The sequence below is a fragment of the Calonectris borealis genome, chromosome 6, assembly GCF_964195595.1.
Source record: "Calonectris borealis chromosome 6, bCalBor7.hap1.2, whole genome shotgun sequence".
NCBI lineage: Eukaryota > Metazoa > Chordata > Aves > Procellariiformes > Procellariidae > Calonectris > Calonectris borealis.
Window position 1 is genome coordinate 10388759 of NC_134317.1, and position 71860 is coordinate 10460618.

Genomic DNA, 71860 nt, shown 5'->3' on the forward strand with positions numbered 1-71860 from the left:
AGTCCATGAAGAGATGAAGTGAAATCTAGATGAAATTCATTGTGACAGATTCTCAGTTAGTGCCCTGATGTGTCTGTATTACAGAAGATAGACATTCTATTAGCATGGAAGCTCCCATAATGGACTGTGAATCATTTCAGGGTAATAGAGATGCCAACTGGAATGACTGAAAAGCACTATTGAATTCCATTAGAGCTCTTTGTTTTTAAATCAGTCATTTCTTTGTGAATATCCAACTATATACTTCTTGACCCTAGCTGAGAGAATAATTGTGAACTAATATTACAAAACATTAATCTGAGTTACTGTGCAATTAATGTTTCTGTTTGAGGGTTATTTTTATGCTGCAAATGTGAAGGAGACTGTGGCTTGTATTGCAAATATGTATTTGGACTTCAGCTAGTGCAGAATGCAATTTTCAGTTATATTCTGTCTCCACTGTATTCAGTCTCATCTCATTAGCTGTAAAAAGACTCGGGTATTGGCTTTTCTTTTTCCGAAGTCATCCTACAGGATAAAATAACTATAATCAACAAATCTATAAAGATAAACATTTTTATAAGGGATGCCACAAAATAGTCTTCTTTCATTTAGGCGCTTGGTTAATTATCAGCAAAATAACTAACACCATATCCTGTTACCCAAACAGCCCCACCTTATCTATCAATCATGTATGATTTATCAGACTTGATAATTGCCTGGATAATTAACACAGAATTTAGGTTTACTCAGTGTGCTGAAACCTCAGAAATGCCTGCATAATTGCCATTTGTGTAGTAGATGAAGTTATGAATAATTCTTTTTCACATAAATATGAAGGCTGGATTGCAGGCAGCGCATATTTCCTCACCCATTGCCATTAATGCAGATATCATGTCATACAAGTGGTATGGCATTGTCACATGTTAACTATAGGTATATAGTTAAAGTAATTAAAATACATATCTATAAAATAAGGAAAAAAATCTTTCCCTTTGTAAGTACTGCATGCTGCTTTCATGAGAAAGTACAGAAGGAAGATCGAAGGAAAATTAGTCTACTCAATACAGTGGCAACTGGATTTGAATCTCTGTAATATTCTCACATAAATCCTTTGGGAAGTCCTTTAAAAAAGAGTAGGCTCTATATCTTCTGTCTACGATCATCTATTTTCACATCAGAATGAGCAACATTATCCTTATATGCTAGAGTATCTGTGTCTACAGCTTGAAAATGAGACTCTCCTTAATGTTGTAATGACAGGTGTAAGATTAACTTTGTTAGGTGTCTAGCCATTCATGCAAACTAAATTAAATTAATGGAACAAATTTCTCTCATAATTAAGATAAAAATTCATGTCAGCTGTAACCTTGCTGTACACTAATTATATACAAATGATTTATCATCTGCTTCGCCCAGAATATTAATCCTCAACTCATTGATAACTGCAGCCAGTGTTAAGAGATGAGACTTGATTAACTATGACAGATCGGGCGACCACAGTACCAAGTGCCTGAACAACCAGTGAAACCAGTAATATTCAAATAGCACTTCTTATTTAAAAATGCATTCCCATGGAAACAGATGCATGTTTAATGAGGGATACGGAGATGATTTCAATAACGACTGATATTGGAACAGTGGGCAGAACTAATCAATAATAATTAAGCCCTTAGCCTGGTTAAGATATGGTTCTACAAAGCAGGTTATATACACATTAGTGAGATACTAGTTCGGGCAATGTTACGTATAATGTCTTCATGCATTGCTGTTACTTAGTTATTTTTCCTACTGCAGAAGGTATTGTATAGTTACACATATTACAAAACCAATAATCTACTTTTGGCTCCCAGCAGCTCTGACAAAAGGAAAAAGAAACTGATGCCGCCAACAGTCCTTTGAAAGTCCACATGGAAAGTCCTGTGATAATTACGCTTTGGGAAATGGTACCTTTAAGAAAATGTTGTTCTACAAAAAAAGCCACAACCCAAACAACAAACAAAAACCAACAACTCTTGAAGCATCATCTGTTAAGCAGGACACTATTTGATCTCTTGGAATATGACATTATACTTTTACTTTAAATGACAATTAGTAAAATTAACTTGTGAAACCTTTAGGAAAAAGCTATTAGTCTTTTTTTTTTTTGTGAGATAGCTGATATGTATTTTGGGGAAGATTGTTAGTTAATAATGTATCCTGTAAAGAATGAAAAAATACGCAAAATCCCAGACATGTTGAAGATTTACAGGTTTGGGCTTGGGTTTTTGTGGTATTAATTCTGTCTCCCCAGGACAGCTTTCTTATACTAATTGCTCATTGAGACTCCAAGAATCCCTGTCAGAACGGAGGAGAAAACCCAGTGTTGTACCTAGGCATTAATAAGGCACAACCAGCAAGCTGGATGAACTAAGTAATACTGCTGTAAATGAATTATTTTTCTGAAAAGTTGGTGTGTCTGAAGCTGAGTTATGTGTGGAAAGGAAACCTAATTGCTAATATAAAACTGAAGGCAATTATGAAGTTAACACAGAGTGTGAACCTGTTATTCACACGGGGAAGCTGGGACGGGCCATGTGAAATACTGCTCGGTTTTGGGGGTAGGGGCGTACAGCCTGGTCTTCGGTGAACACACCGACGGCCAAGAGAGCTGGAGAGGGGTTCCCAGAGCGACCCTCCTGAGCAGGCACTGCAGTCGCAGCTCAAAGCTTTCCCGTTGACCAAAGTGCTGTGATTCTGACATACAGGAACAACATCCAAGAAATTGGCTCCTATCCTATGGCTGCGCGGTGACTGGATTTTAAGAGAGCCGACCCTCTCGGTCTGCTAATTCTGAGTATGAGGACACCTGTTTCTTTGGAGCTGGAATGGCTTATTTCACACAGGCCACACCAGGATTATGTTTTCAATGGGAGTTTGAGCCTTTTCTTGAGCTCACGTGTTCCTTGACATCCACTCAGCACCTGGCTGAACACGAGTGCTCCTGTACAGGTAGCTCCAAAGCTTGGCTCGGATGAAAATTTGAGCTCCTACTACTGACCATAGAGCCAGCTGCGTGCCAGCCCACCGCAGAGACGGGCTGGACACAGCAGATGGTGTGCTGCGGGTTTGTCGGTGCTTTGTAGTGATGCTGCAGGCTGGCATCGAGCAGACAAACCAGACTACCCTCTAGAAACGCTCAGCGCCGCACACAGCCTGAGCTTCAGCTGCCCAGAGAGAAAGAAGAACCAAACTAGCAGAGCCCAGCCACCCCAGCGCTGGCAGTCCCGACACATGGACGACAGATCAGCGGCTGCTTTCTACCTGCCGGTATAGACTCAGCCTCTGAAAAAATACTTGAATCACCAGCCTAGGAAGTAAATATTCTGTTTCATGATAATGGTCCTTTTCTGCCTCCAGTCCCATGAGGGACTTTCTTTTTTTTAACATTTGTCTTCTGTTCTTCAAAAGAAATTAAAGTCCCACTTAAATGAAAAAGAAAATATGAACTTTATGGGAAATAAAAATTCAAACATTTCTTTCTCTACATTTCCAGCTATTTCAGGGCTAATTGCCTTTGAATTTGTAAATGCAGATAATGAGAAGAATCATATGTGTATGGAATTGAGGAGAATATATGCAAAGCAAGTCAAGTACTTGATATCCAATTTAACTTGGAGTTGGATATCAACTTTAAATAAGCAAAAAGGCCAGAAGTTTTTTCATCATCTTATCCTTAGGGGATACATATCTGCTATGAACCTAATCAACTATAGTACATCACTGATCCTCTATGCCAGTGCTAATGAATGAACATTTACGTAGCAGAACAGAGATGGATCATCAGCATTGCAGGTCTGATGTGGCAACCAGACATTGCCCTCACACTTCTATCAAGATTCAATGGGTGCAAAAGTTTTTGTGTGTACTGCCTTTCAGGTCTTTGGGATCACGATACAGAAGCAATCAGCAGTAAAAAACCATTATAATGAAAGCATAAAAGAAGTTCCTCATGTAAAATGACTTTCCTGAACAATTTTATATGTGGTATGGCATGCAAACCTTCACCTACCGATGCCAACAACATCTAGTAAGTAGGTGAGCTAGACTATGTCTGCACCAAACTGGTGCACCAGTGGGCTGCACCAGAGCAAGCATGTAACAGCCACGGCAGACTAGGCTGTACTGCAGATTTCGGAAGCACCCTTTCCAGCAAAGCAAGTAGCAGTTCCCACCGATACAATGGTCCCATTCAACACTTTAGCCCTACACCGAGTAGGATTACGTAGCTGCGCTGGTGGCTGGAGTATGTTGCAGCTCAACAGTAGCTACTATTGCTACCATTGCTCTTTTTTTCTTTCTTTCTTCAAATAAAGAAATCCAGGCATGAAAATAGCTACCTGTCTTTCTAGAGCTTATAGGAGTTAATGGATCAATTTCAGGGGAGATGCCAATGTGGAAGGCAGTGGCACTCTTTGCTTAGGAAAAGAAGTGAACTAAAAAGAAAGCACTAATTAGAGAGAAGGCATGCAGTCATTTAGCACATCTTTTCTAGCAGAAACTCAGCACGGACATTTGGCAGTGATAGTGTCTAAATTCAGCCTTCTGGGAAAGGTTAAAACGGGTCTATATTGATTAGTGCTACTTTGGTTAACTGCTCGAGGTAGGAATTAGGAACATACTGGTAGCCCTCATTGCTACCAGTTAAAGCTATAGCTGATAGACCTAAATTTGCTCATACTGACACACAAAAGAAAATACACCACCTTCGATAGGGTTCCTCCAGTTTAACAGGCACAAGGAGAAGCAGATGCCAAAAATGGAGCGTGTTCTTGTCCTAAATCTCTTTTGCACAATGAATTAGTCTTACCTCGAGCATCTTCTGCCTCCTCCACTCAGAGTAAGAAGTGGGATTATGCACTGCCATCTGACTTCCCCAGCAGTAACACTTCATTCCATTGATCAGGCTCTGCAAACAATGCAATTATTTCAGAGGAGAGTGCAGTGGGCCCTAGTTTTGCTACTTCCACTTATTACCAAGGAGCATCAAACTACCCAGCCATTTTCCTGCAGCCATCTTTAAAAAAGGCAACGATCTCAATGTGCTGCTAACCTAATGAGGGCTGTGTGTGACAGAGTCGCAGATACATTTTCTCACTAGCCTAATGAGGACAGTGACAGACAGTGAAACAGTTCACACTTGAGTAATTTTCTAGTCATCAGCAACTGCAGTGCTCGTGGTAGCAGAAGCCAGAGAAGGGACACAGAGATATACAATATATACGCACTGGCTCCATTGGCCAGAATAAGTTATCAGTAGGATAGAGGTCTTGGGACAAACTCCCTTAGGAAATTCAAACAAAAGGAGTCAATTTAAGGCATCTCAAGCAGTGCATTCAATTAAAATTAAATTTAAAAAGTAGGATCAGCTGTTGGGCTGTTAGGCCACCTGCCCAAAGGAAGAAAAAAAATTAGAGATGTAACGAACCTTTACTCCTGATGTCTGCAAGCTGCTCGCAAATGACTGAATAGAACCAGCATCTCACAACCATCCGTTCAGCACGAAGTCCAGTTCTCCTTCTTTGACTCCCACCCCAGGAAGAAGGAAACTAGCAGCAGAGAGCTCATTATCCATATTGTCAGCAAGTGTTTGCATGGAAAACGCTGTCCTTCTTACATTTTTAACATTCTGGCAACTTCTTCCAGTGAAATCGTTATTTCTCAGGGGAATGTTACTATGAGCCAAGCCTTGGAACATCCACTGGCACAGGCTCCAGGATTGATACCACGAGGAAACAGCAAAAGCTGTGCAGAGTGGTCAGGCCTTGGAACAGGCTGCCCAGGGAAGTGGTTGAGTCACCATCCCTGGAAGTATTTAAAAGACGTGTAGATCTGGTGCATAGGGACATGGTTTAGTGGGCATGGTGGTGTTGGGTTGACGGTTGGACTCGATGATCTTAGAGGTCTTTTCCAACCTTAATGATTCTATGATTCCATGATTCTATGAAAGGATTCCCTTTGGCTTGTGACAGGTGGCCTGCGGTTCAGGAGGTGACTGGGCTCTGAGTCAGGTGCCTCTGTTCTTCTGCTGTGTCTGCTACTGCTTCCCTGCGTGACCTAAGGCAAGGCATTTAAACTCATTGCACCACACGCGTCATGTTGGAAGAACCCAAAATTGCTTCTAAAATGTTATTGTGTCAGCGCAGCGTAGTGCAGGGCAGTGCAGTTCAGGGCTGCGCTCATCTGATCCTGGCTGGCTCCGGACCTGGATTCCCTGGCCTGGGCTTTGTGCTCCACTGAGCTTCGCTCTGCTTCTGGCCAGAGTTGGGCATCCCTTGACCACATCCCACGCACGAAGCAGCCACGCACAACCTGTGCATGCTTTATTTTCTTCTTTTTAAAAACAGAAAAGCATGCAGCCAGTGTAAATCCAAACAACCTGGGGTGCACCTTCCTTCGAGTCGCCTAAGAGGGAGGACTGCAGCCTGCGCCGCGGCGGCACAACGGGTGCAGCGTTTGGGCTTGACTTACAGCTGGGGGTAAGCCAATAAACACTGGGATTTTCTAAAAGGCGTAAGGGAATTAGGTGCTTATCTCTCCCTGACTTTCACTGGGCTCAGCATTCAATTCCTTCAGGCTATTTTAAAGACCCCTGTCTAGAAAAAGAAACTGGCTTTTATGGGCGCAGCCCAAACATTAAACTACTTTGAATAACTCTCCATGTGGAACTGCTCGTGTGCAATAAAAAGGACAGCGTTTTCCAGTATAAACAATCATTCATTTCTTGAAATCATAAATCATTCACTTCTTGAATTATTTGGATGTCAGGGGATAAACTGTTAAATCTATATTTAGTATCTAACTGGAAGTCGCGCCTGATTTTCGGAAGTACTGCACGCTCTTCAGCTGGGAGAACTTGTACATCAGATCCCTCGGATGAAAGTGCTTAAATTTGAACTTACATGCTTACATTTAAAAACTCCACCCAAGATTACTTGAGGGTAATCTGCAAAGGAAACGGAAAATTAGTTAAAAACTGTTCTGAGCATTTTCAAAAATTACACAGCGGAAGGCATTCCAGCTGGAAATGCTTTTTAACTAATTTTTTCATAAACGTCTTCCTTCTTGTAAAATTCTGTCTTGCTCATCACAGATATCCTGGGATAGCTCTGGCCACGACAGCCGTGTCCTGGATCACCCGAGGGAGGCAGGGAGCGAAGAACCGCTCGTGTGGGGGAAACCAGCCAGTTTTGTCAGGCAAATGGGGCATCAGGACGGGAGAGAGCCCGTGGTGCGGTGCTGCAAAGGAGAGGGGGGAGGTGACAGCACACTGTGTGATCCTCACCATCAACGTACTGGATTTGACAAGTCTGTATACCAGTAATCTAACCGCAGCATTTCAATGCCCTGAATGCCGTTCTGAGTGTCTGCATAAAAGTTTGCCCCGGTCTAGATACGGTGCCGCATTTTTGGATGGGCCTTAGTGAAACTCTTCCTCTCGCTGCATATAGATGGACACACAGAATCTACCAAAAAAATGTTCGGCCAACCAGGAATTTTCAAGAGGATTTTATAGAGGAAAAAAGGTTTGGAGAAACTCAGTGGTTAAGTCAATGTTCATTTTACTTTGTAGTTCATCTTAACTGATCCTGTATGTGAGCCAACACCCCCGAGACAAGAAATGTGTGCAAAAGTTATAAACCTGTGAAACGGTGGGACAAATAGCTTCTCTTCCTCTAGTAAAATGAAACAGCAGCTACTTGTGGAAAGAATCCACGTGCCAAATCTGTAAATACGCTCTACCTCTTTTTATGCTGCTGCTATAATTAATGTAAGAACCTTTAAAATTCCTATCTGATACTTACACTTGTTATAGCAACATATTTAATTCCAGAGCTACGTCTTGTAGCAGATTCTTTTACTTCATTCAAATTACTAATCGTTTAGATTCTCTCTGAAATTCTTTCCTCCCTCGCTCCCCATGCATGCTTAACCTAATTAACTATAAATGAGAAAAAATGCTATTCACATAAAAAGAAAATGTTAACCTATAAATTATCCGGTGCTCCCTCCTGAGGCTGGCAATGCCTCTCGCAGAAAAGCTCAAATGTTGGTGCAGTATTCTTGGCTTCCTATCCAGTTTCTGCCACCCAAAATCATTTTATACAACACATTACTCTGCCATTTTGTACATCTGGCAACATTTGCTGATACTAAGTCCTCTCCCGTGTTTTCAAGATTACACGAAGGAGGATTTCCAGGATGATTAATTGGAGCGAGAAAATCATTCCTTTACATTTCAAGGAACATTTGCAGAAGACTAATGGTCATTTATGGAAATACGGCCTCTTTATACCCATTAACGTCTTCCAGTGCTCCCTGTGGGTCACACAATTAACCACCCATTTGTGTTTCTTTGCTGCCGTCATCCCAAATCCTCTCCGTTGTCATCATCAGTTGAAAATCTTCTGCTCTGTCCCAGCCAGATCAAAAGCCCACTCAGGTCTGTGGGACTGAGCCGTCTAAGGACAGGGTCCTTGCTCTATGTTTCTCCTCAAAATCCACTTTTTTCCAAAGGTTCTCAACTGCACTCTGCCAAGTTCCACCCTGAAAAGCTTTTCCAAATGTGTTTGTAAATCCAAATAAAAGGTAGAGCTACAATCCTTTATTTTCCCATTCTATGCCCATGCTTTTGTGACTTCATTCATCTCGCTCTCCAGTGGTGACGGAAAGGGCATTGCTGTGCCTAGCACAATACTGTTCTGATCCAGAGCTAGAGCGCCGGAGTACTCCAGTATCTTATTGTTATTACCATTATTGTTACCATTATTCATAATAATAACATTCATCTCCGATGAAAGCTGACATGACGGACCCCTGTCCAGTAACAGGACAAACGTGCGCCCAGGTACCGGGTCACATCACAGGCACCACCAGGGATGCTGGGGCACAAGCGAAGACTGGCACTAGGCACTTCTGGGGGAAATGACCTTTCCATCCCATTTTCCGCGGCTCCCTGCTGCCTGCCCCTATCTCCCTGCCACTGCAGGACTTTGTGTCAGCGCCCTGAGGGCACTAATAGGCCTTAATGGCCGAGGGATTGGTATCACACAGTATGTTGCCCTGTTTTTTTCCCTTTTGCCAATGAAAGTAGACAGTGCCCGGGCAACAGCCTCTTACCAGGACATTTTTGTACACTCTTCCCTGGAATTGGCATCTAACCAGCTCTTGGTTTAACTTACCACCAACCCCACCGCACTGCTCAACATTTACCCCATGCTGCTGTCTGTGAGCTCCAAAACAGCCGCATGTTAAACTGGGAAGGACAGGGTGCTTACAAATGAGCTAGGAAGTATGGGTTATCACACGTGAATGGAAATCTTTTCTTTCCTTACCCTATCACTATCCTTTCTCATTTTGATTTAACAGATTAAAAAAAAAGTACATGTATGTTGAATAAAAGGCATAGTGTTATCAAATATCCACACAGAAGTTGTATTATGTTTGATAATTCCATCCATGTAACCAGCCTGGCGTCAGGAAATGGGTTCTCAGTTGTTCCACATCCGTATGACGTGAAGATTTCTCTGTGGTGACCTGAAAATGAGGACGATCACCCCAAGGACTGCAGCGCACGCCAATGCTGTCATCTCTCCTCCGCGCCAAAGGGCTGCAGCCACATTCCTCAGCATCTCCCGCACCCAGAGTTCAGACACCACGAGGAAGCTGACGTCGTTTCAGACGATGCCCGAGTCGTTCACAGGACGCTGGTCCCAAGCACGTGTGGTGCTGTCATCTTCCAGTGGAGGTGGCTGGTGCCCAGAACAACCTCTTTCCGGAGAGGCAGAGGAGTTACGGCAGTCAGCCCACGCCAGGATGGGTACGTGCTGACCTCTGTGGTTTGTTACAGTTTCCTTTGCTATCCATGTAACTTGTTCCAGGTATTTTATGAAGTGCAAAATATCAACACGAGGTTTTTTTGCCCCTGATATCAAAAGAGACATACCCAAGCACGGAAAAAAATGAAGAGAGAAAAAGGAGAAATGAGGTCAACGCTGATAAAAACAGGGAGGAATGCTATATCAAAACACTGTAAGTTAAAGAAGAGACAACCCGCTCATCTGTCCATTCCCAATTCCCGGAAATTTTCCCCATTTTGATGGTGCTTGGTCACAACCTGAGAAGAGATGGGCCCTCCAACTGTGCGGAGACACACGGTTTCATACCGAAACAGGAACGAGAAGTAAAACTTGCTTGCCATTCCTGCACACGGTGAAAAGAAATGGAGAGAGGAAAACGTCAGGAACAAACTATTGGCATTTTGCTTTAGCTTTCTAGATAGTAAAATCATCAAGACATGGCTTTAATGAGTGTGTGTGCATTATGTGGTTCAGGAAACACTGTTGCCATTACACAAGTTAGTTGAAAGTATTATAAGTACTCAAGTCTGCTAAAATACCTTATTAAAGGTATATATAAAGTTGAGGAGAAGATAATGTCATCCAATCTTTTCTTATTTTAACATTGCTTCAGGATGATTTACGCTCTTTAGCAGACAATGCAAAAGCCATTCCACGTAGGTTCACTCAGATTTTTACCTTAATTTTCCCGCGGGAAGCCCCGTGCTCTTTGCTGTGGTGACTCAAAAGACCGAATCGGGACCGCAGCGCCTTGCAGACAGACCCCCCTCAAACCTGCCCACCCCGTTCTCTCCCCACAACCTCCCTCACAGTTCATACCTGCATTTCGCCGTCCCCGGTTCCCTGCGGTGCCGTACCCATTTCCTCCCTCATTTCCCCACATTCCCGCAGTCCCTCGCCAAGGCAGCACCAGCCGGTCCTGCAGTTTTCCAGGAACCCCCGCTTCCAAGGCCCGCACAAATCCCAACCGCTTCCTTTCCTGTTCGCTGCCGAGAGCCCCTTTCATCAATGGGTTTGCAGGAATACAATCGCTAAGAATTTTAGTTAATTGGTACTAATTATAGTTAACTGTAATTAGGGGCACGTTCACAGGGGGGAGGTAGGGCTGAAGGAGGAGAAATAGAATTCAGCACGCTCTCAACTCTGTACACACACTTAGCTGAGCAGGGTTAATACGAGTATCAGGCTGGTTCCCAAGCACACAAGAGGTAAATAGGAGCCATTTTTCATGTTTTATTCTGCAGAGTACAGTTTTACCATGGCCCGTTTTACAAGCGAGGTAAATGAGTCATAGAAAAAGCAAGCAGCCTGACCAAGGCTTTGCAGTAAGACATCGGCAACGTAGAGCACTGGAGCAACTACTTTCCAGCCCACTTCATCCTCATGAGAACAGAATCTTGCATTATTTTTATTATTATTATTATTATTATTATTATTATTATTGCTGTGTAACAGCTACCCTCATCTCCAGCAGCAGAAATTTTAGGCTAAGCTGTGGCACAGCTGCATGATTGAATTTTAATTAATCAACTCCTAATCGCTGATTAGGGGAACACAGCAAGAAGAAAATATCTGAGGGAAAATAAACTTCTGTCAGAAAGAAAAATATTATTTGCAAGGCTAACGTCCTGCATCAATTTACAATTGATAAGATTCAGTAAGCAGCAGTGGAAAAATATTAGAAAGTCTATTAGGAGACACTTTGGTGAATATTGTGTTCCAACCTTTGAAATCCAAGCTGTGCTTTAAGATTGTAACTATCTTTTTGCTCCAGAACAAAAAAAAAATTGAAAGGCACGACTATTAAGCAAGGATAAAGGTTGAGTCGTAAGCAAATGTCATGTTATAGATTTACCTACCAACAAGAAGCCAGCGGGGTTCAGGTCAGAGGTTAATGAAAGACATCCAAAGGTCATTCAGTGATTATGTGAGAGCATGAGTTTAATAGGGCACGGGGACGACAGACACTGACAGAAGATTTATACCAGAGGTGATGACACCGCTACGAATACTGCTGATAAAAAGAGCCCCAATATCGGACTGAACAGAATGATGAATGGCGCACATGTCTACTCACACTTCTCATTATAAGCTCCTTCACTCATGGTGGCACTCAGCGGCATTTATTTACCGTGGTTTGATGGTACTGAGCAGAAGCACAGTATATCTAATACTTTAAATGTAGACTTGCCATATAAAAATGAAACAAGAGATAAGATTACAGCATTGAATAATTGCCCAGCTTTCCTGCAGAGATTATATTCACTAGTGCTAACATTATTTTTTCCCTAATGTTCTAGCATACGAACAGCTCAAGTGAATTAATTTTCTAAGGCAGAAGGTCAAAGGAAAATAACTGATAAGCGTTGTGCCTGCTATAGAATATCACTTTACAATATTCTTGCCTCCTCATTTGTCAGATAGAGAATAAGAGATAATATAATAAAGGTATATAAACATATTTTTGTCATGCCGTATTTAGTTTTAGTTGTCCCAAGTGCTATTTTTCCTTGTGGCTATTGGTAGGTAGAAGATCAGAGGAGTCAACCAAAAATGTCAAATAAAAAAAAAAATAAAAAAAGAATAAAACTTAGGACCAAAACCAAGGAAAACTGAGACCAGATGAATAACATGCACTGCACCAAGAAACTCCTTTTCAGACCGTTATATATTTATCAAACCACTGGAGTGTGAATTCTATGAATAAGTCTTATCATCTTTCAGGCAGCAGGCACAATAAAAATTAGAACTACGGAAAATTGTGGGTATTACAAAAGGTTATTTCTATCAATTCATACATATCTGTAGATGGGAATGTCACAGAAGAAAGTTCTGTATGCCCTTCCACTCATACCTTCAACCAGAGATGGAGCAGTACTGCATGACGTAATATTTACCATTTAGTTGGCCATGGAACAACATAAATAAATCCCTACTCAACAAGAGATGTTGTAAATAGTGTACGTAATTTTAAGAGGTGGAGAGATGTAACATTCTGAGCATAGACTATCATCACTCTCCAAGATAGTTCATTTAGTTACCCCATGTGTGCTGCCATTATTACTACTTCCAAATACAATAAATCTGTATTTTATACTGTATCCGTCTTGTGGTACCTCAATGTCTCCCATGTAATAGAAAAGGGAGGCAGCCACAGAAATGCATTATTATTATTATTTCTGTTGTTATTGTTTATCATGGTCCATACTGCAAGTACTGGTTTCACGGAGGTCATTTGGGTACGCACGGCTTATTACAACAGAGATTCACAGTCTGGTCCTGGCATGCTGCAGTGGCTTCTAGATGTCACAGTTGTGCTGCGTCTTGCGCTCAGAGGTACTGAGAAGATGCTGCCTCTCCCAGAGAGCCCGCTGTCCCGCAGACCTGGCCTGCGCCGGGCGCAGGCTGGGGGCTGCACGGCTGCACGGAAGGCTGGGCATCACTCAGAGAGCGAGGGGTGTGTTCGCTGGAGCACTGTGTGTTTCTGCTGTAATGTTGTGTTAGGTCTTCCATCTGGAAAAAAGCACACATGAAAACCCTCTTAGGTAATTGCTTGTGGCCAAGTTTTCAAGAACCAATTTCTTGAAAGAAGGCCAGCGCATCCAAGTTACAGCCTCTAGCCACTTGCTGACTCCCTAAGGAATGAAATGTAAGTATTCAGAGAGGGAGGCAGTATTTCCTATACACTTTGGAATACTCCCTCCCTGTAGAAGAAATAGGTGATAAACAGGAAAAAACCCTGCTTGCCTTTCAAAAAAAAATAAATATTTCGTGGGTTACCTTGAAAATCACATATTGATATCTAATATCTGGAGGGCATCCGAAGGTTCAGTTGATCCCTCAGGATAAGGGACCTCTGACGGGCTCCAGAAAACCAGATGTATGACAGGCAGAAGTTGCTGAAGTGTCATGTCTAATTAATAGAGAGAAGGATTACATCGCTTATACTTCTGCTTGACTAGGAGGACTAAAAAAACCAAAAGTAAATGTAAATAAAACTTCATTCCTGTGCAGCACATGAGACCTATGCACCGTATAAGCCAAACGGGAACGTAAGTGGTGCTGGCTTTGTACCAGGCTTCTGCAATATGGTAAACCCCAACCTGAGTGGAAGGAATGTCTTTTGCTACCATACCAGATATTCCACCAATTTATACCTCTAATATGAGTCACAGCCATTTTTAGCACTGATTCTCAGTCATCTCTTCCATCTATGCCCAGAGCAGATGGACATATATACACTTCTGTTTAAAAGATCTCACCCAGTTTTCCAATGTTTTTCAAGTACTGTAGAATAATTTACCAGAAATGCATTTAACCAACGTTTTCCAACAGCAGGCCACTTACTGATCTTTGAGATCTTGGTACCCACATTCCCCTTTGGAAAAAATAATGTAATCAGTTTTATCTAACAAAGCTTTAGACTGGGCTAATCACTAAAAATTAATAGAACTATATCAACAGGACTGTGCCTCCATTAAAATACAATGGAAAACAGATAAAAAGGCAGGAGGGAGAATGGTTTTTCTTTAAAGCTCTGTAGTCATCAGCGACACACTGTCGTTCAGCATGTTTTATTGTCTACTTGAGTCAAATGAATAGAACAGTCTAAGGGAAGCCACAGTGTTTCCGGATAGACAGCGTATTTGTTACTGAGGCAGACAATAAAATGTTAGTAAAGCATCTGAAGCGTCTCTACACCAAATGAGAACGAGATTTCTTATTTATGAATAGGGAAAAAAACTTGAACGACACTCCTTATTTATTATGCAGCAAAAGAGAAAGCCAGGGCAACTGAAATTCTGCTTATAGAGCAAATAGAAAATGTATCACTTCTCTAGCACGGCCACAAGAGACCAAGTTTCATCTGAAGATATAAGATCATTGCTGGTCATGAACGTAAGATCACTTTTTCTGAAGCAGCAGAAATTCACTGGTGACAAAACATTACTCATTTTGGCCCATGTTCTGGTTACAAGCACATCAAACTACTTCTGAAGTCTCTAATAATATATAGCTAAAGTTTCATAATTAGAATAAAACATGATCTTTATTCTGCTGCACCACAAATGCTGTGAAAAGCTGAGCTAAGAGTCAAGAAATTGTATGAGCAGATTACTCTCAAAAAGACTGGTGCATGGAATTCCCCTATTTTTTATAATATATTTGGCAACTGACACACGGCTTTGAGTTTATTTGGAATGGAAGATCTTCATACAACTCGCAGGAAGGACGTTTGAGAAAATGACAGTGAACTGCCAAGGAGCTGGTGCCCTTTCGCAAACTAATTATGTTATTTGGAGTCCAGCATCTACCCTGGAGATCCAAACTCAAAACAAACTAATTATCAGATAATCTAATCTGCTGGATTCAGATCAAAGCTCTATAAGAACTGATTGCTAATTGTACGTATATGCATGTATATATGTGCATATCTCTAAGGACAATATTTTTACTTTAACACTCTCTATCAATTTAATTAATTTAGTTCTTGAAAAAGCTTTCTTCCGCGAAAAGCCAGAGAAGAAAGTACTGTGACAACAGCCATAAATCCACAGCAGAAGGTCTGCTGGGTAAGTAGCACCGGGCACAATTTGTAATATTTTTCTGTATTTAAAGTATTTGTGTTCACTTTGGGTACGTGTGTTTATCTTTATGCAAGTCCTGGTCTGCTCAGAGTACTTCAATTCCTGGGTAATGGAAATACCATCAGAAGCCTGAATCTCATCATCTTTTTTCATAAATGAATCAATGGAGCAAAAAAGAAGGAAAAAAACCTACAAAAAACCACCAGGAACAATCCAAACACAAACACAATACTGAGATGTTATTTGTCTCTCTGCAATGTGAAGGCCAAATTCTTCACTGGGGTAAATTTACAATGCCACCAGAAATTCGGGTCCAAAATGTGTAGTCTAGGAGTGAAGGGATAAGACAAAATCCAGGAGCCAGTTTAGGCTGGTCGTAGTTCCATGATCCACATCAGCAATGCAGCTGGGTACATATTTTTCCGTACATGTAAAGTCCTATGTACGTTGGTTCAACTTGTGTGTAATAATTCTACTAAAACAGATAAGAATTTAAAAAATCTTCCTTGTTAAACCTTCTTAAGCCTTCCTCATTAAACCTTAAAACACATGTAGAAGACAAGATAACTAATTCTGTTAACAGATCCATTTGCCGTCACATCAAAATGTAAGTTCAGAAGGTTCATACCCCATGTTCTGGTTGTAACATCAAATCTTACACAACGCGGCTAAATCCCTGCTTTCATCAGAAAAGGACAAGTTGAAGCAGCAGCCCAGAAACCCAGGACAGCCTAACAACTCTTTGCTGACACCAACCGGTAGGTCACTATAGAAGAAAGAGACAATTCTTTACATTTTCACAAAGATTAGAGCCAAAGCAGTAAAATAATAAGGCAGGGGGAAAAGGGTTTCAATCTTCTAGGCTCTTCTTCTACAATACAAATTCCATTTATATTATGTTATATGACGTTCTTCTGTCTTCTTTCCTTCTCCAGCATATGGCTCTCCAGTGTTGCCTCTGTGATTCTGCGACACCAAAAAAAAAAAATAGCGCTGACTCAGACGATTATTAATCCTTCTTGTCTTTTTATAGCTTGAGGGAGAGTTGCGTGGAGCTGGTTGCTAGCTATCGCTCCGTTTATCCCTGTGTTCCTTGCACAATCAGGTTGCCAAACACCAGCCTTCGCTTTTTTTCTTGCCAAGCTGGCTGAGGCTGCGTGTCAGGGGCTAGGAGGGCTCCCAGGGGAGCAGCGGGTCTTGCTGCGGGTGCCTGGATGGCAGCCTGCCTCTTGCTCTCGGACTCGGCGTGGCGGGTGGTGGCTCAGCCACCTACCTGCTGCTCAGCGCTTGCTGGAGGTCACGGCACGGAGCTGCCAGCGCAGGAATTTCTGGCTGCTCTGGTGTAAAATAACCAGGAGGGCCCAAAAGAGTGTCATGAATGTAGGGTGAGACTCAAGAGCACTGTGTCGCTGACCTCCCTCCATCAGGCTCTGATAGCCCATTAATAACAGTATCAGGTGGGATGGTTTATTATATGAAATTGTGTAGCTCTGTAGAGATTTGGAGACTAATTGCCTAACCGAGGGTGGGCGATGCTATTCTAGATGCCCTAGTGTCCCTCCCCAGCCGCAGCTGCAGCCTCGGGCCGGTCCGGGTCTTGCACGTGGCTGTCGCATCCCCAGCTCCCTGCAGGTGTCCTGGATGCCTTAAAGTGCTTCTCAGACAGACGCTGAATCCTATGTTTAGGCACCTGAATCACTTACTGACTGTCAAAAGCAACTAAGGCTGATGGAATATATTTCATTAAAACTGCTTTTAATGGAAAACTGTGTTTCTAAGGTGAGCTCTTGGTTCCTTTATTTTTGCGTTTTGCACCGTGTGCTTTCTGAGGGAAAGGTCAAATTTGAGAGGAAGTTGCATGCTGCAAAATGGGAATATTTGTTGGAAATGAGAACTTCTGGTATTTGAATTGTCACTGTAAATTTGCAGATTTCCGTTGGCTAAGAGAGACAGACATTTTTCAAACTACTCTGTAATGTGTCCAGCAATGTCAATGCCAGCAGTGATTGCTGTCTGACAGAGCCATGCCCGAGACTCGTTGCAACACAAACATTCCTCAACGCTGACCCAGATAACCTGCGCTGTTGAACAAATTACACAGGATAATACCATTACCTCCTTATTCAGAGGCCTAAAAGTTAGATGTCTATGAAGTTTGGCATCTTTTCCCTCTGCAACAGGTGAAGGAAAGAAACAGCCTTCTCCAGAAGACAATTTTTAAAACTTAAAATAGATATATCAAATCAAAGTTCACTTCGTATGTGCTATTTCTCTCTACCAGCTGCAGAGGAATCTGCTGCTCTCTCTAGGCTGTAAACTCCGCAGGGGTAGACTGGTTCGCACTCTGTATTTGTACAGTGAAGAGCAAAATAGGGGTGGGTTATTGCCGTATCTCAAAATAAGTTAAAATGAGTTGTTGACATTTTTTGTAGGCATAAATATAAGGTCTGTATCTCTAGAAATATAATGCCAATTGATATAAGTTCAGTCAACAGTTTTGCCGAATGCAATTGGCATTGCAATTCCTTAGTAATGACTACATGGCAGCCTTGTGATACTGGGTAGGAGCTTTCAAATGCAGTTGCTAGAATCTTTTCCTTCCTTGTGGATCTGAGATGCCACAAATGGAATGAACGAAAGAGAGATGGAAAGGGAGAAAGAAAGGGAGAAAGGGAGAAAGAAGAAAGAGAGAAAGAGGAAAAAAGAAAGAAAGAAGGAAAGAAAGAAAGAAGGAAAAAAGGAAGGAAGGAAGGAAGGAAGGAAGGAAGGAAGGAAGGAAGGAAGGAAGGAAGGAAGGAAGGAAGGAAGAGAATCTGAATTTCATGGCTGCAGAGAAATTGTGAACCTCCAAACCTTAAATATACTATCAGAGAAACCTCTTCCTTCTATCTTCAATGACACACATATTTAAAAAGTTTTCAATCGAGTTCAGAAAATACTTTAACTTCTTGCGCAACAAGGCTGCTTTCCTTCTCAGACACTGCAGTTTTTCTGTTTGCATTTCTTATGCCATTCTCCTCATCTACTTAGCCACCTATTTTTAGCTTGATTTGACATGAATTTCCTTCCTGCCCTTTTCACATATACTTATTCATCTGCACTGACCATATTTTGACTCTTAGCAAGTGACACTTATGACACCTAGGACTGGAATGCATTCATATACATTCTCCGTGTATCTTCAGGCTCCATACTGTCCTTGCTTCCCACCAGAATTTATCACTGAAAAAAATATGCCCCGATGAAGGTCAGTGTCCCAGCTATTTAGTCTGTCCATTGAATCTAGATGTCGTATGATGCTATAAAAATACGGTAGGAAGTCTTTAATTTCTAAATCCCATATTTGGATGTATTCTAACATGATGATGATTACCTTGCATTTCCATATCTTACTTATATGTCATAGTCCTTCAGTACTACAACTGTTTGTGGCTCTTTGGCATGTCATGCAATGAGGTTATCTTGGTCAACTTCTGACTGGGCTGGACTCCATATCTCAGAAACCACGACTGTGGCTGGCAGTGTTTACTCCCTCGGTAACTATTTGAGCAAGTACTGAATGAGTGTGGCAACTACATCAGGGCTGAGCCACACTGGCAGAGTGATATAGGGAAACTCATGCTGCATTTGTCCATACAGCACCTTTCAGTAAATAAATAAAGGACTTTAGCATCTGGAGCTGACAACCCAGCATCTTTTGCAAGTGGCTAAATAAATAAGCAAAAATGCCTTTGATATCAGCCCTAGAATTGTGTATGCTGTTGCTAACCTGAGATAAGCACAAGCCCTTTTCATCTGTAAGAACGCACGTGATCCCGTGGTTTCACATTGCTACTGTCTCTTTTTCCTTCCCTCTCTAAAATGCCAACCCTATTGGAAAAACAATTTTATAGAACTAATCCACTGCACGCTATGCTCTTGCCAAGACCCCAGACTCATTCACAGTCCACTGCCTCTTTGTGCCTAACAAGCTCCCCATATGTCGCAGGACTTGTCAGCCATGCCGATCTTTGCCTGTGACCCAGCTGTGTGCTAACTAGGATGGCTACTAAGCCTTCTTTTGCAGATAATAAAAGAGACAAGACAGCAGCCTCAGCTGGTGAAATAAAAGGCATTTGTGGAAAATGTGCCCAGTTCTATAATTCTTCATTTCTGAAGGCCTTCCAGAAGCCTTCTGAAAACATGAAGAACTTCCAAGAAGGCTTTGAAGGAGATTTATATTCCTGAAGAATATTTTGATAAAGAAAATTCTGTAATTTACAATATTTTTTTACAATACCAGCTAAAGGCCCGAAATAACAGCAGTACTTGATGTAGTTGTCTGCAACGTGGAATGAGGAAGGGACAGGCATTCCTTGTTGCGAAACTGCTGTTGGTCATCGGCCACAAACGAGCTTCTTCAGGACCCCTGCTAAAGGGATGCCATAGATATTCAGGATGTGCAGACTGTGCTTGACGAGCTCTACTGACATTTGTTCATACACCTAACAGCAAACTTGGCCTAATCCCTGAGAACAAGAACCCTACCCAGATGGTCTTTTTATACTGAATGCACTCTGTGGTTGCCCCACTACTCCACACAATAAAAGCATGCTTAGGGAAAGAACAATAACTTTGGCCTGATGTTGTCCTTATCCATATAAACTCCGGAAGCCCTACGAGAAATCAGCTCCAGACTTCCACAGAAGGCTTTTTCTTGTCATACGTATAGGTTTTTCCCAAGTTACACATCCATATAGCTCCAGAAACACCTGGTCATTTTATCATCTCACAGAAAGACTCAGGTTAGGTTTTCCTACCTACTCTCTTACTGTCTCTCTCTCCTTCTCATCCATCCATCCATCCATCGTCCTCTCACCCTCCTTTATTGTCCTGCTACAGACACACCTTCAGCTAAGCCGACTGGCCTTGCCTCATTCAACGGGTGGATCGGGCAGCTATGAAGGCCTTTACAAAACACAACTTTTAAAAAGCCACTGTTATGGACATGAGAGCAATTCCACTTTTTCTATAGGTATGTGGCTGCTCTAGGCTCCTCTGCTTTGTATGAACTTTGCTGAGTTTTTCATTGCAGATTTATCATATCCAGAGCAGTATTTGTGTCCCAAAACTAAATCCAGAACATTCTGTATTGCCTTGTTCTGCAGCCAGTGCAATGAAACAACTCTGCATTGCTTTCTGAAAAAGATGCTTCTCCCATGATGTTTCATAGCAATTCCAGTCAAAGTCAGAGCAAGTGACATTTCTCTGCAGGTCATATGTCTGTCTCCTTTGTCTGCAAAACTATTTGCTGAGGTATTTATTTTGGCAATTGCCAATGCAGATACGTTTTCATACGCTTTTCCCTCATGCTCCTCCCATTTTTGTGCAAGAGGACATTGTACCCTCTAGGATAACCAGATGGGTGTAATGACTGAGTCTTCAGCTGGTGTAAATTGGCAATACCAATGAAGTCCTTGGAGTTGCACTGATTTAAACCCACATTGGTTATTTATTTTCTCACATAACAGCCTTAATACCCATCTACTAATATAGCTAATACTTCTCATATGATCAGTTTATTTTTTGTAGGAATTAAGCTCTTGTAATTTTATAGTACCAAACACAGCAGCAGACCTGACTATAACTAACCCAAATTTATTTACAGACAAATCATTACCTGACTATATATACACGTGTCTAGAAAAGGAAAGATCCAGCAATCATTTGCAGTCTCCATCTACTTATGCCACACCTTCCCCTCTAAAGCACACACTTTATGTTCACCAAGTTTCTGCTTTCAGGCTTTCCGACCGTCCTGGTCTTTAAGGCATAAAGAGACAGGGCACTTTGCTGTGCCTCAGGCATGTGGCTGGCCAAAGGCGTTTACCTGACATTAGGGAAAGCTATTTTATTTGATTAAAAAACCCATTTGTCTTTCTCGAACCAAAATTTGGAGTTCAAATACAGCGAAGAAACTATCTAAACCACAATCAGAGCAAGCAGCTCAGTAGGAATTACTGAGAATAAAAAGACTTTGTTTCTGTGTGACGAAAACCAAAGTTGAATGATTTGAAAATTCATTTATTGCTCATCTAAACCACAATGGGTTTCTGCTGCTGTAAATCTCTCCCTTTTCCATTCTTAATATGTCTATTCTAGACCCACAGACTCTCCTCTGGGTTTCTACATGTTTGGTGACACTGTTGTTCACAACATACCCGCACAAAGAAACCACATTTATCACTAAAGATATAAAGATATAAAGATATATCACTATAGTAAATAGTTACAAATTCCATCCTACCCAATCATTATTCTGGGAACTGTAATAGGATCTGCACTGAATCACCACAGACCTCGTAATATGGAATGCTCTCTCAAAGTCTTTGCAATGAAACACAAAGCTTGGGGGAATGCAATGTGCGAGTATTTTTAATAAATTGTATTCCTTATCAGTGCAATGAGAAAGGAAAAAATTCATTAATAGAAGAATAATAATGAATATAATGTTATAATGAATATATATGATATATAAATGAATGTAACAGCATTATTCTCCTATACCCCTCCCCACATATATACAATAAACGCTACTTTTTTATTGCAATGCCTTTACTACTCGTTAGGACAGGTTAAAGCAAATTGTTTTCTGCTTCTCATTGCACGTTCTCCCCGAGAGGCCCCAGACTGGTGATGAAAATGTGGTTTCTGGAGTAACGAGCTGTGTCATTTTTGCCTCAATCCATAAAGCTCAGCACATGTGACAGCCCTTGCAGAATCAGGTGCCGAGGAAGCCGGAGCCAGGCCAGCAGCTTGAGCTGGGAAACGCCGGTTTCACCGTCCCCCTTCCTCCGACCGAAAGGCGCAGGAGGGGTGCCGCGCAGCCCCGCACCCCGCGCCCCGCTCAGCTGCCAGCAGCAGGACGGTACACAAAGCACGTTTGACCGCCAATTCTGCACGGCCGCGGTGGGCTCGGAGGCAGGCTCCCGCGGGCCGGCACCAAGGGGCGCCGCCGCCGCCGCCACCACAGGGGCCCTCACGGCGAGCCAGGCCCCGCTCCGCGCCCAGCCCGCCCCGCCGCCTCCCCAGTCAGCTGCTCGGCTCGGCGGCGCCCGGCGGGGCGCTGCGGAGGCTGCGCGGGGCGGGGACTGGCGCGGGGAGGGAGAAGATGGCGGAGGCCGAGTGAGTCCCGGGGCGGCGGCGGCTCCCGCGCGGAGGGGGCGGGTGGGCCGGCGCAGGGGGCGCGGGCTGGGGCTGTGCGAGGCGCGGGGGACGAGCCGGGCCGGGCGGGCAGCGGCGCCCCCCGGCCCCGTCCTCCCCGCGGGCGGCCGAGCCCTTGGCCGCCGGAGCCCTGCCTCGGGGCGGGGGTGGCGCCGGGCCCCGCCGCGGCCGGGCTGCTGGGGGCGCGGCGCAAGCGGCGGGCGGCCCGGCTGCCTGTGCCGAGGGGGGCCGTGGTTAAACCTTCTGCCTGGCGAGGCTTCGCCCCGGCAGGCGGGGCCGGGACGGCGGCCTGCGGGCTGGGCCCTGCGCGGCCGGGCCCGCGGCCCCTCCGCGGGCGTTGCTTAATGGGCCCGGCCTGGGCTGGAGGTGCTAACGCTGGCCTGAAGCGACCGGCCTGATGCCCGGGCGGAGAGGGCTCCTCGACCCGGGGGGTCCGGAGCAGAGCGGCCGGGAGAGCCGCCTCGCCTGGTGCCCGGAGAAGGGGGGTGGCTTGCTTTTGGCGTTGCCTCACAGAAGACAGATGGTTTCTTGTCATTTCACTATTTTTGCCATCTCCTGCGCGGTGTTGCTTAAATAAATCTTGTCTTTCTTGGCCCCGACTACACTGCGTTGTTTCTAATGTGTCTGTATCGTGTCAGAAGTTGTGAATCGCACACAGCAGAAGGCTCTTCATGGGCATGAAGAGCACTGGGAAGCCCTTGCAGGATGGATCTTCTAATTAGAAGACAGTTAAGTGACTAAGTGCTTTGAAAATTTCTAGGGTGATAATTTACTTGTTAACTTTTTGTGCGATGCCAGACATCGTGCGGTTGCCTTGCGAATCGTATATAATGCTGTCACATGGTATGTCAAAAAGCTTGGGTTGAAGCCGGGTGCCACCAAGGAGGGGAAGTGCAGCTGAGACTTGGTGGCGGTGCCAAGCCTGTAGCTTTCAGTGTGGTGTTACAGTTTTGAATATGCATTCCCAAGAGACGAAGGCTCAGAAGTAGTGTTGGTTCAATATGTGAACTGTTCCCATCTGAGCGGAAACCCTCGGTAAAATACAAGGCTTAAACGGAGAGAGACATCGTCTCCTCTGTCTGCAGGCACGCTAGCCTTCCAGTCCAGAAGAATGAGGTGATGTCTTCTTTAGAGATCTTAATTTCGGTTTTCATGAAAGGTGGCGACAGTAAATACCTTTGCCGTGCCTGAGCATCATCAACCCAGGCTGTTCGAGGCACTGAAGAATCTTTACATGAGTGTTGGTCACCTTGCTCCGTTCCCCTGTTGCTCTGTTTGTGGCATGCCGGAAGGTCTCGGAGCCAATGAGCGGAGAAAATTTGGAAACTGGGATAAAACAAATGGGAACAATATGTATAGGGTGAGAAACCAGGATGGAAACTGCTGCATCATGCTAGTTTGGGACCTTGCATGGCTTGTTATAAACATTCACCGACGCGTACCCACCCAAGTGCCCTTGCTGTGGTCAGGCTGTTTACCTCGTAGTAAAAAGCTGTTGCTGGTGCCTTGAATGACTTGCAGCTGCAGTGCTTGTATAAAAGCAGTAAGTGATTTCCTTGCATAGCAAAGTCCTGTTATGTGTTGATAAGCCTTTACAATTAAATATCATATATTTGCCAAATGATGTGTTAAATAAATGGAAGTTGGGTAAATGCAAGTTTTATATTTGAAACTGGTTTATGCCAGGATAAAATTGGACTTTTATTTGATCATCAGCATTTCGGGGGGGGGGGGGGTGGAAAAGATCTGATCGGTGTTTACATCACTATTGGCATGTGGGACAGTTGATGATTCTTGATTAAGTTGGAGATTGTATTTGAAGAATTACAAGAAGCAAAGTCCTGTTAGAGGAAGATATCAAGAGGTAGTATAAAATGGGGAAATAATGGCTGTGGGGAAATTATTAATTGATTTCATCAAAGACAGAGACTTGGGCTGATCTTGCTCAGTATTTTAGTTGATGATCTTGGTGCACAAAGTAGGATGCAGTAGTGATGTTTGCTGATGACCCAAAGCTGGGAACCGTTTGCAGGGCCAAAGAGGACTGAGATATCCTGCAGGAAAAACAGAGTGACGTTGAGTGTCAGAATAAATCATACCTATGGGCTGAAATTCAGCATGCAAGGTTCGGGGGTGGTACCGAGGAACAAGGAGTTCAGTAACAGGAAAGAAGAGAATGTAGTAATGGATCGCAGGATGTGAGCAACCGCTTTATGACAGTGAAAAAAGAAACTGTGATCCTCGGTGTGCAGCAGAAGAGGTCATTTAAAGAGAGACACAAAAGCGTGAACTTTCTTGTACAAGGCTGTGAGGGCTGAACCTGGGATTGTATACATCAGCTCTGGTCATGCATTAAAGGAAAAAAAGGGATGTGCAGACTTCAGGAAGTGCCAAGAGCTGTTGGGATGGTGAAGTGAGTGGAGAGTTAAGAGTTTAGCTTGTTTTCCTAGGCAAGCTAAAGCTAAGAAGGGATGTAACAGTTTAAAAGCCCCCATAAGGTACGGTGTTCCTGCGGAGTTTGTAATTGGGACTTACAGTCATGTATTGAAAAGACTCCTGTGAATTCCTGTGATCACCTGGTGGGCAAAGCCCCCAGGGATAGGGGAGACTCTCAGCTGAAATACTGATGTATTTGTCACTCAGTGCTTTCTTTCCTGGAGGCTAAATATACTACCCAAGCTCCACTGCCGTGCCATCCAGAGGATGGAAAAAAAAGTCTAGAGCACCTCCTTTTTGCTTGAGGGAAGTGTGTTGCAGTGCAACTGCCAGCGCCAGCCTTGGTGCAGACATCTGTTCAGCGTGAGTCAGGAAGCTGACTAAGAAGCGAGACACCATGGTTGCCCTCTTTCCCCTCAAGATGTGTTCATGATTACAAATAATGCGGAGAATTGGCCACGTAGAAGAGATCCTGTATTCTTAGAAGGACTCTGCTGCCTCCCTGAACTGCCAGTGGGAAGTTACGTGTGATCAGAACTTTTTTTTTTCTTTTGTTTTGCCTCTTGGAACCTTTTCTGATTGATGGAGGATGCCACGGCATGGTGTCGCATCTTCTGTGCAGTTACCTGTTGTATCTTAACTTCCCTTTTGGCTTTCAATCAGCAAAAGTGAATGCTGCGTCCTCTGCACTGCTGCTGCGTCTTCAGAGAGCTTCCTCGGGATCTGCTGAAGCCAGGGAGGAAGGGGGATGGATGTGGCTCCCCTTGTGCCCCCGTGGCCATAAGTAAGAGTTAACAAAAGCCGCCACCAGTTGGCAGTTTCAAATTTAAAAACAATGTCAGGGCTTTTTTTCTTAAGTTCCAGGTGGCTAAGCTGTCGATCAAAATAGTTGTTATACATGAATGTGACACTGAATCCATGTATAACAGGACTCTTGATGGACAGGTTTTTTTTAAAAGAGTGATTGGGATGGGAACTCTGCCATTCCTGTAGTGCTGGCAGAGTTACTCGTGTAGGACGCTACCTAGTGCACGGGCTGGGGGAGCTCCTTTTCCCTTCACTCTCAGGTTCTTTTGTGCCCGATTACAATTATGGTTTGTAATAACGTATGGCAGTTTTTACAAAAAGTGTGTTAATTCGGTAGGCATTTCTCTGTATTGAGATTACTTCTCTGGTTTGCTGAGTTGTTTCCTCTTTTCTGGGGTTACGGAAATGGATGCGCTGCGGGATTGCTGAAATTCGGACTCCATCCTGAAAAGTATTTCTCAGATTTCACTTTCCAGTTGAGAAATGTTTTCTGGCATCTCTTCAAGAAGAGATCTGTGAACCTCAGTGGCTGACTTGAAACTAAGGGCTGTGTTTACTTGCTTCTGAATTACATAATCTCCAGTTCTTGCTTAAAGGAGGGGAGAAAAACAATTTATTGTTACTGCCAAGCAAGCCTTTCTTCCATCTGATATCGGTTTCATTTTTTCACCTCTTCTCTGTGGTTTCACATTGCTAGCTGACCCATCCCACGTGTTTCCTCCTCCTCTGTCTCCTAGCAGACAAAGCTATTTGTTAAACCTGTTTTCTTTGTAAGGCATTTTTGCAGCTGTGGTTGGTTCTGCTCTCAAATGACTAACTGCCTCCTCAGAAAATTCAGAAAAATATAATAGCCATATTTTTTAACCCAATCTCCAATTTATTTAAGAGAAATATATTTAATGTTTCCTATATCTGCATTTTTCACCCTTTTTTTATTATTTTTCAGGGTTTGGATATCTCCTAATTGAGGAGCGTCGAAATACTGATTGCAAGTGAATCCTCCTCAGTCAGCCTGTTGGATGGCTCTGAGAACATAAGAAGTCATGGCAGAAAATAATGTAACGCCAACCTTACCAAAAAAGTGTGGCCCGTACATTTCATCTGTAACCAGTCGTGGCATGAATTTGGTAATTCGTGGTATAGTGCTGTTTTTTATTGGCGTATTTCTTGCATTAGTATTAAACTTGCTTCAGATCCAGAGAAACGTTACTCTCTTCCCCCCTGATGTGATCACAAGCATCTTCTCCTCAGCTTGGTGGGTACCACCTTGCTGTGGCACAGCGTCAGGTAAGTTCAGTCTTGTACGTATGCCTGGCGTGGAGGTGAAAGGGTGGATAGGTAGTTATATAGTTACAAAAAACTGTATAAAAGGTGTGGAAGATAAAAATTTCTCTTCCAGCATCTCTGCCCTTTCTGAGCTATTACTGTCCTTCTGCTCTCCCCGTGCATACACAGATATGCATGCATGTGTCCAGAAATTGTTGTTCTGCTAACTTGTTTTACTGTAATATCGTTAGCAGAGCATAACCTTTGCTTTTTCTGCTGGGTTAGAGTACTAATTTAACAGACTTTAGAAGGCGGTGCCACTTGTAACCTTGAGGCTGGATTACAAGAGTGTGCTCTACAGGCAGCCCTTGAAAATACTCTGGAAGCGTCAGGTTGCGCAGCACGCAGTACCTTGTTTTGAGCGCAGCAAACCACCCTGAGTAATGCTCCCTTTTGTGGTCCAGCTTTCCATTTGTTCCTCATTCCAGTTCGAGGTATTGCTTTAGGTCCGTAAAGCTGGGAGACCTGACTGTGTCTCAGGGACTTGAGGCCAGGCACGCAGTTTGCGGATGTAGAGCCATGTTGCAGAACGGAGCACCTCGGTTAGATTCATGTGTCAAGTCGGATGATGTGAACATGCTCCATTTCTCCATGACCATGTAGGGAGTTGAGGCTTTTGTATGTTTAGCTAGTTTAAGTGAGATGTGTACTGTAGGTAGTAAGAAATACCCCTTTTTCCTTTTCTTTCATCTTCAAGTATCAAGGCATATTTCATGTTACAAGCCTGATGAAATTTGGCTTTCTACTTGGCTCTGAAGATCACTGATCCCGTAGGTCTGTTTCACCCTTTACTAAGAGAATATTCTTATCAGCCGGTACTGGAGGATTCTGCTTTAGCGAACCTTTACAGTAAAGATGGTATCTTCCTAGAGGTCAGTTTTAATAAGATGGAAAAGCTCACGTTTCTGGGTATTAATATTAGTCAATAAACTCATGTTTTTGAGTTGGCATCACTGTTTTGCTAATGATAGTATTTAAGTCTATTTTTTCCCTAGTTGTCCAATTGATTTCTTTTTGATACCTTGTTGAAATATTACATCCCAGATGTCATAGAGGAGCTTGATTTGAAAGGAAACCCTCCAAATATCTCTCTGAATATGTCAGTTTTGTTCTCCTGTGGAGATGCATTTGGCATGTTATGGTGGCAGTTACACACCAGCTTTATCTACTAGTTGTCTTAGTCCTCTTTCTGTTGTCTTGCTGAAATTGTTGATTAGTTTTTGGGTTGTATCCTGCATTTGCTGCAGTTTTCTTTTATACTTTAAACTGATTGTCTTGACAAACATGTCTGGTAAAGATTTGATCTTTTATATATGGAGTAGTGGGGATTGAAATGACAGAATCCCAACTTGCAGCAGCAATGCATAAGGTCTGCAATGTTCACTGCAACGTTTGCATCAGGCTGCACCTTATGCTGTCACAGGTCGTCTCAGAACACTGTCTGCAGCTGCATATGGGGAAGTTGTGAACGCTAGGTCTTGCCATCATCTCGGAAGAAACTTGTGGGCCTTTCTGGTTCTGATGGGTTGATGGTTTTGATGGAAAGACTGGATATGGCTTGTGAAGTGTAGTCAGTCACCTACTAGGTATTTGCACTACTTGATTTTAAGCCACGTGATTTAAAGATATTATTGCCTTAATTGGCTTTTCCCAGCAGGAGTGACCCCTGTTGAGGTGTTTGAGTTCGTTCTTTTTCATTATCAATCTTCTCCATTTTCTTTCCTTATCTTCTCTGCTAGCAGACATCCAGGGAACCTCTGTGGTAGATGCTGATAATTCACCCATTTTCTTACCATTTGTACTTGCACAGCCTTCCTGGAATTGACATGAACATTTCTGTGCAGTATGGTTTATTATTATGAACAGAATAAAGGTATTTTGCATATTTATAATCAGTGGTGATCGAGGCTGCTTTCAGAGAAGTCCTTTCATCCGTCACTGTTATTAGTCATCAGTTTGCCCCAGTGCCTTTGGCAAGAAAATTGCTCAGGGAGTTTTTTTTCCTCTCCAGCTTTACCGGTGGTTTATTTTCCTGGATCCTGGAGATCAGTTTCCTCTCTGGCAGAATAAAGAGCATTTGCCACAACGTACCTCCAACAGCATGCCAGACTGAGGGCACTGGAGACCGTACCGATGACTCAGGCTCTGCCCCCCTCCTGCAGCACCAGTTTAACATTAAGCACCAGTGTTATTCCTCAGCTGTATTGGTAACAGTCTTTTTAGCTGCAACTGCAGCAGAGAACGCATTTATGAAGAAATGTTCAAAGAGCATAGCAGTTCCCTGGGGTTGAAAGTCCTGTGTGCTTTCTGTATTCAACAGCTGCTGTAGGCTCTTAGCTTTCCCTCTTCTGTGTGAGCCTTTATAGTAGCGTTGAAGAAGAGAAAAACATCATCCAAACAGAAGTTGCTTGTAACAACAACAAAAGAAGACGCAAAATATTGATGTTGTAAACCACGCTCAACCCTTACTGTGGTGTGTTTGTTTTGCAGTTATTTAAACATGTATGTTTGATATGTGGGCTTTTCAGAAGTGCCAGCCTGCAAGCCATTACTGCTCTTTTTGAACTACAATGTGAAACTGCAGATTTTGGTAGGGTGCAGAGCTCTTTCATCCTCCACCCCTAGTTCTCTGTTTTGTTGCTTCTGGTCACTGCTGCAGTGGTTGAAGATGCTGCTGAAGTTTTACAGGGCTTTTAAAAATAATGACATTGTTTGAAATTCCTCTTCTTTCACAATGTATGTTTTGTACTATTTATCCTTAAAAGATCTGTTTTGGTAGTCACAACAATTGTCAAAGTCTAGATAGTCTTTATTTTAGTTAAATATTGCCAGTGCCTTAACTTGTGGGCATTTTTTCTTTCCTGTCTCCACAGCTGTGATTGGGTTATTGTACCCATGCATGGACAGACATCTGGGAGAGCCACATAAATTTAAGAGAGAATGGTCCAGTGTAATGCGATGTGTAGCAGTCTTTGTGGGAATAAATCATGCCAGCGCTGTATCCTATATTCTAATGAAATTGGCGGTAACAAATGGGTTTCCACTAAAACAAAGCTCACATAGTCAGTCATGGTGAATTGTTAAAGATATAATGTGCGGCATTTTTGCAAGGGAAATGCAGAATACGTGTTAGTGTTAAACTGTCATAGCAGTAGTATTGGAGCTGGTAAGTCTTAGGTCTTTTCATTCTGAAAAATCTTTTCTTTAGAAATGTCTCAATATTAGACTTTGTCTTACTTACAGTCTTTATTTTCTTTGAATAATTGAGTAAGTGCGGGGAAATATTTATGTGGTAGATATTACAGAAAAATGCTTTAATACATTCCAAGGGTTCATGTCCTTTTAACACCGTAGTAAGAGGTTGAAGTCTTGAGGTCATCAGTGAAGCACGTGCTCCTTGCAAAGAATGGGGAAAACTCAGGACCAGGTAATACTCAGGACTATACAAAGCGAGTAAGCGCTGTTACCTCATTCTGCAAATGATGCCTTGATGCTGGGAGAGTAGTTACGGTTCCTGTGGTCATTCAGTAAGAGCAATTAGAAGTCAGTCAGCATGTTGCAGTATGCAGTACATTATACTCCTCCTAATTGTGTAGCTATTCAGATACATCCTTGCACAAGTGTGCTCAAAACTGGCGTCCCTTCCCTCTGAAGCAGCTGGGGATATGCTGGGTGACAGGGTGTTTTTCACATGGACTGACACACCTTACTGGCAGTGCTGTGAGTCTTAGTGGTTTTGTGTAGTCATGTCTAGTGCCTCCTCTGTCGGGTAAAACCAGGATCTGTCTGTGAAAACTGGGTTCTTGTAAACTAATTAGAAAGAAAGTTGATCATCTCTGGAACTCTCATCTCCTTCAGTGTCAGCTCCAACACGGTTTGCAGAAACCATGCTAAGAAGTTCTGATTGCATGCTATTGAATCTCCTCATTTCCAGGAAAAGAGGGCAAATTAAGTGAAAAATGTGAGAGCTGGCTGAATTTTTACTGAGGTGGGTTGGCCCTCGGATGGGGTTCGTTGCTGTTTGGTTTTGTTCCCACCAGCCATCCTATCCAGTATGGCCGGATGAGCTGGAGCTGCCAAGGTTCAGAGTCATTCCCACTGTCCCTCATAAACCTTGCTCTCCTGGCCAGAGATGCGTTCATCTGGTCCTGTGGTTCTCACCGACCTGGACTGTACCAGTTGTGTAAGCACATGCAAGCTTCGCTGCTTTTAAGAAATACAAGAGAATTGACAGCTTCCCTCTGCATGGGTCAGATTATTTACAGCAAACCTTCTTGCAGTTTTCTAACAGCTGTTACACATATTCCAGGACTTCATTAATGTACTGTCTGTATTTCCTCCTTGACAGCTCTCCAGACTGCTTTCTTTTCAGCTTATTACCAGTTCTGCACATTACCATATTTGGTGTCTTTTTTGGTCTTGTTTGACTTTTTTTCTGATGCTATTGATTTTATCCTGTAATTATTTATTTCAGTTAGTTGAACTTCTTTCTCATTTCCTCTAGGTCTCTCTCCAGGTCTCTGTGAGAAAGTAGGGCAGTGTTTTTATGTTGTCATCCCATAAATTTGCTTTCAGGCTTACACAATTTGACAGCCTTCTTTTTAATAATCCATTTTTGACAGGAGTAGTGAGGATGAGTTAGTATTTCCAAAACATTTTGAAGAATGTGAAACACTGCAAAGATATTTGGAGTGACTTCACACTTTTATCACAGAGTTGACAAAACTGATTTTCAATGTTGATTTACGTGAATACTTTCACAGTAATATTATTTACATTTTGTTCTATAGAAAACATTAACACTTTTAATGTTTAGCTGAATGTAAACTAGCATGTAAATTAAACAAAATTGCAATTAAGTAAGAGTGACAAATACTTTTTTTTCAGTAAATTCTTGTTATTTAGAAGAGTCTAATGCTAGATTTAAGATTTCATGGTTAGTGTAATAAAGGACTGGGTAAGGATGAGATGTCCTTGCTCTGAACAGTAACGTGTGCATTGTATGTCTGTATAAAACGCCTGCATTATCTGGTAGGTGTATAGAATCATAGAATAGTTTGGGTTGGAAGGGATCTTTAAGGGTCATCTAGTCCAGCTCCCCTGCCCTGGGCAGGGTTATCTTCAACTAGATCAGGTGCAGTCTCTTCACTCTTGTAAGTGCTAAGACCCTAAAAATGTGAAGAAGTGTCATAAGTTTTCAGTTTCCTGATGTATTGGCAACACTTGCAGGGCTTATTTCCTCATGCCTGATAGCCGTGTTATAGCTGATACTGCTAGTGCTGTATTTTTTATGGTATTTTTTTTCTGTTGTGCCAAAATAGGATAAACAGAATGAAGAAAACTGCTTTACACTTGTATATGATATTTCCAAGCTTATCCTTAACAATCCACACAGAAAGTGGATTTTGCCAACAATATCCAGTTGTCTCTCACATTAGCAGCCCTGTCAATTGGACTGTGGTGGACATTTGATAGATCACGAAGTGGCTTTGGTCTTGGAGTAGGAATTGCTTTCCTGGCCACATTGGTGTCACAACTTCTGGTCTACAATGGAGTTTATCAGTAAGTATTTACTCCTTTAAGGTTAAATGTTAGTTTCCTGAAGCTATAACATAAAATCAGAATAACTGAGAAGGTAGAATTTGACATGATTTCCAAAGCTGCCAGCACTTAATTTTGAGTGTGATATAAATTGGACTGTTCATGAAAGCTTTTATGTGTATGTGAGTGAGACTTTTAGTTGGAAGTTGCTTATTTCAATAAAATTGCTACCTTACCAACAATGTAGCATGCTTTTTTTTAGTTGAACAAATGCGATTATAATCAATAAGAAGCTTGCTTTGTTATTTGCTGCAAGTAATTAAATTTCAATAATACATGTCTTTTTTAGTTGAAATGTCCTAATATTTAAATGTATGGATTTGTCTCATGTGGTTGGAGGACTCTATGTATTGCACAACATTGAGCTCAAAAATGTGTGTTCTTTTCCAGATACACATCTCCAGATTTCCTTTATGTTCGTTCCTGGTTGCCATGTATATTTTTTGCTGGTGGAATAACTATGGGCAATATCGGCAGGCAGCTGGCAATGGTAAGTTTGGAGGGGGGGGTCAGTTGACTTCTAGTAAAAGTTTTAATCTACCTGTTATTTCTTCCTTGATATATACCAACCAGCTATTTGACTTGTGGATGTGGAGTAAGGTAGAAATCAGTAATCACTGCTTTTTGATCTAGTTAGTGAGCCGTTAGTACTGTTATTCAGAGCACAGCCCGTGACCTTGCTCTGTACACTCTCAGTTACATACTTGTAGTCTTTTCAGGTCCAGGAGCTAAATAAGAGCTCCCGTGTTTGTGGAGAAGTCAGGCCATCCCTTAAGTCTGAACTGCTCTTTTGCTGCTCAAGGAGACAGAAATTGCAGCCAACAGTGTGTGCACAGAACATAGGGAGACCAAACTTTTCTGGGTGAAGTGTAAGCTAAGCTATTTTATCAGTCATTTTGTAGAAACATCCCCCTCATAGCAGTCTTTTTCATTAGTTATGTAAATTAATATTAATTTTGTCAACTTCTGTCTTTCAGTATGAATGCAAAGTCATTGCAGAGAAGTCTCACGAGGACTGAGGAGAAACAATATGCACCTTTTAAACAGGAAAATATCTGACAAATTACTGTCAGAGGAGCATAAGGAACACTTGACTATGAAATTGCCAAAATGCAATTTTTTTTTTCCCTTGAGTGGTATACTTTACTGCAATCTGTGATTGCTGCTTCTATAGAAACCTTGATGTCTGATTTTGATTACTGTGAAGTTACAATAATATGCAATACATTTGACGATATTGGTTCAATTATAGGATTCTCTTTTCCAAATCTAAACTGAGTTTACCATAAGTTCTTCTCTGTCCATAACGTTGCAGTGCCAAACTGAAACTTTGCACTACGTTTCTGTAGCTGAAACTTCTGCTTCACTTTGTCTTGAAAGTTTTGAGGAATTTGTTCTTAATAGCTCAGTGAAAGACAGGGGATTCAGATTTAGGAAAGAAGATCTTCTCTTTCCATGATGGTAGCCCATAGTATCTTTATGAAATTCATGGATTACAGGTGAGCTTTGATGCAGTAAGTAACTGGTTTCTGCCTATTAACATGCTGTATCATTCTTCTTACTCACATCACAGGTGGGGAAACTTAACACGGATTGTATAGGTTATTGCCGTATCATTTCATTCGTCTGTGGTACATGCCCGGTATCACAGAATACAGAAACGGAAACAGAGGCTAGAAATTGGCTATTTTTTGCTATGGTACAACCAGTATACATGTTTGTATATGAATTTGTGTGGACCATCATCAAATGTGGACAGATTCTGAAACTACTTGTGTTGAGTAACGGGGTACAATTCGGGTCATTCTTGTACAGTTCCTTAAGCTGACTTGTGTTGATCCCCTATTAAAAAAAAAAAATCTTAGGGAGTTTTTATTACGAAACTTAATTTTGCTGAACTAAATCAGCCACTACCATATAGTGTCATAAAACTCTGTTACCAATGTTAGTCTTGATAGTTCTTGTCTACTACCTGCTCTGTTTGCAAGGATCAGCAGAAGGAGGCAAGGCTGTATTTTAGGTACTGAGGTAGTCCTTATTGCTGTGACTGTGGTCCAGGCAACCATAAATGCATTTGTTCTCATAGGAATTTTCTGAGATAGAGAAATACTGTTACCTTTTATAGGTGGCTGTGCACAGAAAGTCTGATAGGACAGAGAACTGAAATAGGCTGCATGCTAATTGGTTCCCTCCTTAAGAAGAAGGATTTGAGTGTGTGACCCATATTTGGGGGCATACGTGGAATTTCCTCTTGGCTTTGCAGCCAAGGCCGTGAGATAAAAGAACTTGTGCCAGAAGGCAGAAAGCAGACTTCAAGAGGACACTGCTAACCTGTGCCAGCAGTGAATTTGGCATGGGATATCTCCACTTTGTTTTCCCCCTTCTGTCTCTGTGTTGATGTTGTTTTAATGTATTCGTTTTCCTTCTTTGTCTTGAAGTACTACTTTTTAAATCTTCCATGAAAGGTTTATAAGACATGTTACAGTCACCTAGGGAGGCTGGAGTTGGTCCAAAGAACAAATAGATATTTAGACAAGTTTTTATTAATAAATGTGTGTATGCATTGTACACGAAGCTTGAAATAGGCAACTCTTTTTCAGTCTTACATGCTTATCTCTAAGTCTGAAAAGTATGCAACGGAGTGCTTCCAAAAGCAATGTAACAAAAGGGGTAGTCACAAAAGGAAAATTTCTTGAATGGGGAAGTGTAAAAATAATAAATAAGCAAATGATGTATAAAGAGCTTGGTTCTGCAGCTCCACAAAGTTTCATCAGCTTATCATGGTTCTATGACAATTCAACACCTGAATCACACTTTCATTGGGTAACGTTTCAGGAAAGCACTTACAGATGTGCTTTGCTTTAAACAGAGGTAGAACATGTTTAAGTAGATCTCTGACAAGAGATTTTCTTTTAATCAAACCATGTGGCAATAAGAAGCATTTTATTAATAAAACCAAGAAACTGTTAGGGCATGAACTAAGGGTGAGTTTCCTTAGGCAGGCTCTGGCATTTCACTGAAGAAGCTATTGGGTCCCTTTCCGTACAGTATTTGGCCTCATCCGCCTTCTTTACTTAAACAAATGGCTTCAGCTTGGTGGGCAGCGTGATGAGTCCCTCTTGAATTATCAGGGCGTGAATGGCATAAAAATTCAGATGTTTCTTATCCTAACTGTAGGGAATAACATGGTACCTCAGTAGCGGGTGCGCTGACTTGGTAAACAATTTACTTTCATTGTGACCAGTAAGTGTATACAGCTGGAATTCACTTGGTGGTAGAACTGCTTTTACCTGCCAGTCTAAATATTTACACAGAAGAAGCCTTGTGTATGTTAAAATGTGCAGTATGTGAGAAGTGGTTGTTGTGCATCTGTGGCACCCACTTTACAACACTTCGCACTCAGATTCATCTAAACCTGATTAGACTGTGCTGTCCACTAACTTCTTTTAAATTTCATTTTGGAAATTTTGAGCATGTTGTGCAAAGGCAGTAATCATCCAAAATAAATTTGGATGGAGTCCTTTATTATATGTGTTTTATTATTTTTATTCTTATTTCACTAAAGTTGATACAAGATTCACATCTTGGATGTCATATTTTTTCAAACTGCATTGTAATTTTATGGCTGATGTGTTCAAACCCTGAAAAAGGTTCATGATGAGAATGCTGACACGGCCTTAACTGTAGTGGTGTGAACATGCTGCTACTGTATAGCGTGTAATTATAACATTAGACTGTCTTAAAAATGTTGTTCAATAGAGAATGAATAAGGTATATTTTAGATACAACTTTATAAGCACTATAACCTCTTCACTAACTAAGCATTGTAAGGTCTATGCTGTTTAAACTGGCAAATTGCTGTTAAAAGCAAAATGTGCATTAAATACAATTACAACCTTGTTTGATAGGTTTCTTCTTTCTTTAAGAAATGATACTGATTTTTTAAAATACGCTGAGTTGCCTTCTATCAGCAATCTCGTAATAATTTTGACCATTGAGCCGGCATATTGGTTGCACAAAACACCTGTCTAGAAATACTAAAAAAGAAGCAGGCAAGATCAAATCGGCAGCGATTCTATCATAATTAGCATGCTGAGCAGCCTTTGAAAATTTGCCCTTTTGAATCTGCAATGGGAATATTTGAGCTGGGGGAAAATAAGCCAGATAACTTCAGTTGCAATACAGAAAATAGAGATTTAGATATAAATAGCCCCTATGAATATGAAAAAAACCATGAACGGCAGACAATCCCTTAATATGTTGTTATTTATTAATGTTCCGGTCTGGATATGAACTGAATGTTATTCTGGTATTCACAGACTGTCCATTCGCAGTGCTCATCATGCTGTCTCAAAAAAGATGTAACAAATAGAGGTTTAGAAATGTGTAATGAAAAAGCCTCCAGGCAGAGGTGAAGAAAGGGTGGGGAGCGAGGTTCATCAGTATTTGCGATGCAGTGCCCACAGCAGGACGGCAACACAAGTCCAAGTTGGAAAGAGCACAGGGGGAGATGGAAAAGACCCATGTTTGTGTTGGATGGGGCAACCTGTGACCCAAAAACCTGAACTCTGCTGTCAAAACGCAGCGTCCTGGGCATGCCAAGTGTCTGACCAGGCAAATTACAGCCAAGGATAGGAATAACCATAATTTTACCTGCTCATAGCGCTAAGTTCAGTCAAAAGCACGCTGGCAAAGCTGCTTTGCTGGAGAGTTTACCTCTCCCTTTCATCTGCCGCCTCTCCATGAGAGCATCGCGCAAGGGAATGGAAACTTCAGGTCCTTCCTCCCCAGGTTCAGCCCAAGGGTGTCAAATGGAAAGTTGCCCATTTCGGGGGGAACATTCCAATCGCCGGGCTGCCAGGCTCTCATGAAATGTGTCTTGTGCCTCCCTTTGTAACGTGGCTGCTCTAAGTAGCTGGAAGGAGAGTAAAGAAAGAAACTTTTCCTCGGTAACTTCTGTACCCCCCTTCCGCCATCTGGCTGGGAGCCACCGCGGGGACCTGTGGGCATACACCAGCCTTCCCTTTTTATCTCTCCCAGCATGAAAGGAAGGGACATAATTTTACCAGCTGCGTCACCCCGGATATTTGCATATGCTTTTTACATTTTGGAGCAGTGTTACCAATAATTCCTAATGGTAACTGATGAATATAACCTGTGGAAATGATGTTAAATATCAAATATAATGCTTACAAAAGTACATGCACAGCTGGGCAGAGGGAACGCGTGTCTCGCCGTGGGAATAGCTATCTAATGTTGTTAGTTTTGATGCCAGTACTAAATGCAAAGCATGAGTAATTTTGCAGCTTAATGTTCAGTACTAAACAGTAAATGAAAGGTCAGTCCAACATGTTAACTGTCATGGAATATAAACACTACTTTAATTGCTTCATGCAGCCGGCTTGGATTTTTGGTGTGTCTGTTGTCACGTTTTGAGCAGCATGGTCCAGAGCCTTGTCCTGATTACCTCCCCCTGGTCAAGTGACAAAACCTCAAATTAAAGGATGAACTTTATGCCTGGGCTTTTCAGGCAGCATACTGGGAGTTTGTGCTTTGAATGCTTAAAAGCCACACTGGGGAAGAGGTAGGGGTCATTTCTTGATCTGATTGGAGCCGAAATCCGGATTGAAGTGTAATTTTGCATTTTCTTGAGGTTTTCCTTTCTTGCTCTTCGTTTCTGAAGCGCAGAAGTTTAGCAGCTCCTGTTGCACTTTCACACTTATTTTGGTTTTTTTAGCCTGCCCAGCACTGTAGCAGATAGGAAACAACATATACAAATAAGAAAAATTATAAAGGGAAAGGGCTGCTACTAAGTTTCCCCAGGCCACGCCGGTTGGGAGCTCCGTGGTGTGCTGTGTGCCATGCACGTCAGGGTCAGACGCACAACCTGCAACGCCCCCAGATCGAAGTTGATGGGATTTGCTTTCTGTACCGGCAGCAGTTCTGCCTTGACTTTGCACTTAAAAACTCCTATTCAGGGAGTGACTTGTACCGTAGTTATGCAGGGGTACGTGTCCGCATTGCAGAGTATTTGCAACGGCAAAGTCCACAGCTATAGCCATAGGTCTGCTTTTTTATGAGTTTGTTGCTAGAAATCCTGAAATTGTGCCTTTTAAGCAAATATGGCAAAATATTTGTTGAAAGAAAATCTGTATTTATAAATATGTTGCTGTCTGAATTCACAACGTAATTCTGCTATTTCTGTTCTTTGATTAGTTCAATGTACGCCTTGTGTTACGTGAGATAAACCTACGTTTCAGATATTTAATACTTTTTTGGTAATCGAACCTCAAAGCAAGATTTGTTTCATGCAATTATTCAGGGAAAATGTGTGAACTAAAAAGAAAGCTGGGAGGAATAGGGTTGCAACTTAATTTACCAGATAGAAATTATGCAGAAAAGCTCCAATATTTTGCATAATGTTGCAAGAAAGGACAGCAAGTGATCGTACTGATTTCATCCTGAGTTTCAAAACAGGAGGGGAAGGGGAGCCTTACAGATGCAGGGCATTTGTATTGACTTGTTCTGATCTTCAGCTGTTCTCCAAAGGCATCCCTTTATTGGCCGTGATCACCAGAGCATGTTTTGGCTCATCTCTTTTCCTCTAAGCCAGCTGTGCCAGTTGTTCCCTCAGTAACTAGGGATGCCCGGGGTAAGCCTGGCCACGCCACCAGAGAATTAGTAGGAAAATGGCTTTAGCAACTTCTAGCTGTGATTGACACAGTCCTTTTGAGCTCTGTGAGAAACTGGTGATCTGGCCCTAGGCACTTCGGTTGGTAATGGTGAGGTAAAGGTGAGGGATGTGACCACATGGTGTTCAGGTGGGGCTGAGAGTCCCTGTAAGGACGTTAAGTGCATATGTCCATCCTAGGTTCCAACGAAAAGCAAAGTTGCCCTGCTCTACAGACCATCATTTCTTGTCTGGAGTGGTGAAACCTGCCGTCAGTGTGCCAAAGAGGGAGGAATATGCTTTTTTCCTCCTCCTTACTCTTCCTTTGCACAAATACATAGGAGCCTGAGCTACGGACAGTTAATCCCGTTCTTGGACCCAGGACTATTTATGGGCTGGGTTAGCACTGAAAGACTCCACTGTTTTCTTTTTAAAAACAAATGCTTGTTCTGTGCTGCATGTCAAGTGCAATCATTGCTGAATGAACTGACATGCAAAGCCAAGTTCTCAGCTGAACTGGCGTAGCTCCATCGATTTCAGTGGATATGCGGCCGTTCATGCTATCGGGAATTTGGCCCACTGTGTTTGAAAGGGATGAAATTGTTTAGACCTCACTTCTTTTCTAATGTGATACAGGTCAAAAAAATTCCTACATTGTGCAACAAGTAAGAGCAGCACACTGCAGAATGTGCCTTTCCCTCTTCCCTTTCACCACTGATGAAAACTGTCATCATTTTCTGTGACTTACAATGTGTGCTTTTTATATGGTATATCAGCTCTTCAGGAGGACTGACTTATAAAAATCAGATCTGGCAGATCAGACTAATAATGATGCAAATGCAAAATGTTGGCTGCTGATGAGCTTGTTGTCATAAATGCTTGCCACAATCTTGCTTTTTTTTTTTTTTTTTTTGTCCAGTATTTCGCTTGTAGGAAATTCAGCTGAGGATTTGTTTTGGACCTGTGCCTGTTCTGATTAAACTGGAGAGAGTGAAATAATACTGCTTTGTGTGGTTTCAAGCCCCGCTTACCAGCCAGTTTCCTCAGATCAGTGTAACAAGCGAAAATGCAGCTGGAGTAGTGGCTTGAAGAAGAGGAATTGAAAGATCCTGAAGACTGGTGTTTCAAGGACATGAATTAATGTAGTGATGTATCCACTGTGGTGATAAGTGGTAGAAGAAACGATGGACGTGTAGTATTATGTAAGTAATAAATGTAGAAACGCAGTGTTAAGAAATAATGAAGCTGGTAGAAAGTGAGAACCCATTCCTGGAAACATTTTTTTCGGGTTTGTTCTGCAGACTTTGGTTGTCGCACCGGTCCAGGGGATGAACTCTGGGACAGTGAAGGGCAGCGAGAGGAGGGGTCACTTGGTAAGCTGGCTAGATACAAACGGGAGCTCAGTTTAGGAAATGCCCAGCACGAAGACAAATACCAATGGTGTTCGTATAGTCCACACACACTGGCTTTTTGATTTTTTTAAAACGTAAATTTGTAAAGGAGAATCACCTTTAAGTACCAAGGGACAGACAAAGATATCACAAGCTGCATTTGCTTGTGATAAGGTTCAAACCTTAACCTCCATGGGAGTATACTTAAAGGCGAGAGGAAGAGTTGGTTTTTCAGACCCACGTGTGCCACTTTAAGGTGCTTTTTTGAACCCCAGGTCCCTGGATTTGGAGTGCTTCTTTGGGATTCGAAAACCACTGGGTTTCACCATTCTGGATCAGCTCACTGGTAAATGAGGATGGTTGTGTTGCTCCCGCAACCTGTGGCTTGGCAAATGTGGTCCCTTAATCTGCTCCCAGGAAATAAAATAAGCTTAGCTGAAGCAGGAGCTGTTCCCCAGTCCCCTCCTTTCCGTCGCAGCACCAATGCACGGGTCAGCGCAAAGGGAAGGCCTCTTCTTGGTGGCCGTATTGGCTCCTCCTGCCTTCCACTGGTCATAAAAGCGAGGCACCAGAGATGCCGTGCAACAAGAAGGGGACCCAGTTGCTACCCGAAACCCCCAAGCTATCTCATCAGGGAGGTTTCAAAGCTATGGGGGACAGTATGTGCTTTCTGGCGTCATCTGAATCGGCTTTTCATGGAGTACTTATGCTTTGATGAACTGTCAGACTTTGATTGTGATTTCTAAGGTCGCAGTAACTAATGAAACCCGGAGGGATGTGGTGAGGTTGGTCGTGTAGCTGCTACACAGCAGATGATTAAGGGACGCGACCTAGAAAAGGGACATCACCTGATGTCTCTCTTGCACAGCTGCTGTGAGGCGCATGCCGAGATTTCGCTGAGGAAGGCCATAAACAGACAACTGACACTTGTATAGGCGAATCTTTATGGGATTTGATCCCCTACCTAATGCTGACTGATGTTAAAGGAACTTAACGGGTAGGCAAAGCTGCTAGAAAATTGTTCTACTCGAGCTCAGATGAATGGTGCTGAGTATCTGGTGTGTGCGATGAAGATGAACATATGTTCATCACTTCGGCGTCTCTTAAATTATTAAGGCCTATTCATTCTGCTATCTAAAATTCTTGAAAACAATATCTTATCGCCCGTTGCACTGTTTCCCTGAGACGGTTCACAATATTGTTTATCGTAAGCACTGTCGCATCCTACTATTGATTAAAACGGTAACTTCCAACTTAATCTTCCGTGGGAAGAAAGTATTTTAGATATTAGTTTTCCTACACTAGTTCAATATCAGGCTTCTCTTCAGCACAATACTATTTTTAATTAAATCCGCCGACCCTTTGTTATGAATTCTAATGTAAAAAAGGCTGACTAATGCCCAGGCACAATACCTACTTTTAAAAGAACCCCTGCATTTTATTCTGACAGCCGGCTGACATCTAAAACATATACCTCTAAATATTTACGTACGGCCTTAGCTTTTGGGATGTCTTTATCGAGTTGATGTGCCTGAGGCCTGACACGAGTTGTTCGATGATGCCGCCTCCGTGGCTGGGAGCAGAACGTGGGTTGGTTTGAAGCACGGGGGGGTCTGGCCCGTGGTTGGGGCTGGAAGGCGGCTGCGAGCAGAAGATGGAGACCCACCTGCTCTCCTTCATCCCCACCAGTTCAAAGGGACCCGCCGAAGCCCTACTCGGAGCCGAGTGATAATTGTACAGTTTTGCTTTACAGTTAACCGAGTGCTAAAAAAAAAAAAAAAAGCGGTTTCTTTTCAACGCCGTCTTGTCAAAATGCCAGACGCCGCTTGTTTTTGACATTTTCAGCTACTGTTAAATAATAGTCTTGCTTCTGTCACAGCTAATGTTGACTTGAAGGCAGTTGCGCATTTCTCAACTCAAATGCTAAGCAGACAGACTTGGGTCTTGACAAATATTTTCCGGGCTTGCCCAAGGCAAGTAAAAATGAGCTTCTAGTTAATCGTTTGTTTTAAAATTCAAATTGGTGAAATAGGCAATTAAAAAAATGACAATTTTCATCAAAATTTGCAAATTAAATGTCTCTTTGCAGTCAGAGCGGGTTCAAGGAACTGCAATAGATAATTGCTATTTGAAATCAGTGAAGTATCCAGCATTTTAGGGCCGTGAGGATTGTGGCTGTTCTGCCTTAGTAAACCTTGATTGATTTGGTAAATAAGCATTTCAACTTCTCTCTTTAAAATAAATAAGCAATTTTATTGCTTTATTGCTTACCCCTGTATGGGAGGTAAACAAGCTCTCGAGCAGTAACCCCGTAGTATCATGAGCCCGAGTGCCATCTGTCACCGAGAATTTTGTCCCTTTATGCACAATAGCTTCTTACGGCATTAGGTCCGTTGTAGGTTAATTGATTAGCAGAGATCCTCCTTTCCGTTGTTCCTGCTTTTCTTCGCTAAAGGACCATATCTCTCATCTCCATTGCCTTTTCTCTCTCCCGTATTAGCATACTAATCACACTGAACTCCCACTGCTAAAAAACTCTATCCATTTTATACTGGGGGAGGGGAGGAGGAATAAACTGGCATTTCCCGAGGGATTTACAGATGCTGTTTTATGACGGTTAGAAGGGAGGAAAAGAAAAGAAGAAGTGGTGGCAGAGGTGAATAACGCACTGAGCTGGCTCTAGTATGCCAGTGAAAGCTGAGACTATAGCCGCATAAATATTAAACACATTTGAGAAGCGCTATTAAAATAAATATCAAAGACAAAGTTGCTCACACATCTGTTTCTCCTCAAATTCTGCCACAGCGCTCTACATTTGTTTTCTCTCCAGCTGTTAACACCTGTCTTTCTGTCAGTGGTAATAATGCAATTTGAGGTGGGCTGCGGAGCTGACAGTGACATGAAAGAATTCTCTATTTTTGATATAAGAAACTCCTTTTTTCAAAACTAAAAAGGGCTCTGTGAACAAAGATACATCCTTGTGCTAATCCTTCAGAGCAGTATATGGGGTTTTTTTTGTTGGTTTAGGGGTGGTTTTTTTCAAACTACAGAGAGCCAGACTTGTATTGCACAGCTGAACTTGAACTAGATGAGACATCCTACAGCGGGCAGCTACTGCTCGCCTTTGTAGTTCTCATTTTATTGCTGACACATATTCGGAAGGTTGTGTGTGCGTGGTACTGCTCTCTCCATGTGATGCTTGTTATCTAACCTCATCAGAAGTGTATGCTGTGCATTGATTGCTACCAGAGGACACACATCCAGCGGTGATGTCTTCTTTACTTACCTCTTAAATGAGCACAGTATTCACAGGGCTGTCTGAAGAAAGCGGTTTACGCCTTTGCTGTAGCCATCTCGATAGAAGGGTGATAGGAAGTGCTCAGCTACCTTGGCATTGAAGATGATGGGGCAGATCCTCCACTAAAGTAAACTGGGAGAGTCCATTTACTGTGCCTTTTTACCTAACGCAGAAGAAAAAGCTGTTTATTCCTTTTGGCCTACAGAAACACGTCCTGAGACTCAAGGCAAAACATCGATGAACCACACCAGAAACATCCCAGAGAAGGAAGAAATAATGATGTAAAAGTGTGCGTTAGCAGCAAATTAACACTCTTCACTCAATGTGAGCTTAGTATTCTGGCTGGGGTGCTGTAGGCATAGGCTCATGGCTGTTGAGCCCATATTTAGTCCTCCATGCCACCTTCTCCTGCGAGGTAGCCCATGGGTGAAGAAGCTCCCACACGCTGCGGGAATGTACGTTTCCATCCGTAATCCCTGCCTGGGAGTCCCGAGGAGAACAATGATGTGGGTGAACTTTGCAAGTCTTTCAGCGCAGGTTGGCTCTGATGCCTGGGTGAAGCCGAGCTGGCTCTCGGACAGGTTTTGTCAAGAAATTACTGGGTGTGGCTGGTGTGGCAGATAGATGTCCCTTTCAGCCCGGTCTTGGCTCCAGGTTTAGTTTGTCTTTGAGTGGTAAGTACGGTTTTGTCAGCTATTGCAAACCAACAGTGTAGTTGTCTTCTCCTTCTGAAGTTCCTACGTAAAATGATCGGTGGCCACATTATTCTTTCAGTAATGAATGAAATAGGTTGATTTTCAAAAATATTAACTCGCATCCAAATTTGCAACCAGGGGACCAAAACTGACCTTACAATAAATCGCCCTCAAATGCAGAAATTACCATCTCTGTCAGCTGTAGGAGGATATGGACGTATGAACCACGTCATGGCCAGCCCGGTCCCGTCAACCACCGCTTGCAGAGCTTCACGGACGTCAGTCAGACAACCTGCCGGGGGGATGCAGGCTCCCCCAGGAGGGCAGCAGCATTCCCGGGAACGATCCCGGTCCGTGAGCTGTAACGGTTAACGCAGAGCGGTTGCAGCCTTAGCGCCTGCCCTCGGCACAGCGGCTTCGCTTCCCCGCCGCGATTCCTTGTGCAATGCCTGTTTGTTCAGGCTTCACGCAGGGATGAAACATTTGACCCATTGTGCAGGAGCGGGCGCGAGGGGAGGGATTTCCCGAAGCGCTCTGTGCTGGCTGCGCTCTTCTGCCATTAAAGCAGTGGGGGGGTCGCGGGACTCATTGTTTCCAACGGGAGAGGATTTAGGCCAAGGCTGAATGCTTCAAAAAAAAAAAAAAAAAATCCCACCCCAAAGATCTGCAATAATAGAGAATTGAACCCAACTGCTCTGAAAAGGGGAGATAATGTTATTGCGTGAGACACCCCCTCGTGCTTTCTCTTTGCCATAGGGGCAGCACGTGCTTCGGGGAAACCTTTTAACGTGTTTCGTTCATGCTGGAACATTTTCCACTGCCCGGGGAAAAATCCCGAGGTGCCAAAATCCACTGTCACCCCCGAGTCAGCTCTCCCATGTTTTATGTGCTGTTAGCGCTGATGGGTATCCACACCATATTAGAGCTCCCGGTAACTCTCAGAAACTCAAATATCGTGCAAATTGCAGCCAGGATGTTCAGGGAGCAGAATGTCCCTCTCTCAGCAGATGGCTGCAGCCCACAATGTCCTATAATCACAACATAAAATATTACTACTTTTGCATGCTGTGTTTGGGAAAACATGCCAAACTGTAGTTAGGTTTCACAGGATCAGAAAAGTTTCTTCAGTAGGAAATAATTTGGAGGGTTTGGCTTTGGGATTCTTTTTCTTTTTTTTTTTTTTTTTTTAAAAATTAACCAAATAGATCTGTCTTCAATCTGCAAGTACAATAGGTCTGCGCATACGGCACTGTCACAGAGGTAGCCTGGAAAAGACCATACTTCGCTATAGCAGTGGCTGAGAGTTTAAAAAGTCTTCTAAACCTATTTGGGCTGACTGGTTTGGCATCGCTTTAGAGACCTTTGCCCTGGGAAAGTCGTAGGGTTTGGCTGCTGTCAGGACGGGAGCCTCTGAGAAGACGGTTGGCCTGATGTGACTGCAGCGGGGCATTGTTCTGCCGCCGCCGGGCGATTCTCCCAGATGATAAATGATGCTGTACACGGGGTGTGCAGAAAAGAGCATCCTTCCTCCTGTAGACAAATTACTTTCCGGTTTCTGCAGGCTGCATGGTTGTGATTTTTCCTCCCGATGTAATCTGTATTGGGTGTAACGTTACATAATAAGCGATTAAAGACCAGCGATGACTAAGAAGGTAAGCGATCAGATATTTTACCTGAGACACATGTACACATCATTTATCTCACTTTTCTCGCAGGAAAAATTAAACCGGTTTCCTTAGCTGTTAGTCCAAGGCAAATGAAATCCTGGATTTGATCAAGTGTTGATCCTTCTGCCTCACGTTCCCCTGGAGACGTTATTCAAATGTCGGGACAGCAGAGGTGAGATCGGCCCTTTGAATGGCTCTCATCAAGTCCCCGTCCCTACGGTTTCTCTTGTCGAGCAAAGAAATCACATCAGCTGGGTTATTCTAGAGACTGTAATGTCATGGCAAGGAATTTCTCATACTTGATAGAGAGGTTTACTGGCCAAAATATTCTCCTGTCCTAGTCACGAATGAGAAAAATCCTGTTTTATAACGTGGCAGCACCTATCATTTTTATCAAATCATGGCTCTGTTACACTTTCATTCTTATGAATATGTAAGTCCCAGACGGTCTGCTGATATAACTGATAAGCCATAACAACCGGATGAAGCAAGAAAAACATCAGGAGAGAGGCCTTGGATGAGAGAAAACCTTTAGTATAAAAAAGTCGTCAGTATGAGCTGGCTACACAGTTCACGCCTGTCCCTGGGCAGGGAGGAGGATACTCCATCTCACCCCCGCTCCCTGCTCGCTCCTGGTGCTACTCAACTGTTCCTCGAGTTGCTCGGGAAAGTGCAAATCTGCGTAAAATCAACTTCATTCATCATCAACACCTCCGTCTGAAGAGTTTCTCCTTGGTGGGACATTCCATATTCGTACCTGAAGTTTCCTCCTCTCCATACTTTGCCAAAGTAAATTTAGCCTTAAATCCAGCCGTTTTCCAAAATGATGCCTGCGGCACAGCTGCCGTCCCAGCTCCTCCACGGTCCTGGGCCGTGCAGGAACTTCTTCACACACGTAGGAGAAATCTGTGCCAAGCAACGGGGCATTTAAAAGGAGCGTTCACATCTGATGTTGTTCAGGGTTTTTTTATGTGCAATGTATTATACGTTTCCAGCCAAATTCAGAGCATTCAGTTTGCTCATCACAAAAGCCACCAGCGCAGCTGGCAACTGTCACCCTGCCTCGTACGATGGGGAGGGCTGTAAATAACCCCGCAGCCAAATTTTGGGTGAACAGCGTGTGCGTAAGGCTCTGCAATCCAACTGCAAAACATCACTGTGCAAAGTAGAAAGCTCAACGTGGAAGACAAACGGACAGGACATTTAATGTCCATGCAGTAACAAATGTATTAGCAGTGGAGTCAGGCCACAGATGCTGAATAGGAATTGAAAAGTTTCCAAAATTTGGGGATATTTCTATTTGAGCTTTCAAAACTTCCCGAAACGTGAATGTCTGCATTTTTTTGGACTTCTCTAGCGTGGATTAGGGGAGGGTGTGCAATTCAGTATTTTTTCCAGGCTTTGCAACACGTCCCCTCACAAAACTGTCCTATGTCTTTTCCCTTCACAACGTCGACGTCGGGATCGTGGCGTGCGCGCGGTGTTTGGTGAGCGGACAGCCCTCAGGCTACGGAGGTGCTCGACCACCGTGTTTTTGCTCCGCTAAAATTTCATTCCGCTTGGGCTGAAATATGAAGTGTTAAAAACTGCCGTTTCCCTCCTTCCAGTTACATTCCTGAGGGAAAATTTTGGAAGGCGGCCAAAACCAATTGAACGCAAAAATCCCCTAGCAGAGCAGCGCGGCGGAGGCAGCGGGAACAGACTGTGCCGGGGACGCCTGGGGCTGCCGGGGCCAGCCCGGCGCTGGCCGGCCGCGGGGAGAGGGGCAGCAGCACCATTTCCTCTGCCCTCGCCACCCGCTCCTATGGGTCATTTAATTTTCTCTCTGTCATCCAGAGTCAAATCTTGGGGTCTCAGGCTCTTGGGGAGAAGGAGTCAACGCCCGTGGCCCAGCACCGGGGAATGGCAGGGAAGGGCAGCAAGAGGGAGCCGAAGACGGGCAAAATTTGTCCTGCCCACCTTGCCGGCGGGCATCCGGAGCGCAGATCTGCTCTCCCTCTGCACAGCATCCCCTCGCTTCCGCTAGAACACAGCACCATGAGCGCGGGGGTAGCACACCCCGCTTCAGGGCTTAAATGCTCGTGGAAGGCAGAAGAGCTGTGGCCTTATGTATACTAAGAAATTGTATTGGGGGGAAAAAAAAAACATAATTAAAAAAAAATGCATATAAAAAGACCAGGAAACAATAAGTAGCAGCGCTGGAAGAGTGAAATGCAGGAGCTTGGTTGTTCAGAAACAAAGGTACACACAAAAATACACTTCAGTGATTACGTCTTTGACAAGCTCGAACTGTATGTTAAACAAAACCCAGAAAAGGTCACAGAGACATTCAAGGAAAAGGTATTAGTCAAACAAGCATCCTTAGGAGGAGGCGGCAGAGCCTGCAGGGTGTCAGAGGCAGACAAGCGACGTCCATTCCTCCTGCAAAGGATGCTGATTCTCATTCCCTCTTTTGAGGGTCCATCGGTACCAAAGGTACTTTGGGACAGGTGAAGACCATGAGCGGGGTCCATGTCCGACTTCTGCTCTGGAAGGCTGCTGCAGAGCAGCTCACGCTGTGTAAATAGTTCTCATACCGGAGGAGAGCTCGGGCAAGTTTTAATCACTTTTAAGGGGATTCATTTGCCGTAACACACGTGCCCCACGCTCCTTTGGACTCGCTCAGCTGCCAGGCCTGGCTTCCGCAACAGAAGGTGGGGTCTCATGTAGGTCAGCTCTCCTACCTGCCAACCCCGTACCGATGTCCCAGGTCCCCCAGAGCTTCCCACCTGGCACTAGAAGCTTACGTTTCAGTGCTGAGCTTCATCCTCTGGGCTTTGATTCCTCCACATGCGCATTGGCAAACAGTGCCTTGTTCGGAGAGCTTCTGGGAGAGGTAATTCAGTAACAGTGAGGACAGGCTTTATGATCTCTGGTGCAAATTACCACCCTTAGGAGAAGACAACCTGCCCTGATGCTAAGATAAGTGGCTGCCTCGCTAATCAGAAAATGGCAGTATTGAGTGCAGGTGTAACTGTGTTCCGTTGGGACTATCTGGAATGCGACTACCTGGAAGGACATCGCTAGCACAGAAAAAGGTTTAGCACAGATTTGGATGAAATTTAATCTAAATATTTTAGGCTCAAGAATCATGTAGCTATGTTTTCTTTCTCATCCATGTTTTAATAGAGTCGTTTCTCCCTGGGACCTGGCCATCAGTTCTCTCTCCTGAGAGCCAGGTTCTGCTCGAGGCACAGGCGAAATGCTGTGAAAAACCCTGCTCCAGCCACTGCGCTTGGTAACGCGGAGGCACAACGCTCCTTTCAGCAGCAGCGCCGAGGAAAACTTCTTAGAAAGGTTTCTCCTTTTTTTCCACATGGGAGTGTTTTCACTGTACCATCTCCAAGAAAGCTCTGCTCTGGCTCCGTTTAGCTCTACCTTTCTTCAAATGTGCGATACATCACCCGCTTCAGGGTGTCTTGTTCACAAAATGGGCAGTTTTCTTTGTTTTTCCTGGCAGAAATGTCTACCTGGATCTGATGAATAAGGATGAGGTCTTCAGAGCTGAGCACTTTAACGCTGCAGAGCCAGGGCGTGCGCTCTCGGAGGCAGCAAGTCGTGAACTGCCCATGGGCAAAATTGGTCGAACTCAGGATGCTCGCTGGGCAAAAGGAGAGGGCATGTGTTTTTTGAGGGACACCCTCCAGCGGGGTCTCGGTGTCGGGGTGAGGTGTCCTAGGGGTCCTGAAATGGGCTGAGAGCAAATAATGAACTTTTGAGGACTTTTTAAACTTTCAAAAAAGTTTAAAGGCAATGCATTGCGTGATTTTGTGACAAGTCTCTACAGCCTGAGCTCTTTTCAGAAGTTCAAGTTGCTTCCTTGGACTACGTGTTAAAAACCAAGCCTTATGGAATTTAAACCACTTTTATCTCATGATGCAGTGTGTAATTTTATGTATCTGAATTATTCCAAGATAACAGAACACCTAGGTTTTACTATAGCTTGTCATAGTAGCAAATGCAATTTTAAACAAGTTTATTTCTTTAAAAAAGTTTTCATTTAATTTAAATGAAAATTATCTTTGCAATCCAATTGGAACTACCCATTCCTTTCCACCCTGATTTAATCTGCTGTCGAGGGCTATGGAATCCAACTCATTTCTAAAGCAAGGAAGTCCTGCGGGTTAGTCTTTTTCATCACTAATAAATATCAGCTTATTTCTAGTCGAAATGTGTTTAGCTTCAGCTTGCAACTACCAGATACTTCTGTACCTCAGCCTGTTAGCTTAAACAGCCCTCTACTGTCAGAAATTTTCTCCCCCTATATTATGTGTAGGCAATAACTAAACTATTGCTGAATTTTCATTTTACTAAATGACATGGACTGACGTTCACACTACAAAACAGGTTTTTCCAAACACTGAATCATGTCCATGGCTCTTTTTTGGAATCGATTTCAGGCTGCCCATGTGGATTTGCTGTGTTTGGCGGGCAGGGAGCCCCAGCCCCTCTCTGGGAAGGCACAGGAGGAGGAGGAGAGCGGTGGTGGGACGGCAGCTCCGGCACTGCTGGGCTTCACCACCTCTGTTGCCCAGAGGCATTTTGGTGCTGTAGCCCTGGTGGTGGGCACCAGTTTGAGGTAGGCAAGGGAAAACATCAACCCATCTCAAGCCTCAAGCGGTCAAACCCCACCAGTCTCAGCTCTGGGTTTGAGGTCAGCTTGAACAACACCTACCATCGTCCTCACCCCTGTTTTACGGAGCCCACGTGTGGTCGCCCGTGTGTTGTGAGGCTGAAGCACTCCTGGACATTTGGCTGTATTAAAGGCACCTTCCTTGGAAACACATTTTTCCTGAGCAAAATGGGCTGATTCAGCAGCCTAATGTGCTGGATCCAATGGGAATAAAGGAGCGATCTCAACTGGCTGGCACGGCTCAGCACGGCCCACGGTGCTGCTGGTGAGGCGTCCCCCAGCCCACCTGCCCACGGGGCTCATTGTGTTCTGGGGAGATAAAAAGGGAGAGGTTGATAATATTTGAGACCTTCAATTTCTTCAAGTGTTATTTGTATTTATATATTTACCATTCGTGCATTTTGCCTAAAGAAACAGTTGAAAAACTTTCAGCTGTGGCAATTTCCTTGCAGCCTAAAATTTCCCCATCTCTCCCTCTTTGTGTAACCACAGTTGCTGCATAGGTTGTCCAAAAAGCACTGTCCAGCAGGACTGCATTTAACGAAACCTTTTTATTTGAAAAGGAGTGACGGAGGAAAAAAGGCATTCTGAAGCGCCAGGCATTTTCTCAGATTAAAACCTCTGTTCTTCTTTTTAGCAGGAGTATGGAAATCAGTGGCACGTGAATTCAAGGCATGTGTTTCCTATCATATCATCACTGAGAGAAGGATGCAATAAACGAAGGGGAAGTCATTTGTTGTGGGGCCTTAAAAAAATTGCTCTGGAGCTCTTTTCGTACCTCCTTCAGTAATTACGCATTAAAACATGATGCACGTAGTATATAATCTCTCAAGCAATCAGATGCTAAGCTTTAGTCCCCACCTGGCTTTGGGGGACTGCCAGCAGGCGGAAGGGTACCATGGGGGTTGGGGTGTGACCTCCGTAGGAGTTTGAGGGACCTGTATCAAGACGGGTCTCAACTTCAGCGGTCTGAAAGCAGCTCCTCTAAGTACAGCGAGGGCGGATTCCCCAGGAAACCCCTCCGTGAGCCGTACGTCCCACGTGGGTGACGTGAGGTGCGCAGATTATTTAGAAGGAACTTTATTAAATAAGTTGGGAGTAGTTTCACCCCGTGTGCGAAACGCCCCTACCCGGCAGGGTACCCTCTACGCCTCTGTGAATCACGAACTTCCAAACCTGCGGGTTCAGCCTCTGGCAGAGCCGTGCGTCACCGCTCGCTGGTGTTCCCCTCAACACAGGCACCTGAGCCGCTCGGATAAAAGTTGTAATTCATCTCACTCGGGCAGCCCATGCTTAAATCTGACTAACTCCAAAGATGACACTAACAAACTCCAAAGATTACAAAACGCTGGGAGTGAGCTAAAAGCCCAATAATTTTTGGAAAGGTTTCTTTCTCTAGGATTTTTTTAACACTCGTGTGACTTTTGCGTTCATGTTAGGGTTAGTCGAGGCATATCTGAAGTGTAAAACTTCAATATTTTCATGTCAAAAATGATTTTGCTAAAGTTAACTTTCCCCATACTTTGACTTATCAGTTTCAGTTGTGGCGGTGTGTATTTCAGTTGAAGTTTTATTACATTATGTTGGCAGCACATTACGTTTTTTACACATGGATTTGATTGAGAAATGAAACTGGAATAAGAATGAGGTAGCAGCAGCATCTGCTGGGAGACGCAGCTAGTGCTGGTGTCAATCAATCTGATTGATTAAATATGGTGGCACACATTTTATTAAAACAAAATGCTCTCCCTGAAGAAGGCTATTATGCCAATATAATACACAGCTTTCCTAAAGAACGTTACAAAAGAGGTGGTCTGTTTGTGAAATACAATACTTGTAAATAACTGGAAAGAACTGAAGAGTTCAAATTACATTTGGCTGCTCATGGAAACAGCTATTTTATTGTTCTGGCATGCAGTAGCTGGTATTGTTATATTGGCAAGATGAGCAGCACTGATGGAAGTTTAATTATTCTGCGGGACCACAAAAAGGTTTTACCCGCTCACTGACGTTATTAAACAGGTCGGAGACTTGAAAGTGCTCGGTGGCTTGTGACCAGGGTATACGACAGACTGGCTCAAGGCTTGAGGTGGAGGCAGTGCCTGCCCACCCCGCGCCTCGGGCACGCTGGGATTAATTTCCAGCAGCCTCCTGGCTCTCTCTTTGCAGGGACGGGTGTTCGCGGGGCCGGCCTGGGCCTGGGAAGCGAACTCCTCTGGGGCTGGACGGTCATCAAAGGCGCAATTACCTGCCCTTCCAGGTACAAGGCGCGGACGTCTTCGACTTGCCTTCTCTCGCGCGGAAACGAATAGGATGTGCATCATCGCATACAGCTGGTTTGCAAAAGAAACCATTTCATGGTGCATTCTCTGCTCTCCCCAGGGGAAGGTCAAGAGAAACAATGAGTCATATTATTTGAGAAGTGCTTAGAGGCTGTAGTGGTGGAGAATTTAGGGTATAATAAATCTTTGCAGTGTTTCCTATCCACCTAAAATTATGGCTTCTGCTGGCTATCTTAAGGAGTCAGTAGTAGTTTTGCACCGGCTTTGCGCTTTGCACCCCCTTCCATTTATATTCTACACAATAAGATGAATTATGAAAATTCTTAACCAATGTCGATGTTTTACTCACTTTCCTCCTAATGTAGACATTCATAATTTAACACAGGTTTCTGCTTGCTTCCTTCCTCCTCACTAAATGTATCCAAATAACATTTGCTTCAGTAAATAATACAAATATAAATAAACATCTGCAGCACAGAAGAGTGCTGCGTCCTACTCTGTTGAGTGCGACGACCGGGGATCCACCGAGCGTAGGCTCCAGTTGGACACGGCGCTGCAGGAACAGATTAAGAGGGTGTTTCTGCCATCAGGGCTCTGACCGCCTGCCATCGTCCAGGCACACAAATTACGGTAGAAAGATGCTTAATATGCAAACTATGCGATATGCAACAGCCTACAAAATGTGCTAGCTGGTGCCATTCCTGTTTTCAAGAGGAGGGTGCTCTTCATCGAGCTCTTCGGGTTCTTCAGCTCCTGCGAGGTGAGAAGCAGCAGGTCCAGGGGAGGGGAAGGGAGCAGTAGCAGCCTTTGATGAGATTGGCAGTGAAAAAGAGCAAGGGGAGGAAGGTTAGATGGGGAGAGAACAAATTTGTACGGGGGAACAGCCAGTTTCCAGAGGGGAAAAGATGAAAGGAATAATAGTACGTGGCAGAAATTATTAGTTTGATTTCAGAAAAGGGCAAAATGCAACGATGACGGTCACAGCGTAACATCACACCTGTCAGAGCACAGAGGAGAAAACGTTAGGCTCCAGCCCACTCCCTCTTCACTTTTATTGCTGAGGTTTCTCACGGTAACCCCTCTGGGTCGCTGCTTCTAGCTTCAGTGCAATTCCTTGTCCTCGTGGTAACTCCCGTGGGTCACCTCTTCCAGTTTCAGTGCAATTCCCTGTCGTTTTGTTTCATTAGGAGGACACAGCCTGTTGCTGCACCGCGGTGTCGCACACCTTCAAACCCCCGTAGCTGCTCCCCGAGCACCGCGCTGCCCTTCGGCCACCGAATTCAGTGAAATACTTAAGCAGGTGCTTAGAATTAAAAACAAGCCCGGCAGAGACTCTCAGCACGCTTAAAGCCATGGCATCAAAACGACGTGAGTACAGATGGCTTAGGCAATATCTGTGTTGAATTTTTAATGGCAGATTTGGAACTATTTTTAAGATCCTACTGATATTTCTCCTGAGAGATCTTTTCTTAGCAATCTAAGTAGAAAATAATAATGAGGAAAAAAACCCTTGCTAGGCAACCTCTTCAACATGCAGATGGTTTCTGCAGTGACACTTCTGCTGAGGCTAATCGTTCGGGATTGAGATATTTTGAGAAACATCCATTTGTGGTTTTTTTTTTTTACTCACAAAGACACAGCTTTGTATACAAATCTTTTCTCCATCCCCACCCGCTTATTTGGTGGTTTGAGGCTTGCTAACAACTTTTTGCATGAACAGACATCTCTGTTGTACTTCGCAGACCTCAGAAATGTAGCTAATGATGGTATTTGTACTGACGCGTACTTCATCTGCCTCCAGCCTTCATTCCTTCATGAAGCCCATTGGCTTTCTCAAAGGTTCAGCACCACCTGCGTTATCTTAAGTTGCCAACTTATCCCAGTGCAGAATCGCTCTGAAGAGCATCAGAGCTCTGATCTTACTGTTTTACAGCGGGGGAATGGTTTATTTTCTCATATCCTCTCAAAAAGAGTCACTGAGGTCATTCTGAGCACGTCGGTCTTTGGCAGGTGACTCTCCCATTTTTTCTTCTAAGTTTGCCTCCTTTCATCCCCATTAATCTTCTGTACTTCCCACCTTCGCAGGAACTTCTCCATTGAGTTTCCTTGCTGCTTGGATGCCCCTGGGCTGGGAGACTTTCTAGTTTGTTGTGCTTATATTGTCACCCTTTCGTGATGGAGAAACCCAAAGGCAACACAATCTCTGGATTTACGGTTAATGTGCAAAGACAGGAGAGTGGTGCAGGCGTGGGGGAAAAGCCTCAGGTTTGCTATAGAAGCAGAGTTAAAGGATGGTCACTTCAGATCTTGGTAAGCATCCACATTAAAGCAAATGCAGTGACACCACCCCTCTTGATATTCCCTGACAGTGCAAAAGCTAAGGTTCACATCAGAATGTGCTTTCATGCTAAAATGCCAGGCTGCACAGCAGGAGCGCTGTGGATCCTGTGCAGGTTTACTTGCAGCAAGCCCCAGGAGCAGCCTGGGCAGGAGAAATCACTTCAGCCATAATGGTTGAATAGCTGATAAACATGCATCAATATTTAAGAAGCATAGAGTGAAATATAACATCTCCTAAAACATTCAAGAACACACAAAACATTGCTGAAGGAGTGAAAATAGCCTGACCGCATGAGATATTTTCAAGCCTTTTTCTTTAAATCTTCGTGAGTCTACCAGTTTTACTACCAGAGATTCATAGTTACAAATGTTAACTCAAAATTCTCATTAATAACAACTGAAGTGCACAATGGTACTTTGATGCGTATTTTGACACATCTGCAAATGCTGGTGTGGAAAGGACTTTAACTGGCTGCTGGGTGTGATTAGCCCGAAGAGAAATATTTTGTATATAGTGTCTCCACGGGATTTTAAAATCTTGATAGCTAATGAAGGTTAATTGACATATATTAAAACGTAACTAAAATCCAGTACTTGGGCTTTCACACAGGACAAGGCGCTGACCTATGTTTGCTAAAGTAGGTAACATCTGCTCTGGGGATCCCGACCTGCGCACGGCTTGAAACTGGGACCTACTGATTTCTGCACGGTCAGGATTTTGCATATCATGATCTGAATAAAACCCACAGTTAGGTGTAAACATTTATCAGACTATTAAGCAATCGTGTAGTTGATCACCACCACATCAGAAGTGCTTTTGCTGGGCACAATGGACATCAATTTGTCTTTTTGCTTCTCGGGACTCAGAAGGAAAATGCCCTTGAACAATGCACTGGGAGGGATGGCCAGCTGGAGCTCTGCTTTGTGGTTAGTTATATTTTGGAATCCTAAGTAGCTGTTTGCCTATGTCTATATTCATTAGGCAGGGATTTAAAGTAAAAAGTACACCATTCATTATTGTTACCGCAGCACAGACCTCTACAGTCTAGTCCTATCAAATAATGCAAACCAAGTGAACAAACAACCAACATAATTTACTGTCAACTTCTGTAAAAACCTGGAAAAAAAACCCCGCAGTCCAAAATATTGTGGGTGGTTTTAACAACGTTGTCCACAGTGCATGAAATGCAATATTTTGGGGGTAGTAATTGCCGTTATTTAAACCTCAGAAAGCCGCAGATTTATATTTGTTCGGTTTCCCTTTAAGCTGGATAATAAATCTGTACAGCTTCTTCTGGGCTTTTTTTTTGTGTCTTTTTTTTTTTAAGAAAGACTTCTGAGAAGATAATAACTGCCTATACTGTTCTATTTTTTGGCTTTTTAAAAATCACAGGGAAGATTTTAACTCTGAGTTGCTCTGTGGGGAGCAAATTGTGTCTTTAGACATACTGTACTATAATTACTGAAGATAGCATCACAGATACATATGCAGAAACCAGCAGTCAATTTTGACTCAGAAGATAATACACCAACTGTGTATTAAGTTTAATGTAGATTAATGCGAGTCGCTTTCCTTTGCATGTATGTACACAGGTACAAATAATTAAGATTAATTCCACTGGATATAATGGCCTTCACTGTGCACGGTGCCATAAAATTCTTCTTTAATAGCTGTTAATTGGATGTATTTGCTTTGATGGTGAAGTCCTGATTAGTCTTGTTACCCTACAACCCCTTCCCCCTCCCTTTGCTCACTTTTGTGCTTAGGAAAAGATTTATAATAAGGGAATCACAGCTATGCAGTTTATTAGCAAAAAAATCAATGCATGGATCTGTTTACATGTATTAGAGGCTCAGCTAAACAGGGGGTGCTCTGCATAATATTTGAAGAGTAAAGATGGTGCATGTTTTCATCTTATCTTCTTTTCCCCACGCAACGCTTTCAGAGGTAATAACTCAGGGTTCTTGCTGGATTTCTCTTTTTTATCTTTGTTTTCTTTCTTTGGCTTCTGCATTGAACCTGCAGAGTTGCTGGGTGGTCGCAGGAGAAGCAGGGTACCTTCGGCATGCCCCAGCACCAGGATGTCAGGCGTATGGCTGAAGTTAGGAACTGCTTTCATACGATGATTCAATGTGTTTTTTTCTGGAAAATAGTCAGTAATTATTTTGCCATCTCTGTTCTCTGAAATACAGTAAGCCTAAACATAAGGGACGGAGACTTCCACGTGTGCAAATCAGTACGTCTTCACCGAAATCTAGGTGGATATTTGATTTGTGCTGAAGTTCTGGCCCTATTTTTTTAAGTAGCTCGTTTTTAGCAATAATACTTCACATTTATTATCTCCCAGGAGCACAGCTCTTTTTATGGAAACAATGACTGATGCATATATAAAGGAAGAAATTAAAGGTACAGGACAGCCGAAGCCCATGTCTCAGAGCCGGGTTCCTGGGCACGGCTCTCGCCCACCCACCGCCGTGTGTGGAACCGCAGGCAGTTTTCCTGGGACGTCAGCCCAGCAGCATGTGGAGCTGGGGCATTTTTTCCTGCTCGGAGCAGTTTTAAGTACCTGAGCCCAGCCACCCGGGAGCTGTGACAAAGCCAGGTCTGGCCCCAGGAATTCTTCACTATGGATTTCCGCTCCAGCGACCTTACTAACACAAATCTGTACCATTTTATCATTAACATACTGGCCCAGTGCCTTTTCTTGTATGAGTATGAAGTCATCGGCTTACTGCGTTTCCTGCTCCCGGTGACCTCTACGGAGCCCAGCGAAGAGGACAGGGCTCTTCCCTTCTCCTCCTGCCTCTTCCCATCTGCCTCGAGCTACTGGATGCTGCTGGGACACAGCCACATGCAGAAGGGGGAACCCCAGTTTGAGGCGGTTTGCACTCTAGCAAGTAGGTTCTCCCTTAAGGAATACTTGAATTAAATGTCTGTGGGGGCTGGTCTACTGCCAGGAAGGCTTTGGTGGGACCTCGTCCAGCCGAGGATGGGCTTCTGCCTTCCTCCTCCTCCACCGCTGTGTTTAGTGAGTCAGTGCGCTCCAGCAGCCAAATAGGCTCCTTAAAAATGTATGGGTTATGAACGATCAACCTGATTAAAAATTACTGCATAAAGCGCTCCGCGGAGGACAGACTAGCACTGCCGGTTGCATGAATCACCGCTATTTATGTCCCTTAATTAGGAAAATTGCTGTACAATGCAGGTTTTGGAAGATGTCTTCTGACAGATCTTCAGTGCTCCCTCTGACTTTATTTCTGCATCCAGGTCTGCTGCTTGGATGATCATTTGGATCTCTTATTGCAGCCAGGGGAAGTCCAGACAGGGCCAATTCCTAGAGTGCTTAAAGCTGAGCAGCCCCGCCAGGATGCCCAATTACACCATTGTCGGAGGATCTGATTGAATGATTTGGGGACTGAAAGAAGAAGTCTTTTACGAGATTAATAATCTACGGAACATTAATATGTAATTCTCCCCCCCTCCTGCAAAAAGGAAGAAGTCTGCATAATAATGGCAATTATAAGAAAAGTTAAAAAAAAAGAAGGCCATTTCTTTGTAACCATTTAAACATGCTCAGCAATTATACGTTTATTGTCAGTATAAACCGAACAATGCAGAAAAAGCTGGGTGAATATCAGCAGCAGCAATTAAGAAAGGTGTTTATTTTACTGAGGCCTCTCCATTTTAATTTCAGAAGTAAAGCGCTCTCCCTGAGTTTGCGGTTGTTTTATTCATGTTTTTAATTACAGCCCATTTCCAAACTTGACTGTATCTGCCCTAGGCAAGGCTGTATTTACATGCACTTCTGCCTAAAGACCCCTCTAGCAAGGGGAGGGTTAAAACCAATATTTGTAGATAAAGAGGTAAACATATTTACATTCAGTTTTTCACACTTTATGCATATGTCATGCAGTGAATAGTTTTAGAGGTATGTTTGTACTATCTCTCCAGAATTTTTACAGTCTGCAGGACACAAAATCTCTATAAAGTGACTTATTGAAATAGAAGCAGATTGGTAAAACCGTTTCTCTCTTATGAACTGTGAAGAATGATCCTCTAAATGAAATCAGGAAGGAACTGGACAGAATCTTGTTTAATGGTGTGACAAAATGAATCACAACTATTCCAAGCATCCATCACTGCTAAAAGGGGACCACAAATGATCTGTGAACTACTATATATTGATTACTCATGTACTACAAGTGTCGGATTTAATGTTCACACACCATGGAAAGGCGGCAGGGACAGATGGTGCCTTAACTCTTCTTTGATAGATTTTAATGGTGAAATATTGATTTCTATCTGGCCAAGGCCTGTTGTTAGGGGCCAAAGTCATTTGTTGGGTATAGCCGGACACCCAGTCTGCTAGGGGTAATCAATCATTTTTGGCAAGGCAGGTGAAATGCTGAAGAGAAGCACCTTGGGTTCCCAAACTGTATCGAGATGAGGCTGAGACCAACATTTGCGCATGCACGCCCCCTCCTCCCCCCGTGCACGCATACAAAAAGACTCCATGAAATTGTGCTTGTAAAGAATTATTAATGATAAGACATGTTTACTGAGGAGAGTCACAGCGAATCACAGCTGACATGAAATAGTCTGGGAGCCTCGGAGAGAAAATGAGCTTCTCGCTAAAAGGGACTATATTTTATTTAAACATCCGTCTAGGGCTGAAAACTCAGGTAATCTGTTGTGTTACAAGCCACTGGCTGTTCTTGCCATCCAGAGAGATAACAGTAAGGAGCTAATAGGAACACATCAATCACAATCAGGCTGCAATTCCACCGGTGTCTCCTCTTCCCAGCTCCTTTTTAAGCTCCTTAATAACGATGATAACATAGTTCTGGGCTTGTGAGAGGGTTTCTTCCCTCTGAGGGTCATATTCATAAAGCGAATGGCTTGCAAAGTCAGCACCTCACTGCTATGGAGAGGGGGCCGGGGGGGGGAAGGGTGGGCGGGGGGAAGGGGTCTGCAGGTGGGAGGGGTGGGGGGGCAGGAGGGGGATGGATTTCCCCCGGCAATAAATCCGTGGACACCCCTCTTTCCCCTGACACCCTTCCCAGGAGAGGATTCCTGTTCGGAAGCGGACGGGAAAGGGCAGCCTCTGCCCAGATGTGCCCCAGATGTGGGAAGCCAGTTGAGGCTGATTTTTCGTTTAGATTATCTTGCTTACCTAATGATTTTTGCTTCACTGCTCAGCTCGATTGTGTTCACTAGGACGGCAGGCTATTAAAATGTCAAGGCGCATTGAATTGTTGTTATCAAGGAAAGAGACCTTTCCAATCAACCCGTGTTCCCCGGGTTGCATAAAGGCGAAGAAGAGATTGGAGGAGGAAGAAGACCTTCTTCATACCGGGGAGGGGGGGAGAGGTGCGGGGGGGTGCGTGTGTGTTTATGTGACTCCGCGTGTGTGCACGCAGATGTGTGCCTGCGCTTGCTGTGGTGCGGTGCAGTAATTAAAATGCCATCTTTTATAACAGGTATTAGACGTTTCTCTCATTCGCATTTACAGGGGGGAGGTGAAACTTCTCCCCGTTGTGCTTTTCACTGCCATCCTTGTAAAGAAAATACTGGGAGGAGGAAACTTGTGTGGTTGAATCACTGGCCCCGCATACTAAGGAGCTGCTGGGCTGGGCTGAAGGAGAAAAACAAAGGCAAATGCCTTCCTCATGTCTGCACCTGCCTTAAGGCTTGATAAGAAAATAAGTTCACCGACCTACTGGGAAAAACACTGGAGATTGTCCAGTATCACAATATTGAACAACTGGTGACAGGATGATGCAAACCCAGCACATTTGGAGACACAAAAATCCCCTACCTCTCGTCACCACCACCACCTTGTTCATATAATTGCAAAGCAGTTTATTACACAGAGGCACATCAGATATTGCCACGGATTGATTTTTTTTCTTTCTTCTCTCGTAAACTATACAGTACATCATATTGGTTGGGAAAAAATATATTCTTTGGATTTACTTCTCTTTGTTTAAATCATTTCACAAATATTTTGCTTTTCCCCTGTCATTTCTCTTTCATTTTCATTTAAAAAAAAATGGCTTTGGTTTTGCTTGTATACAGTTTTGTAGAATAATGACATCTATCCCGTCCCCCATGCATCAAGCGTCATTGATTGGCCAGAACATCATTGTCACTACTGGGTGTTCATCTTCACACTTGCCGCTGGCAGGTCCCTCATCTACTTTCTCTCTCTGTCTCGCACATGCCCCTTCCCACAGCCGCACGCTCACTCACAGCAGGCATGCCCACTTTCTCTTGTTGCCTAAAATGCATTTCTCTCAGCGTGCTTTTACTCTGCGTCTCCTCCTCACGTGCCTTCGCTTTTTCTCCGTCCGACCTGGAGCTGCTGTGCGAGTCCACGGGCACAAACCAGCCAACCGCTCAGTTCTGTAGCAATCTTCAGCTTGGTCTGCATTAAGAAGCCAGGAGAAAACAAATCCTTCCATCTTTTTCCACGTTGTCTGCACTGATTCATGAGAGTTTCTCTCACAATATTTGATTCCCTGACATATTCAGGCACGGGGAGGAGAGAGCGCTGGAGGGACTGCGGGAGTCCTCGCTAGTCCTGCACGTGGCAGTGGCGAAGGGGTCCACAATCCTCCTTTCCCCCCATGTTGTTGCTCCAGCTGGCCTTAATTTTTACTCTGCCTTACATTTCCACTCTCACATCTGTCTTGGGGCTTGTCTCCATGGAAAAATTATTGCACACGGGGCTGGGATGTGAATTAATAGCACATCCCTGCAGGGAACGTTGCAGGTACAGTGAGGACTTGTGTGCACAAGGACGTTACTGTGGAGCCAGCCAAGGTGTAAATCTCCCACGTTGTGGCACCAGCTCCCCACGCACGCTGTCGGTGCACGCGGGGTCTGCACGGCCCCCCCAGGCCCAGCCAGGCTCCACACACCCAGGGACCATATGCACTTATGGCACGTGTGCTTCTCAACCAAGAAAAGCCCAGATGTATTTGCTGATTTGCATCATCCCATACCTGTGCTCCCGATGCTCCTTGATAGATTTATTCTTGCAAGTTGCTTGAGAGGTAAGAAAGTGATATTATTCCCTGTTGCAGAATGGAAACTGAGGCGAGAAGGCTCCTGAAATGCCTAAATACTTCAGATGATGGGATCCAAAGTGACTTGCCCTAGGATATAAGAAAATGGGTGGCAAATAGCAGGAACTGGCAGATAGTAGGAATATTCAGTCCCTGAATACTGTACTCTGGTTATTTGTACTCTAGTTATTAGACCAGCTGTCATTTCTTCTATTAACATTTTTTCTCATCTCCTCACTGCTCCTCTCAATATTTAGCAGTTTCCATATTTTTCTTGCAAACCCTGGCTTCCTCAAGTGGTTGCGTTTGGCTCCACCACCAATGGCTGTGAACCAGACATCCAGCCCAGCCCAGGAAGAAGTGAGGCTCCTCCACTCGCTTACCAGGTCAGAGTGACCTTCATTGTGGCCCAGGTGCGGGACCTACTCATGGCACCACATGGGCCTTCAGCCTGCCTCTGCTTTTGGCCATGGTGAAACGCCAGATGGGATGGGGAAAGAAACTACTACCTTCAAGGCCAAAGCAAGCATGACATCCAACTTGCACATTGTTCCATGCCTAGACCTATATCTAAGACCAGGCGCCATGGACCTGGACCATTTCCAGATTACTTGGCCTCAGTTGTGCTGCCTTTTTTACCTTCCTTTGCCATTCTGGGTCCATATATGTCCTCTGAGTAGAATACTCCTGCCTGTGATAATTTCCTGAATCTATTGTTAGGATATGTATTTTTTTCCTCCAATGGGTTATGAACTTCCTACCAGTGCTACAACTTTTCTCCTGCAGGCTAAGTGTCAGCAGGCAGTTTTCATTACCTAATGAACTTGACCAGTATCACTGCAGAGTCCAGTCAAGTGTTGAATCTAATCCTCTCCCACTTCCTCCACAACTGTGGGAAAGAGCAGCACCCTTTCTGAAATCAATGGATTCAGCCTAAGAAATTTTCCAAGTGGGTATTTTTGAACTACTGACAGTTAAGAAATAATGGGCAATTTTTGAGGAATCATTATCAGCATTACCATCGTAATAGATTAATTGGTTTTACAGTCAGTAAAGGACCATTAGATCATCTCCTTCCAAGTCCTGGCCAGCACTGGCCATCTGAACACCGTCATTTTCAGCCGAGGTTGACATCATTTCCCATACCTCTTTTGGGCATGGGTTCAAGCCTGAAGTCAGTCAATGGCAATCCTTCTACTGACTCTGAAGGTTGGGAACAGTCCTGTAGTGGTTTGGAAGAAAAAAAGCAAAAATTCTTCACTACATTCTTCTGTGCACAGGAGTGACTTTCTGCAAGAGGAACCAGCGTGGCCTCCTGCAAAGGACAGGAAGGCGTTAAAGGCTGGGGCAGTGCAGGAGGAGCTGGGAAGCCACCCGCTGACCTGTGCCTTTACCATGACACCTTCTTGCTGTTTGCTATATTTCAGAAATGTTTTGGAAACCTGAACTAATTTCCTTGATTCCTCAACACATCCTCAAGGAGATCTTGTCATTGACTGACTCCATGGGGGCTTGTTCCCCTGGATTTGAGCGTATCAGCACTTCTGCTGAGAGGGACAGAAGACCATATGTATTCCAAGCAGAGCAGATTATATAAACTACTCTTTCCTTATCAATCTAGGGGCTGAAGAAAAAGAAAACCTGTAGGGCTGTAATCCACAGGGTCCTGCACAGTTAACAGGATGATAAATTAAAAGCTAACCTAGCTTTTCTTTCAAGGATGGCCAAAGTCAAAAGACTCAACAGAGCTAAAACTCAACAGGGAGAATACTTCACCAGAGAGAGATCACCAACTGAAGAAGTCACAGATCAACAGGGAGAACGATTCGTAGCACGAGATAACGCTGTGCTGCTTCGTGCCGATGGGTGTGATGCTCTCGCTGCCGGCTGGCCCAAGCGCGTGCAGAGCATGCCTGGTTGGTGAATACTTGTGCGCTTGTACCTGTGGTCAGGCAAAGGGTGGAGCTCAGCACAGTGGGGTCTTGGCTCACAGCTGTGATGCCTAGGCACTAACATCTAGGAAAAGAGCTACATAAAGGGGTGCAAGAAATGCCCTTTCCAGGAAAAGTGCAACACGTGTCCCTCCATGCCCTATATTTAGCAATTTCTCTCGCTGAGTTCTCCACACGCTGAGCCTGTTTTGGTCAGTAGTGTGGTCCATACTGTGCCTCAGCTGAACTCACACCCAGTAGGAAACTCCTTATGCTTCAGCAGTATCTCAGAACATGAATGGTTGTGCCTATTTTTTTATGGTTCAGTGTATACCCTCATCCTAATGCCACAGTGTGCCCTCCCAGGGCTGGCTGAGGTAAAAGGCTTGTCTTCCTTTCAGAGAGACAAAAAGCTTTCTCTGGGTACGGCAGGATGAAATGGATGGCAGCAGAGATGGGACGAGTTCACAGCATCTTTTGGAAGAAGTGCCGCTACCAGACCTACCTGCTACCTGAGCCCCGCAGCCTGCCTGAGGCAGCAGCCGTTTGCTGCTCCCCCATCTCTCATACCATGACCTTCAGCGGCCTTGCGAAATGATCGAGAGGATCTAAGTTTCACTGCCAAAATCTAATTTCAGACATCTAAGACCTGCTTCTGCATCTGGCCCTTTGTGCAAGAAAAAAACCCATAGTACTGGCTGTTACATTTAAATGTAAATTGAGTGGGACCAGGAGAATTGGTTCCTGAACTGCGCCAAAACCCCTGCATTAAGAAGTTAAGGCTGGTGTATATATCAATCACGCCAGCATAAAACACATCAAAGGGATGTAATTGTCCCCCAAGCAAGCCTTATAATTCACAGAAAACTCAGTTGAAGTTAGCTCAGTTAAAATAAGTCTGAAGAGAAAGACACTGGAAAGTTCCCGATGATCTCTTGCGATGTCATGCAATAACCTTATAATTATGATTAAAGCTTTATTTTCTTTGGCTTCAGAACTTATGTTCTTCCCTGGGTGCATCTCTTACCTCCCCAGGCGACCCGAGGGGCAGTGGAGCAGTCACTGACGCCTGAGTTTGGAGAGGGTCAGCCCTTTCCGAAGTGCTTGACCATGGTGCACCCCCCGTTTGAATTCAGCCCTTTCTCTGGGGACTTCCACAACCTGACAACGAATCCCTGGGCTGACACCATCAAAGGTGTGAGGGAGAGAGTAGAAACATGAGAGGTGCATTGAAATAGCTGGTTCAGCCAAACCATTTTTGGGGCAGATGGGACCCAAAGCGAGTCCTGTTGTGTTTGAGGCTTGGCAGCAGCCGCCTAAGCCTGCGGGCAGACTCATTCCTGCGGCAGCGACAGGTCACAGACACAGAGCAGCTGCCAGGTACGCCAGGACTACCCTTGCCTTGCAGGTCCTGGCTCCTAGGCCTTCAGCACACAGAGGAAACCCAACGTCGGCCAGGGCTGACCACGTACATGTGGGGTGAGGGACAAGGTGAGCAGTCTCTGCTTGCAAACAGCTGGCTGCCAGCCCCCTGCTCCGGCCAGCCTCGCCTCTGTGGTTTTTCAAGGGCCCCTGCTAGCATTCCCAATCCATACCCTCCATCACCCTCAACGTGTCAAGGCAAAAATGCCCTGGGGAGCTTCTCAGACATAGTCCAAGCTGTTATAGCTCTGGGGTCCTCAAAGCAAGCACTGGAAGCAAGGCCGAGCCACAACTAAGCCATGTCCATTTTTTTGCATACCACAGATTTATTTGCTAGCAAAGTAGCTGTGTAGGGAACGGGAGCAGAGATCACGGTTGGTGTTTGCAATGGAGCATCTTGGAGAAACGAAACTAGCGCTCAAAGCAGAATAATTGGTGTAGCAGGAGGCTGTGCCCATGCTAATAGTTTTTACTGAGATGAAGCTTATTAACATGTGCACTGGTGCATCTGTATTGCCTCTGGGACTCAAACTCAGCATGGTTCTCCGCCGTGCTGCATGGGGGTTTTACCTTCCTCTGACCTTGCGCAGGCTCCTTTGTCCTGTTCTTCTGTGCTCTGAGATAACCTCTTGTCTGCTTAGGCTTATATCCTATGTCTTAAATCCAGGCCAACTTTTTCAAGTTTCTCATATGCTAAAGATTTCAGTTGTGCTAAAAGTATTTTGTGTCCCATTGTTATGATGCTTTAGGTTTGTGGAAAGTTTTTTGTGCAGTGCACACTTCAAATAATCAGCCCATCCCTAAGCTGAAATTTTAAGCTATTTGCAAGTGATCAAAAAACCTCACTCTGTGCTTGCCCTAATGTTGTACTTTGGGAAAAGAGGTGTGCATTTACTCCATGTGAGTTCACAGACTGAATCCCTGTTTGACAGAGAGAAAATAAAAGCTAAATCTTGCTTGGAGTATCCAGGCTAAGCCCTTATTTCACCTATTAATATAGAGGAATAGAAGCGTAACTTTTGGGGACTAATACGAAATAGGTCAGGAGAGAAAACGTGGTCTCTGCATCTGATCTATGCTGTGAATTACAAGGCAAACCAAATCTCCACCTTCTGAGTTACTGCTGCTATCGCAGTTTAGGTGGAGTGTTTGCCAGGGTGTTACCTCTTATCGTGAAGACCATAACAAACTCCAAGTAAGGTATGTGACATCACATGCAGAGTTCAACCCTAAACTATTAAAGCCCCAAAAGGCATTGACCTTCTTAACACATATTACACGGAGGGGAGGAAAAAAGGAAGCTGATATGCCAAGATGCTGGGCTACCACCGGTCCTACGGTGCCAAGTACAGGCTGTTTATAATCACACAGCACTCCACCTTGCTGCACGAACCACTTTGCTTACATAGTTCAGGTTATAACCCATCCAGTGCTTCCTCCCTCCTTACAGACAATTCAACCAGGGCAAGAACAAGCCCCAGCAAACAGAAACAGTTAGGTTTTGGCAGTGTTTTGCTAACAGTGCCAACCAGCCTGATCTGCAAGTTTCATCTCGAAATGCCCTCTGCCTAGCTGTAGTTAGAGGTTGTCCTAGCTCAAGGCCTCTTTTCAGCAATGTTCTGCACTAAAACTGAACACCCATTAATTAAATAGGTGTATTTTGGCCCCAGCAGCTTTAAGACATCATTTGAAGACTCGTAGTTTGCTAGTTTCCTCTCACTGTTGCACTGTTGAGATCATCTCAGGTAACCCTGTAAGCTTTCCACGGACAGAGTCGCCGCACTGGGAATTAGGGGATTTTGCTAGTTCGTTTCTTTTGTGAAATCCAGTTGTTTTGCGCTGAATGCGGCACGTCCCTGGCATATGTGATTCAGATCAGGCAATCATCCTACACAGTGTAAATCAATAAGGTGAAATGTAGCCATTGACAGCACTTACGATTTTGCCCATTACTATGAAATCCTCTTTCTTTAAACGGAAGGTGCTTTTATGAATCCATTGAAGCACAGCTGACAAAGCCTTCAATACTGACTATTGCCTAAATACTGCAAAACATAACAGTTATAAAAGATACATGTGGTGCATATTTATAAGGATTAGAATAAGCACTTTGCTGAATTGCTGCAGCACATTTGTCGCTTTTTCAGGGTACTTATAAACCTTGGATATTTTCTTCTTCCCATGAGTCAAATAAACACTCGTCTGCGGGGTTACCGAATCTCTCTGCCTTTCCATGTGCTGACAGTGCAAAATATGTACTTCTACAGCTGTGTAAAAAAAAAAATCCATGCAGTGTAATTATTCTTTATGCTAATATAATAGACTAGTAAATGTTCCTACACTTCTTGTAGGACTAATTACATTTCAGTAATGTGAATGATCCCTGGAGCTGCTGCTGTTAAATATTTTTGGAGCAGTAGTGAGGGAGTTTGTTATTTGTACACAGCAGAGAAGTGTGGATTTGCGAAACAGAATAGCACGGCTCTAAGGCAGTAACGCTCCTTCTGACATCACCATACTGTCACACATCAGGGTAGGTGTAACATGGGGAACGCATTAGCCAGAGGATTTTCTGCTTCCCATCTGATACACCAAGTCCTCACATTCAGAACCCAGCTTTTGCAGTGGCTGAAATAAGTTTCACTTCAGACACCAATTACAAGCAGCTCGTTAGGGGCTGCTGACTAAAATGTAAATTTTATAGATTGTGTACATCTAAAAAAATGTAGGGGATTCCAAAACCATGTCTTTTTAAACTGGCTAAAATACATTATTTACTATAATATGCAGATAAATAAAGCCAAAAAGGAGTTAAAGCAAGCAAACTGAGTAATTTCAGATAGAGGAGCAATTCTTTGTAAGTATCCTGTAACAATTTGGAAAGGCAGCCCTGCCTAGCTATTGACTTCTGAGAAATACTTTGGTTTCGGACAAGGAGCTGACATGGGGACAGTCATGTCATTCACTGGTTGAAGCTCCAGCCTTGCTGCTGTAGCTATCTGCTTAGCGTGTTGGTGGTTAGACAAGTCTCGTCTTCACCCTCTCTGCTCTGCATGATAGCAATGATTACAATACTCTAGCTGCTGCTATGTTTAATATTATATAAGTGCTGCTCACTAAATGTGTCAGTCAACTCTTCTACTCCAAGGCTGGTTTTGCATGTTCTTGAACAAATTTTGTGCCAGTCATAGCTTCAATTGCCATAGACCATCTGGAGGAGCTGCGGATGAAGGCCATCACTATGTACGTGCTTTATAGCGGCTCGGTGAAGCTGAATGAAGCTCAGCAACCAAAAGCTACCTGCCAGGCCATGTCCTCTTTCTGCCCAGTGTTTTAGCTTGAGCAGTGCTTGACGCTCTTGCTGCTCTTCTGACCAGGCTGCTGGAAATCTTGGATAGATGGATGATGCATGTGCAACTATGCTGATGTATATCGGATATACCAGCCCTGCTGCTTGGGTGCTAAGCAGATGGTCTGCAGAAGTGCATTAAATCTGAGTGTGCACAAATTGGCAAATACAGACTTTTTTTGATCCAAAAGAAAAACTAAACAAAATTATTTGGGTTTTTTGGTGGTTTAGGTTGGATTCACAAAATCAATCTGCATAGTTAAAAGGTCAAATGACTTACTGTTATGGAAGTATATCCCCTGCACATGTGAAAGCCATAACTTGGTGAAAAACTGCCTGCTGTATCACAACAAAATAATAAAATTGAAACCATGACCATCACAGCAAAAGTGCTTCTTTGTCCAGTTTCCTTAAGCTTCTAGCTTTTCCTACAGAGGCACTGGTAATGGTTTACAGATCTGCTCTCCTACCCTCTTACTGCCCCTTCTCAACCATCGCAGGAAACTTCTTGCAGCCCTGACCCAGGTGGAGCCGTTCCCATTCTGCACTTGGGTGGATCAGCCTGGCTTCCTTAGCCACATCTGTGGGCAGCTACTGGTGTAGCCTGCTTGGGCTGTTTATTCTGAATTGGCCCCGCACCAGGGCTCGGATGCTGCAAAACAGGTAGTTTGGATTGGGGTTAGGAACAGTAGTATAATAAAGCCTGCTGCTGCAGGGAGATAACGAAGGGTTGGGAGTAGAGCGAGGTCCATTAGGGAAGGGCCACTGGAGGAGCTGGGTATGATAGAAATGAGGTTGGGAGCTGCGGAAAGGGAAATTCTTGGCAGGAAAAGAGAGACTGAAAAGAGAGAAAAAAGACTGAAAAAAAGAGGAACAAAGGTGAAATTTGAGGAGAGAAAGTATTGGTGGAAAATTTTGAAGAAATTAGTAACTGCCAGAGGAAATGAGCATTTGGGGACAAGCTGAGAGAATTCGGAATACCTATCTTCCATCTATTCCTTTTCCCCACTACAATTTACAGTTTTTACCTCTAATGTGGTCATTGAAGATGCTTGAAAGAAGGACAAAGCCCTATTTTAAGTAAGCCTCTGCTGCTCTTAGCATCTCACTGAAATCTCTCTGATCTGCAAGCCAACCAGCTCTTTGGGTTTTGAGTTTCCCAGTGCAACACGGGACTGCCCCCAAAACCGTAGCTGTTCAAACCTCATACCTGTTACAGACCCTTTGTCTTGCTGGTGGGAAAAGAACAAAAAGTCACATTCAGCATGTGTTGCTTCCTTCCTGGAAACCTGGGATGAAATTACTCCGCTTGTAGTCAGCAAGCCCTTCCCTGCAAGGGTTAATGTTTCTGATGTGAAAACAAGGAATAATGATAATTTAAAAAGTTTCTCAATTGAATGTTTACCTGTTTCCATAGAGACGGAGCGCAGGTCTCCATAATATTTGCTCAATGACAACTCAACAGCCCACACCCAGGACATGTGAAGGGACAAGGGACATGGCAAAGAGAATCAACAAGTGTCTCTGCAGTCTGTCCTGTGCAGACTCAGTCTGTAATGTTAGGAAATTAAATACAGACATTTGCTTAGGCTTTGTTTCAGCCAAAGAAACTGTGAAATAGGTTTTTGAGCTCTGCTCAAGACCTCTCTTACAGAAGCTGCCAATGCATGGCTGAGTTGGCATATTTTTCTTGTCTCCACACCCCCTTTTTCCTTGTGTTCCCTCTCTCCTCTTTAAATTCTTCTTCCTGATAGAAAGGGATCGGAGCCAAAAATTCCCTAATTCTGGAAACTGCTTGGGTCTGAGGTTTTGACTTAATTTATCTTTACCTGATGATGTGAGTGAACTACAACCCTGTTGACTTCTGTAGTGTTATCCAAGGCTAAATCAGGATATGCCTGATCCACAAAGGAACCATTGTACAGCATGTTGGCATTTGATCATGCTGGAGAATGAAAGCCATATTTGAGTGAGGCCTACAAGTGCCTCATTAATGCACTGTAAACAACTGGATATTACAGTAATGGACAAGGCTTTGAGTGCTACGAACGGCTTCACATTCACTTTATTGATTTGCAACGTGCACTGTGATGGTCTGCTGTAATAAATACAAATGCCATAGTATAGAAATGTCAGAACAACTTATTAAAAATGTGTCTCTTCCTTGCTCGTGCAGTACGGCATGTACGTCTGCACAGCTGCAGGATTGTGGCGAGGTGGGGATGAAGCTGTG

The 71860-nt window shown here is 43.7% G+C and overlaps 1 protein-coding gene and 1 long non-coding RNA gene across 4 annotated transcripts; both read left to right on the forward strand.

The window, feature by feature from the left end:
* The first annotated feature begins 22481 nt into the window (after positions 1-22481).
* Positions 22482-40660, forward strand: INSIG2 (insulin induced gene 2). 3 transcript variants are annotated; one of them, XM_075152785.1, is made up of 7 exons: positions 22507-22630; positions 26859-27199; positions 30112-30236; positions 32634-32800; positions 33230-33329; positions 33559-33708; positions 33817-36739. In XM_075152785.1, exons 2-6 carry the CDS (start codon positions 26956-26958, stop codon positions 33703-33705), a joined length of 783 nt encoding a protein of 260 aa, XP_075008886.1. In that variant the 5' UTR covers positions 22507-22630; positions 26859-26955; the 3' UTR covers positions 33706-33708; positions 33817-36739. The 3 variants fall into 3 exon arrangements, with proteins under 3 accessions (XP_075008887.1, XP_075008888.1, XP_075008886.1); XM_075152786.1 differs by lacking the exon at positions 33559-33708 and having other exon boundaries at positions 22482-22630; XM_075152787.1 differs by lacking the exons at positions 33559-33708; positions 33817-36739 and adding an exon at positions 40429-40660 and having other exon boundaries at positions 22503-22630.
* Positions 40661-53082: 12422 nt separating this feature from the next.
* Positions 53083-59378, forward strand: LOC142083417 (uncharacterized). Its single transcript, XR_012674054.1, has 4 exons — positions 53083-53492; positions 53956-54274; positions 54702-54882; positions 58203-59378. It is a non-coding gene; the product is annotated as an uncharacterized LOC142083417 (long non-coding RNA).
* Positions 59379-71860: the final 12482 nt, after the last annotated feature.

What these genes read in the sequence shown, in the direction of transcription:
- INSIG2 (XM_075152785.1), top strand. Translation starts at nt 26,956, where the DNA reads ATGGCAGAAAATAATGTAACGCCAACCTTACCAAAAAAGTGTGGCCCG. An exon ending in GAATAAATCATGCCAGCGCT is followed by an intron (nt 30,237 to 32,633) that starts GTATCCTATATT and finishes CAATCCACACAG; the next exon opens with AAAGTGGATTTTGCCAACAA. An exon ending in GTCTACAATGGAGTTTATCA is followed by an intron (nt 32,801 to 33,229) that starts GTAAGTATTTAC and finishes GTTCTTTTCCAG; the next exon opens with ATACACATCTCCAGATTTCC.